The 72,089-nt window shown below is 40.3% G+C and overlaps 1 protein-coding gene across 5 annotated transcripts; it reads left to right on the forward strand.

Annotated features, from left to right (window-relative positions):
• Window positions 1–2,772: 2,772 nt before the first annotated feature.
• Window positions 2,773–41,740, forward strand: EMB3136 (Ribosomal protein L10 family protein). Of its 5 annotated transcripts, none has more exons than XM_087677282.1 (2): window positions 2,773–3,613; window positions 41,286–41,740. In XM_087677282.1, the coding sequence occupies exon 1, from the start codon at window positions 2,870–2,872 to the stop codon at window positions 3,599–3,601; it is 732 nt and encodes a 243-aa protein (XP_087533408.1). In that variant the 5' UTR covers window positions 2,773–2,869; the 3' UTR covers window positions 3,602–3,613; window positions 41,286–41,740. The 5 variants fall into 5 exon arrangements, with proteins under 5 accessions (XP_087533408.1, XP_087533428.1, XP_087533411.1 ...); XM_087677302.1 differs by lacking the exon at window positions 41,286–41,740 and adding an exon at window positions 37,886–37,900; XM_087677285.1 differs by lacking the exon at window positions 41,286–41,740 and adding an exon at window positions 36,340–36,354.
• The last annotated feature ends 30,349 nt before the right edge of the window (window positions 41,741–72,089 follow it).

Here is a 72,089-nt window from a genome sequence, read left to right on the forward strand (position 1 = left end):
ATAGCCCGAAACCAATAGGCATAACCAAACTGGAAGTAAAATAACCTATCAACCAAGGTAGCATAAATCCCAACCAACAACGAAGTGTTTGCATCCAAATCTAGGCTCGATAGCTCTCAAATAGCATATCCATGCATAAACCATGATGACCAAGCATTAATACATCCAACAAGACACCCGAATGTCAACAAAGAGTATTATGCATAAGCCGTCCTTGATAAAACCTTGCTGCCCAAACAATATACAATAGTAAATCCCTACATAAATCAAGCTATGGAAACTCAAACCAAGTCCCAAAGCATCTCAAAACATTGGGCAAACATCCCCAAAGTATTTGGGCATCAAATATCAAGCCTCGGAAACATCACATAAGCTAAGAGCATGACATTCTCTTGATGTAAATCAACTCAGATTTGTTGCAGAAAATGCAGTGATCAAAATTTTGCATATTTGACATCATCATCGCGTCCGGAGCATGCCAAAACCCCAAGTTAGACTCTTACCTTGCCTAAATCGGGTTCCGGATGCCCGAGATATGAGAAAAAATGGGATTCTTGAGCCAGATTATGAAAGAGGCGCAAAAAAAAAAGTGAGTTGATTGTGGGGCCTGCTAGTTACGCTAAGGATAAGGGGGCAAATGGGGGCATATAAGGTGCCCAATGAAGTCTGCAAAGAGCCTATGAGGGCCAGGGAGAGGCGGGAGATGAGATCTTACCTCAGGGGGAAGAAGCCATGGCTAGCATTGAAACTCCAAGCTCTAGGTCTTCAATCCGGGCTGAAGTAATGTCGGGCCAAGATCCATGATCAAGCTCTAATCCAAATCTTTGATACCCGTTGAAAGGTGAGAAGGATCGAAGCTTGCTTGGAAGTGAGCTATGGTAGAGAGTAAGAGCAAAAAGAGATAGAGACACAAATGGGAACTCCAACCATCGCAATGTGTGACCGGGCCTTCCTTTATTCAAACTATCAGTAAAAGAATAAAGAATAAAGTGATGGTGATGGGTGCCCGCCACCTGTAGTGTATAGTGGCGGGTACTGTCAGTGTAGTAATACACGGGCGGCTAGGCAGAGGCACCTTTACCCCCAACACCTCATTCTTTTTGTATATATTCATTTACATGTTAGGAGTGCACAATACAACATTTGCTATGGATACATTCTTGTTTATGGTAGAAGCCTCCATACTGCACAAAATACGTGCGTTAACCTTGAGGGATATACAAACTATTCTCAAAATTTAGAAATAGTGACAACTCCTAGATGGCATTGGATTTGCCTTCTAATGCATTAAATCTAATTTCGACAAAGTTCTAAAGTCTTAAGAGCATAGATTTTCAAGTGATTTTCTAAGCGAATCACCAAATTATATTCTTAGCTCATACAATGAAAAGTTTCACTTGGTATTAACATGACATGATATGTTTTTCTATTACTTGAAAACACAGTATGATTGAAGGTGAAAGAGTTCTATCATAAACATTGTAGACGGTCTTTTGAGAGAGAGAGAGAGAGAGAGAGAGAGAGAGAGAGAGAGAGAGAGAGAGAGAGAGAGAGAGAGAGAGAGAGAGAGAGAGAGAGAGAGAGAAGAGAGTGAAAAAAATTAAAGAGAGAAGAAGAAAGAAAGAGTGAGAGAGAGAGAGAGAGAGAGAGTTGAGAGGAAGGAAAAGAGAGGGAGATGCTAGTACCATAGCAACAACATTGGGACAGATGTACAACAAACTTCATATATAGCATGCAAGATGCATGGCAAATTATACATAGGACACACTACAAACATCAAAAGAAGAATAGAGCAACACAAAAGAGGTTTATTTGAAAGATGAAGAAAGACATTTGGAAATTCTAGCACTTTGAGAATAATTTTGAGATGAAGATAGAAGAAATTATAGAAAGTATACACAAGTGAGGACCCTTGAGCAACCTATAATCCTTTCAAAAACAACATTCACATGATACAAGGCAAAATGTAAAGAGTACTACTTTCCAAAGAGAAAAAACAAGATTCACTAGGATGAAAACATATGTAGATGGTCTATTCTACTCATGCTACTTTCATTTTCTTCAATCACTAATGAAATTTAAATTAGCATGCACATCAATAATAAGAAACATCATGAATATATCATGGGTCCTTGCTTTTCAACAATATAAGGCAACTCACCTTCCCCTTGAACAATTGCAGTAACTACACTCGATTACATGTCTTACTAGTTTCCCTCGAAAGAGAAACTTTAATGAACGCTGCAAAAGGCTATCCAAAAGGAGGCCAAAAATTCACCCTCCCAAAAGGAACATAGTGGCTTTAGGCAGCTACAGAAACATGTAAACCATGTAAGGGATGTGTCGCACCCAATGTGAGTAGGGAGAGTGGGGTTTTGTTAACCTCACTTGCATTAGGTCACACCACATATTGTTGGGGTTAGTGGGGCAATCGAAAACCGCACTCATCCTATTACACCCTTTGCTAAAACAAAGGTTGAACATGGTGTCAATAGCACTAGTGACTTGAGGGAACACTATTAAAATCCATTTGCTCCTCTCACGCTCGTGGCTTTGTGGCATGATCACAGGTGTAGGAGTGTGTGAAGAACCCCTCCAATCCCCAATGTGACATGGCTCTGAGCAACTTCTACTTTCCCTTTGACAACTCGCATGAAGGAAAATTGATTGCATGCGTCTTACTAGTCCCTAGGAGGAGAAACGTCAATTGAAAGTTGTGAAAGGCTATTAGGATGCCCAAAATGACCCTCCCGAGGGAACACATTGGGCCTAGGAGCCACAAAGACATGCAAACCATGTTAAGCAAAGGCTATCCATCTCGCTCTCCAAACTGCCAAGGTTCTGTTTGAACCTTATCTTCCTGAGAGCTATGCCTATGATGACCATGGCGGCTCCAACAGCCCACCCCTACCTCCTCTCTCAATCCGACTCACAGGCGCTCTTCCCGCGCTCGTCCTTCCTTGGCTCTTCTTCCTCCTCTTCTTCATTCCCGGCGCCCAGCTGCCCGCCTTCTTCCACCTCGTCTTCTTTCTCCTTGAGAGTAGACATGGCCATCAGTCGCAAGAAGAAAGAGGCCACGATCGAGAAAGTGAAAGAACAGCTGGAAGACTCCTACCTCGTCGCAGGCATCAAATACGCAGGCCTCACGGTCAAGCAAATGCAGGACTTGAGGAGGAGATTGCCGGAAACTGTAAAAATCAGCGTTGCCAAGAACACACTTGTGGCTAAGGCCATCGAAGGCACGAAATGGGAGGCTCTGAAGCCCTGTCTGAAAGGGATGAATGCCTGGATGTTCGTCAAGACCGAAGAGATCCCGGCCGCCTTGAAACCATACCGAGATATGCAGAAGGAGCTCAAACTCGATAAGAACGACTTCACGGGCGCTGTTTTCGAGGGGAAATTCTTCGCCCCTGAGGAGTTCAAGGTTCTGGAAACCATGCCTTCTAGGGAAGAGATCTATGCCAAGCTCCTTGGCAGCCTGCAGAGCCCTGCATCTAGTCTTATCGGCGTGCTGCAAGCGCCTTCCCGTGATCTTGTGCTCACACTGAAGGCATACGTCCAGAAATTGGAGGAACAAGCTGGCAGCGCCCCTCCTGCTTGAATCTCATCGTGGGTAAGTCCCCAAGAGATTTTTGTAATGCGTACGAGTCAGTAATTGTCAAGGCACAAAATATGAATTATTGCAGCTGTGCAACAACCTTTGATGGTTTGAGTGTGTCATATGTTAATTATAATTTGTTGCTGGTTCTTAAGGTTAGCCTCAGCCTTATGCCGATGAGAATATTGATTGTGAACTCTGACTTCTTACTTAATGCGATAGGATATCCTACCAGCTCTCGTTGTGTAAGCTGCATTGCTGCGTTTCTCTAGCCTTTAAAGTACTGGGCGAAGCTCTTCAATCTCCTTTCCTGAAAGTGCATCCACGTAAAGAAGTGGTTATTAACATTGCCATTATAGAAGCTCTCACAAGTTTATTGAAGAAACGGCTTAATGAAAGGAGTGCTTGAGATAACACACAAATAGACTTCTCATTCTTTGCCCACAACATGCTTAGTCAGTTAGGGGTTTACAAGGTTCTGAAAAACTATGGTGTAATGTCACATACCTCAAGGCAAGCCTGTCGGGACAGAAGGTTTTGACAAGACATGCTTGTGTTAATGAGATACATGTTTAATGTTCCAAGGTGGGTGATTATCAGTCTTAGATTGTCACATCTAATGGGCCATTTTTGCTAGATCGTGCTATTTTTGTGTAATGTCATGCGAACTGAGAAGTTGCCTGTCCTAAACCCAGTACCCAATTCCACCATGTGTATACAAGTGCTTATGGAAGTGACTCACTTTTCTTTCCTCACCTTTTTGAGCAAAACTAGGTGGTTGGGTGACATGTACCTCAAGCAAATCCTCTCTCAAAATGGCTGTTCCAACATTCAATTGAAGCACATGCTTTCCACAGTGTGCTGTCAGGGCAATGACTGTGTGCATGTTTGCCATATGTGAAGTGGATGCAAAGGTTTCTTCACATTCAATCTCTTGCTTTTCAGCGCACCCTTTTGCAACTAATTGAGCCTTGTATCGTTCAATGCTACCATCTACAATATGCTTTTTCTTGAAAGCCCACTTTGTGCTTATGGCATGCTCACCTTGTGGCAGATCACATAATTCCAACTAGCATCGTCATGAATTCTGTCTAGCTTTTACTTCATAGCAGCCAGCCAATTTTCATCATCCAATGTATCTTTAACACAATTGCTGTTCATTATATGTGGTGGTCTATAATGTAAAGTCTACAAAAGTCCCTATTGCATGAGTTGCTGGTCTTGTGCTTCAGGAAACTGGATTGAGGTTGTTTGCTGTCCTGCAATGTATCTAATAGCCATGTAGGTGTTGTCGCTTCCTGGATAGGAATCCACTCTTCGGTCTTTGCATCATAATGTCCAGGTTGATCAAATGCTGGCGACTAAGGCTGCAAATCAGCAATAATAGACTGCTGAATTGAATTATTTTCAGCATGAGAGTGAGCTGGAAGTTGCTCAACAATTTCACAGGCTGATTAGAACAATGGTGAAAATGTGTCAATCACATTTTCAAAGCCAACACTTGGCTGTTTATTGCACTCCAGCCATAGCACTTCAGCTTTTTCATTGAAGACGTCTCTATTGACAATAACCTCGCTTGTGACAGATTAATGTAAGTTATACCCTTTGCCGATTGAACTGTAGGCAATGAATATTCCTTTTATTGCCTTTTTTTGAAGCTTAAGCCATAGAAATAGGGAACGGCCGTTTCAGCCTATAGGAACGGTTTAACGTGTTCCAGATCCTTGGAGGAGGTGAAACGGCCAGGGAACGTTCCCTGCCGTTCCGTGGGCCGTTCCCTCCCGTTCCCTGGGCCGTTCCTTGCCGTTCCCTGTTTGGAATGGCCATTCCAGGCCTGTTGACCAAAAATTTACATTTTTCCACGTTTTTTCTTTTTGCTTATATCACACTCCTTCTACTACATGTTCACCTATCTCCATTGCCTAATGTGCACACACTAATCTCTCTCTCTCTCTCTCTCTCTCTCTCTCTCTCTCTTGAATATTCAAAGTGTCAAGACAACCCACAAGCCAATTGGGAGTCCATGCAAAGCTCAAATTTGATGCATTATGAACTCTTGCAAATCACAATCAAATTTCAGCCTATTCTCAATTCCAAGGTAATTATCCATTTATATTGTCTAATTTCAAGGGAAACTAGAATAATTGGGGCAATTCATGAGCAATTTGGAGCTGTGGGGGTAATCGGGTCAATTTTGGGACATTTGGGTCAATTTGGAGCATTGAGGGGTATTGGGGCAATTAGAGGGACATTCTTTGGGGCAACTTGATCATGCAGGGCATATTTGGGGCACTTAAGATATGTGCCGTTCCCCCCCGTTCCCGTTCCCCCACCTTGGACGTTCCCCCCGTCCCAGGGGGTCCCGCTCCCGTTCCCGTTCCCCGTTCCAGGTAACTATGGCTTAAGCTGTAGATATATGTGAACAAGTCATTGAAATATTCACATATGGAAAATTGTGAATTTGTAGCACGTGTTTCTATGCCTTTTCCCTTGTTCATTTCTTGCTAGTGAGCCTTAGTCTGAGTCAAATAAGGGGTTTTGAAGCTTCGACAATCTTTACCCATAGTTTTGTCTATGTAATATTTGTTCTTATTGTAGGCACATGTGGTGATAAGGGATTCTTAGCCTACATAGACCTGTCTTTAGTGTTTTTAGCCACTCTTAGGCAGCCCATATGTCATAGTAGTAGTTGTCTCTTCTAATTTCCAATAGATTTTACCAACCTACTTTCGGATGCAAAGGCTTACACGACCCTCGGTTTTGCAATGCGCACCATTGTGAGATAAAGGTTATCACCCATGCATGGCTTCCAAGGAGCTGCACTTTCCTTTCCCCTTGTGTTATTGCACGGCTATAGGTCCCATCGTGAGCATCAATGAGACTTTGTGATTATCCTCTCTCCCATTCTCCTTCTACTTAACATCAAAGGCCACCTTGGTACTCGCTCGAAAGACTTCATTTCCATTTGTAACATCATAGTTGCCAAGGGATTCTAAAATGGAAAGTATGCAATAGGCTTCTAGGTTTCATACAAGTTTTGTGAAACATTAGAAATGGGTTTTATTCAAGATGGGAAAAAAACTATGAAACTTTATATACACATACAATATGTTCCATACATCGTACTAAACTCGGATGGATCACGGCTCATGATTCTAACAATACAGGTGTATTTTCAACATAACATGAATATGCACATGCATTGTGGTCGATTATCCATGATCAATATCAAGTTTAATTGTAGAAGAAGCCATTAATATGTAAAGATATGCTAGGGTTTGCACTAAGGAAACACAACATGTATGACTAAGATTGAAACACAAGACTTATAAATGCAAAACACAAAAAACTTCAAACTCAAACACAGAGAGAAGAAACTTTGAAGTGAATGAATGATGTAAATGAATGTAAGAGTTTATAGAATGCCTAAGGACAAAGCAATGTAGTGTCGGAGAGTGACATCCATCGAAGACGGATCCCAAGTACAGTGACCACCAGTCGGAGTGTAGGAAACACCAACAATCATCACCAGAGTGTTAGGGAACTGAGGCAACAACAGGAGATGTGTTTGCTACTGTAGACGGCTTGTTGGATACCAAAAACGTAGATAGTGCAGCAGTCACTTGGTGGGAGAGAGAGCATTAGATGCTGAAAACGCAGATTGATCAGCTGCTATGATACTGCAGTAGATGGAGATCTCCAAATAGCAAAGTGATGGTTGAAAGCAGGCCGTCTAGGGCTAGATAGTGATAGGTTGCATTCAATGATGATTAGTGAGCAGATGGTAGGTGGTTGGGCTGAAATTTGCACGGTAGAGTAAGAAACCTGCACAAAAGGATAAGGTTGAATAGGGGGCAGCCTGTATATTTGTATATGTTGAAGGGTGTCCCGAAAAATTAGGGTTTTGGGGGACCATTAAAACTCTCTCAAACTGCACATTGAATTTGCATTTTTCATCAATTAAGTGTATTTTTTGGTTGTTTGAAAATGCTAATGAGGTGTAAAATGTGTTTTATCTCAACACCTTCTCTCAGGCCCAAAATTGAGCCTGAAAGGGAAGGGCGACAATGTTTATCCCAAGGTGTCCCACCCTAAAGCAGCCAGCAGGGCATTGGACAAAGGGTGCACGCCGGTTGCCCAATGGCCTACCAAGATTATAGAGGCAATGGTGGAGTCTAAGTAGTCACCCTAGAGAGGACAAGGCATCGAATAGAGGATGCTCATTGTTTGCCCAGTGGCCTACCAAGCCCTACAAAGGTGGATGGAAGCACGTTGAACCTTTTTTTTTGGGTGAAAAGTGTATTTTAGGGGTGGTGGTGTCTAATTAAGTAATATGGGTCTAGAAGAAGCAAGTAGGGATGGTATACCCAAGGCACATCACAAAACAATATAAGCTTACCCAACCACTCGAGAATGTTGATGATGAGGGAAAGGTGAAGTCTCATGTGAATAAGAATGGTAGTGTAATCCGCCGGTGAAAACAACTTAGGATCCGTCTAGTGGTGATTTGCACAATGGAATGCATAGTATGCTACATGTTGAAGAATGCTCATGTAGCAGGTGTCACTTGGCCAGTATCCCTCGTGGAGAATTTGTTCACTAATCCAAGTGTCCTAGTATAAAGATGATGAAATCATGCTATGCATAGGTGAAGGTACAACAAGGGGAGTGGAAGGCCGATGTCGAAGACAAGTGTCGAAACTTGTAGAATACCAAGAAGGGTAGGAACCTTCTCTCAACTTGGATGTCGATGCTGAAGAAGGAAGAGGAGCCCAAGGATGTTGATCTTCATGTGGTGTTGAGAACCATGTGGAGGAAGATGATGAAGGATCCCTACTGGAAGAGTACGGATAGAAGTCACCGCCATGATAGCATCAAGAGAGATGTTGCATGATCCACTGTAGGAGAGAAAGTCTACATGCTCATAGAAGAGCAAACTCCAAGTAGATGGAACCATGACAATAATGATATGTATCTCTTGTCTCTAGCTCAGGAAGGATTGGTGCAAGCCTACATGTTAGTCCTACATTGAAATACAAAACCTTGCAAAAGAGATCAAAATCTGCAAGCATAGATGTGAATAGTGAGATGCTTCAAAAAACAGAACTGAAAATGAAATAAAAGAAAGCAAAGCTAAGTGTAATGCAATGAGTATGCAAATATGCAGCGGAAGTCTAAAAAGAGGAAGGCTAAGTGTATGGCCACGATTGTGTACGGCGAGGTGGGAAAGTGGTCCTAGAAGGTCTAGTGGATGTCCTAGGAATGGATGCGTAAAGTGTAATAGGTGAGTCACTTGCAGACCAATTAGTCAATTCTTCAAGAGTAGTGAAGGAGATAAGTTGATGAGGTGGTTCGTGTGCCACATATCTAGTAGCCGCTAGGGCAGATGGAGTAGATGGTGTAGCAGTGGGAGGGGTAGCCCCACTTGATTGGGCCAGTCGGGGTGGAGGCAGTTGCAACAGTGTGTGGTTTTCTAGGAGGAAGACCTTGGGCCTTGGTACGACACTTGTCCACATCGTAGAACCTTTGGCAGTGTGTATAAAATCTATTTTTCTTAGGAATTTGCTGCCAAGGGGGTCATGTCCCTTTGTTTCCATCGAAGGAAGTGGTGTCATCCTTGTTTTGGCTTGCCTTCGCATCTTGCGAGTTCTTGCCATTGTTGGTTTTCCTCCCGAAGAAGAGGCAACCAACCCTGGCCCTTGTGAATGGATGTGTGTGGACTTCTTGTGGACTTAATGATGCAGCCTCTCGCAACTCAAGAATTGACACTCGAACTCGTAGAAGGTCGGCAATTGAGGTAGTGAGATAATGTGCTCGATACAAAATTGAGATTAATACGTCAAGTGCGATCTCGAGTCGTATAGCGGCCAATGAGATAATGCTCAGATGTGGGGAAAATGTTGTAATCGAGAGCAGAACTTAGGAAGCAACTCAACATTGGTTGTGGCATTGCGGCTCTCCATTGATGGATGTGATCAAGTGAGCTAATCGAGGGTCTGCATCGGTACCAACGACGAGGTGCCAAAGTCCTTGCGATTTGAGCACTTGTTGTATGAAGTTCGACCAAGTGGTGAAATTTGACCTGTTAAAATGTGTCTTGCCCGTGAATGCATTTTTGGCCTTTGCAATAGGAGTGGTAGTGCTAGGAGATGGAGAAGATGTGTAATGGGGGTAGGGTGGATAGGGAGGATAAGGAGATGGAGTGGAGTATACTTGGGAAGTAATCCCAGAGTGCCCACCATGCATATGAGAAGTGTGCATAGTGGATCCACATGTGGGTAAGGGTGGGTTGGATATGGTTATGGTAACTGCTTGTGGAGCCCATGGTGGAGGGATAGGGACACGAGGAGTAGTGGATGGAAATCCTTGTGTAGGAGTGACCCAAGGGATGTGTGGCGATAGTCCATAAGTAAAGGATGGATATCCTTGTGTCTGAAAGGTCGTGTGGGGGGTTTGTGAGTGTCCGAGGGTAGTGAGTGGATGCCCATCACAATTGTCCTAGAGTGGAAGGATGTGGTAAAATGGGGGTATGTGGAAGGTACAATATTAAAGGTGGCATTCCTCCTAACAATGTACCAAGATGTGAAGTGAATGGAGGGTAGGTAGATGTGTTAGCAGATTAGTCAGTTCATGGTTGAGTCTGTACATGTGGTACAGCAGGCTGGGCACAGAGATATTTTAGGCATTTTATTTGCTAGCATTTATTGTGTTTTGGCATTATTTGCAGCTAGTCGGCCAGCATTTAACGCTGGCGGACCAATCATATTTTTGGCATTTATTTGGCCTATATATTCTCAGGCTCCCTCCTCCACATTCATTCATCACCTGACAGTTCTTGGGGAGAGGGAGCATGTGCCAGTGCCTCCACAGTTGGTGACCTTGGAGTCTCATTGCTTCTGTACTGTCTCATGTCTTGGTATATGGATTCCATTTCCGGAGCATACATCTGAGTTCTCATCTGTATTGTGTTCTTTCTTTCCCTTTCTCTTTTGTCTTGTGTTTTAGCAGTTTATTACAGCTTATGTTTACGCTTCCATTGCTGCACCACTTTTGACATGGTATTAGATTTTAGGATTTGTGTTTCTGCTGTGTTTTCTTGCTGATTTCAGGACTATTTTCACCCTTGTTGATTAGGCGGCTGCTCCTATGTTTTTAGTTGACATCAACATTTGTACAGCTTGCGTGTTTGTTTCAGCTTGCATTTTGGTGCCTTTGCATCTCCTCTTGGCTGGGTGCTTGCTTTCTCATGCCGTTTTTGCTGTTTTTGGCAGTTTTTGACTGATTTCTTGACTTTTTACAGCAGCGTTTGTCTTATTTTGATCAAATTTTGGGTTACCCTGTATGTGAACTCTTGCTTTTTGCAGTGTGTGCTCGTGTTTTGGCTGTGTTCCCTCTCCAAATCCCTTCTTTTCTCTACTTCTTTTCTAAATCCTCTACAGATGGCTCCTCCATGCACTCCACTGATGACAAGCTCCATGGCCGTGATTATTACATGTGGAGTGCAGTGATGAAGGCCTGGTTTATCCAGAAGCGGTTATGGTACGTGGTTGGTGGAGCTATGGCACGTCCTCAACAGCCTTCTCTTGTTCTATTTGATTTTGATGAAGACAACCATGAGGAGGCAGTGCTTCCATGGGATTCAGATGATGCCTGTGCTTATTCGGCCTTACTTCAGTGTATTTCCAAAGAAGTCCTACCGACAGTCACCTCTTGCAAGACAGCTTCAGACATATGGTCGAAGTTGTAGTTGATGTACGATGCTCCTTTCACCATGAGGGCCGTTACTCTCTATGGCCAACTCCATCAACTGAAGTTTGAATCCAAAGATACGATCCAATCATTCCTACTTTGAGTTACCCAACTCTAGGACCAGCTTCGCACTATGCAGTCTGCCCTATCAAAGGCACATCTTGTTGGTACGGTACTCTACAAGCTTCCTCAGGAGTTTGATGGAGTGGCGAATGCTTTACGGGCGGAGACATCTACGACTCTTGTTAGTTTTCTTCATATATCCTCGATGCTACTTGAGCATGAGGTGACTTTGCGACTACAGGGGATGTCACAAGACTGTGACAACTATTATCTTTTTGTTGATTTCTTTATTACATATTTTATTTGGTCCTTTTTGGAAGGAACCCTCTTGAAATCTAAACGCCTGAGTTGCATGGCCAGTATGTGAAACGGACAGGAATGTCTAGTGAGTCAAGACTGGACAATTAAGGTCCAATACAAGTTTGGAAGAGACTCATGGCACTGTAGATTGACAAGCCTGGAAGAGACTTGTGAAAGTGTATATGGACAAGTGTGTTGAAGAACTAGCCTGGAAGAGACTAGTTCAAGGTGAAGATGGACAAATCTTCAAGAGATTAGTCCATGTGGGGTCATCAGTGGAAATTCACTTTCAGTTGAGCTACATTACAAATTTGGATATAGCCCTAGTCTGCAAAGATGGTCAGAAGACTAGTGGGATGCAATGGAAGCAACTCCTAAAATTTAGGGAGTTACTATTTTTGGATCCCAGAATCTGTTCGCGTCATTATCTTTGTTTTTGCATGAGGATCAATCCTCTGGTCTGTGCCGAGGTCAAATTCTGCACCGAGCATGGAGAATTTTAGACCAGAAGGTTGGAACGGAAAATATCTTTCAGTGCTGCCACTTGGCACAAATGTGTGCACTTACCTCTTTTAAAGAGGGCTGGCGTGCAATTTTTGGGCAAAGAGGGGCTCATTTGTGATGAACAGCTGCAGATGGAGAGCTCTTGAGAGCTGGCCTACCGTGTCTATGATGCACAGAGGGCTGAGCTTGCTTCCTACTCTCTCTCTCTCTCTCTCTCTCTCTCCCTGACAGTATGGTTATGCTGCAAAATCAAGGGCCTTTCCTCTGATTCAGGTACAGCTGTGTGGGAATATGCTGTTTTTGCATGAGGCAAGAGCCTCCTTTTTCCAGGAACAGGAGCAGTTGTTTGCTGTCCCAGCAGGGACAGGTGAGGGTGGTAACCTCACCAAGCAAGTGTCTGAAACAGCACTAAATCAGTACAGATTTTGGACTGTCAGAGGTTAATTCAGAGCCCAATTGATGCCAGAATCAAGGGGCATTTGGCACAGATGTTGGAGAACAATACAGGGATCAATATGAGCTGAAACAGGTTTCAGAACAGGTCTGAACCAGTAATTACAGTGGGCTGAACAGTACAGGGAACAATATGAGTTGTAAACAGGTCTCAGAACAGGTCTGAACCAGTAATTACAGCAGACTGAAATGGTCAATTCTGCACTCCAACCAGAAGTTTCAGACTTGGGCAGAGTTTCCCCTCCTGGTCAACTTGATTTGGGTCAGTAATTGTATTGTTATGCTGTCAAATTTCACCCAGAATAGGTGAGAGACAGCCCATTGTACTTTCTCCTTTTTAAAAATAAAGAAATACCGCAAGGGGCGCCTAACTTAGGGGCCAACAGGGTGTCTGTGTGGCAACAGGAGCATTCTAGCTTCCTGTATTTCTTCTTGATTCTGTGTCTTTAAGCTCAGGTAAAGTGGGCGACTGTTAATTGGGTGAAAGCATATACATATGTTGGTTGTACACTACCGCCCTTCCCAGTGAACAGGCCAGTTTCAGGGGAGGCTTGTGTCATATTATGGAGGGTCAAGTGAGGCTCTTGCAGCTTCAGAGAGGGGCTTGAAGATGGACATTGAAGGCCTAGTGTTACCTTTGTGGCAAGAAGGGTCATTTACGGAAGGATTGCAAAGAGTTAGCGGTTTCCAAGAAGAAAAAGGAGTAGAAGACGAAGTGGGATGCGGACTCCTCCGACGAGTCATCATCTACCTCAGATTCCGACTTAGCTCCCCCGGCCAAGGTGAAGTCCAAGGCGCGGAACGGATCCTCTTCTTCGGATCGTGGGAAGGGCTTGGTGGTCCTTTCCTTAGCTGCTTTCTAGTGGTGGTGATGAGGTCATCCCTCATGATTCTCAAGTGCGAGAGAGGGAGTGTGAGGGTGGTGAGATAGGGCAGCTGTGCCTCATCTATATTTCTATATAGATGCACAGGATCCAACGAGGGACGTCCTTGACGCATTGACCGAAGTCTGGCAGGTTCAAATCTTGGAGTTGGGACTGACATCCAAGTTCATGATGGCCTGGTTACGTGACAGAGAGCGGGTGGGTTTCGTCTAGAGCTCACATGAGGGGACACTTTGGCGGTTTGGCCAAAGAAGGGGAATCCATGGTCATTTATGCGCTGCGGCATTGGTGATAGGATGGTCACGTGTGCTATATCAGAGGCATTGTTGACAAACATTGAGAGCTGCTATGATCTTCTTTATCTTTAGGAGCTGGTACGATCGACATCAACATCAGGTTCTCTCCGAGGCATCTTGGTGGTGGCTTGCGTATCCACTACTTAGGTATCCATGGTTCTACTGTGATGGACATTGTTGTATGTACTATGATGTGACATTATCATTGTATTTTGTATTGTATCAGATCACCCATGATCGGAGAGAGGGTGTTAGCAGATTAGTCAGTTCATGGTTGAGTCTGTACATGTGGTACAGCAGGTTGGGCACAAATATATTTTAGGCATTTTATTTGCCAGCATTTATTGTGTTTTGGCATTATTTGCAATGAGTCGGCCAGCATTTAATGCAGGCCGACCAGTCATATTTTTGGCATTTATTTGGCCCATATATTCTCAGGCTCCCTTCTCCACATTCATTCATCACTTGACAGTTCTTGGGGAGAGGGAGTATGTGCCAGTGCCTCCACAGCCAGTGACTCACATTGCTTTTGTACTGTCTCATGTCTTGGTATATGGATTCCATTTCCGGAGCATACATCTAAGTTCTCATTTGTATTGTGTTCTTTCTTTTTCTTTCTCTTTTGTCTTGTGTTTCAGCAGTTTATTACAGCTTATGTTTACGCTTCCATTGCTGCACCACTTCTGACAAGATGGTGGGATGGAGAAAGAGAAAGTGTTAGTAGCAGAGATGGAAGATCCAACCCCTAGTGTGCTTTGAGCGGAAGTGGAATGTAATCCAAGATTTTGGAATGAAGATGTGAATAGATCGGAATGTGGAGAAGGTAGTGGTGGAATGGGAGGAAGTTGAGAAGTGTGGTCTACTTACTCAATTGAAATAGATGATAGAGATATACTTGATGAAGGGTGTCTGCTTCGAGAGTCTTCTCTATTAAAGTTAACATATTGAAAATCATTTGATCCTGCACAACAAAAGAAGAAACAAGAGAGGGTTTTGGCTCATATGACTCAAAAGGGTTATACAAATTTGATACAAGGCTTGGCGGAGATAAAGGAGATGGATCGTTAGACATGCCGAATGTCATAATCGCTGAAAACATAGGCTGATCGGGTGCTATGATGATGCGGCAGATGGCGACCTCCAAACAGCAAGGTTATGGCTGAAAACAGGCCGTCTAGGGTTGGATAGTGATGTGCTGCAATCGGTGATGGTTGGGCAATAGATGGTAGGTGGCTGATGGTAGCTAAAATTTGCACAGTAGAGTGAGATACTTGCACAAAAGTATAAGGTTGAATGGTGGGCAGCTTGTCTATTTATAGATGTTGAAGGGTGTCCCAAAAAATTAGGGTTTTGGGGGACCATTGAAACTCTCTCAAGCCACGCACCAAATTTGCATTTTTCATTAATTAAGTGTGTTTTGGGGTTGTTTAAAAATGCTAATTAGGTGTAAAGTGTGTTTTAGCTTAACACAATATATACATACATATGGATTACAACTCAAATAAAAGTTCACACAATCAATGCTAGTATCCTTTTAGCTTGTCAAATGGATGCATGGTAAATATTGATTTCGAAATGTCTAATATATTTTTTAGGATAGGTTTTTTTTTGAAGTCTAATTTAGACATTTCAGAAACGCTCAGGTATAAACATTTAAAATAGATCTCTAGGAAACATGAATTGCCCAAGAGGATCATTTGTGATCATGATTCTAAGTTCTTTGTTTGATTTTTGAAGGCAATGTTCTATGGTGTTACCTTAGCACTAAATAGATGTTTTCCACTTAAAATTTGGGTAGATACACGAATTAGGAATTCCGGCAAGATTCACCATTATACTATATGCTTTATTGTTATTGTTAGGATGATTAGAGCTAGTAGAGATCTGTCTACTCTCAAGGACGAGATTTGCGTTTTTCTTTTGGCATCAACAACTTTTAGGCTTGGAAATAAGACAAGTGCAAGTTCTCTTAGTTGCATTTGCCTAAGTCCCATTTGCAGCTTCATGGTTCAGAATGGGAGATTATGGACTCGCCTTTAGGAGATGATGGGTTTAGACATAGACTTTTGATAGTTCGGTTCTTTTAGTAGGACTAGCCCTTTCAAGAGTGCATTTGTGCAAGGATATTTGGAGGCCTACATTTTTACATTATTAAGATACAGTCTTTTAATTGTTCTTTCCCTTCAACGATTAGGAGTTAATTGTTAGAAGTAGTTTTCTTTTAACCCCAAGGTGTCCCACCCTAAAGTAGCCAAGGTATTAAATAAGTGTTGAGAAACCCTTCACTCTTCGCTCGCGTTTTTGCGTTTTTGCGTTTAGGGTTTGCACTGTGCAGCTCCAAAAAGGGGTGCCATCCTAGATTAACTGTGCCTATTTATAGGCCACTCTCTCATTCATTTCTCACGGCTGATTCATTCAGTCCGTCACCTCTGCTCTCCAGCCTCTTCACTGCTCTCACACCCCTTTAGGAGGACATTGCGGTTCATGGTTCGTGGCTGTCTTCATCATCTTCCTTGTGCTACGGCACCCTTGTTCCCTTGTATCACATTTACTCCACGATTCAGATCTTCATCATTCCATTCATTAGAGTTTCTTCTCTCTTTCCTTCTCTTCTCCATGTTTGCCGAGTTCACTCCTATTCCTCCTCGCAAACCCTACTGTCTCGCATTGATACCATGTCCTCCCGCAAACCCTACTGTCTCACTGGTATGTCATCTTTTGACATGGTATTAGAGTTGGATTTGCTCAAACAACGGTAAAGATCCTCCACTCTAGTGAAGGCAAAGACTAGTGGTTGGTTCGGCATCCACTTCTCTTATTCTTCCGCTGCATCAAAATCTCGTTTTTGCAAGTTTCAGGTGTTTTCAGCTTGCTGTCCACACCCCTTTCGTGGAGGACATCGTAGTCTCAGCTGTTCCTTGCTGTCATCTACAGTGTGGCACCTGTTCCCAGCCTTCCACCCGCAGTTTGCAATTGTTTACAGCAGAACGACTGCTGATCACTCTCCATTTAGAAAACAATCTCGTTTTTGCAGATTTCGGGTATTTTAACTTGCTGCCCACACCCCGAACGTGGAGGACATCACGGTCCAAGCTGGCCATTACTGTCTGCAACAGTCTGGCGCCTGTTTCTAGCCTATCACACACTAATCGGAGCTGATTTCAGTATATTGATTGTTGCTGCTGTTTTTTCTTGCGTTTTTAGTTTTACTCTCTCTTGTAGGCTGTCTTGCCTGTGTTTTTAGTATTTCTCTCTCCTGCAAGTTGTCTTGCCTACGTTTTTAGTCTTTCTCTCTCCTCACTCGCGTTTTTGTATTGGCTGCAATCTCTTACTGCTAGTCGCATCCTTCTCCCACTGGCAGCTCACTTCTAGCCCTTCCACTTCCCTCCCACCCCTCGAGGCGGACATTGCGGTTTGTGCTTCACATTGCTCTCACATCCCTTGAGGCGGACATTGCGGTTCGTGGTTCATGGTGGTTGACCTCTTCCTTCTTCAGCAAGGCACATTGGTACCCATGGCTTCTTTGCCAACAGATGACCAGACTACTAGGTGCTTCTACTGTGGCATCATCGGACACACCACTGATGCTTGCCAACTTCGATCTTTGCTTCCCACCCCCCACCTCGAGTATATGCGTCTTCCACTTGTCATTTCTTGTGCCACCTCTCCTTTCTGGGCCACAAAGATCGTTCTGCATTGGCTATCAGAGTACTATGCTCAAGGCAATAAGACGCTTCCGATGCGTACTAAGTCCTTTGGAGCACATGGAGAATCAATTGGCGCTACGACCTCCTGGAGAGCGTCGCAATACAGTGGCAGCTTTCTCCTAGTTATTTTTAGGTATAGTGGCTTCTACGACCTACGAATTTACAGTCCGCTCCATCGAGAGACAGTGATTGTTTGATACCGTCTCCTCGTCAGTCCGCTTCTTCGAGAGACAGTGGCTGCTCGACTCCTTCCTCTTCTTCGGCTACCCAGTCCACTCCATTGAGAGACAACAATTGTTGCCCACCTCTTATTCATTTTGAGCCCCACCCTTTCCCACCCTAGACTACTCAAGTTTGAGAGGCTACCTCTTGGAGCTCTTTGGCACCCCAAATACCTTCTTCGACACGACCGACGACACTTCCTTCGCCATTAGACATTTCGGAGTTTGTGATCCATGAGTTTTTGGATTCCCTATCTACTTCAGAGGGAGATGTTTTCTTTGCCCTCAGAGGGGGCATCTACTTCTTCTTCGATTTCAACGAGGGCCCCTCCACCTCCCACCTCAGGAGGGGAATCTACTCTACATGAAGTTCTTTCACCCATCCTCTACTTTCTTGGGGTGGCTATCTTCGACCAGTCATCTCTTCTATTGATATCCAGGATCTTTAGGCACCACCTAGATCGGGATCTCAGAGGTTCAGTCGCGACTTGGTGATGAGGCCATTGTATTCCTTCCAGCCTGTATGCACGAAGCTAGTGGCTTCTCTCTCGAGGTTGAGTTTCGGGTTCTCTAGTTCACTCTATCTATTGTTTTTTACTACAAGTTTCCTTTCCGGTGGAAATCTTGGATCTTAGGGATCCTCTACATCTTTCTCCTCCTCTTCTCTTTTTGCCTTGGTCACTTGGTCAGCATGGATCCACCTCTCGAGATCGAGTACGGGCATATCCTTATGGTTCTCGGCACCACACAAAGTCCGACATTCCTCCTATGCATTGCATGTTTTCATCATCTTTGTACTAGGGCGCTTGGGCAAGTGAATAATTTCTCCACGAGGGACATTGTCCAAGTGGCACTTGTTGTATGAGCATTCTTCAGAATGTAGCATTGCATCTCCACCTCACTCTTCTCTTGTTCCCCTTTTTGGGCCTGAGAGGGGGTGTTGAGAAACCCTTCACCCTTCACCCGTAGCTTGCGTTTTTGCGTTTAGGGCCTGGAGTTGCAAAAAAGGGCGCCATCCTAGACTGATTGTGCCTATTTATAGCCCACTCTCTCATTCATTTAGTCCGTCACCTCTTCTCTCCAGCCTCTCCACTGCCCTCACACCCCTTCAGGAGGACATTGCGGTTCATGGTTCGTGGTTGTCTTCATTATCTTTCTTGTGCTACGGCACCCTTGTTCCCTTGTATCACATTTACTCTACGATTCAGATCTTCATCATTCCATTCATTAGAGTTTCTTCTCTCTTGCATTTTCTTCTCCATGTTTGCGGAGTTCACTCCTATTTTTCCTCGCAAACCCTACTGTCTCGCTGGTACGTCATCTTTTGATAATAAGGGGTTCACGTTGGCTGCCCAATGGCCTACCAAGACTATAGAAGTGATGATTATCTTAACAATGGAGTCTAAGTGTTCACCCCCAAGAGATCAAGGCATTGGACAAAGGGTGCCTAGTGGCCTACTAGGATCTACAAAGATGGATGGAACAACATTGAAACCGCCTCCCCCTTTGCGAGCCCTTTTTTTTGAGAGAAGATACGGATTGTAGCCTGCCAAGTGACTATGCCTTGCGGAAAGAGTGAAAACTTAAAAGGGATGGGTAGATCCAACATGTCACAAAACAAACAAGCTAACCTAGCCACTTGAGGGTGTCTATGACAAGGGAAAGGGTGATGAAGTATGGTGAAGTGGTAGTAAGGTGGTGAAAAACCGTAGTGGAGACAACTCAGGATCCACCTAGGTGTGCTCTGCATAATGAAATGCATATGCTACATGATGAAAATGCTCATGCAGCAGGTGCCACTTGGACAATATTCCTTGTGGGAAATTTTTTCACTTGCCCAAGTGTGTGAGTACAAAGATGATGATTATTATGCAATGCAAAGGGAAGGCACAATAAGGAAGGAATGTCGATGTCGAAGACAAATGCCGAATCGTGTAGAAGACCAAGAAAGAGTGGGAATCCCCTCTCAACCCTAAATGTCAAGGCCGAAGGAGGAAGATGAGCTTGAGGTTGGTCTTTGTGTGGTGCCGAGAACCATGACGATAGATGAAGACAAGGATAGAGCAACCCCATTGAAAGAGCAAGGTAGAAGTCACTGCCGTGATAGCATGAAGAGAGATGTTGCACGATCTCTGTCGAGAGGGAAAGCCTCAATGTTGGTAGAAGATCAAATCTCCTAGGAAAGACGAAACCATGAAAGGAACAATGTGGATCCCATGTCTCCAACCTAGGAAGAACTGGTGCAAACTTGCATACTAGCCCTATACTCTAAAATACAAAACCTTGTAAGAGAGATTAGAATTGGCAAAGTAGAGGTTGGTAGTAAGATGCTCCAAAGCAAAACAAAACAACAAAGTAAAGCTAAATGCAAAATGTGCAATGAGTATGTATATAGAAGTCAATGTTATGGAATACAGAAGAAAAAGACTAAGGATGTGACCACCATTGGGTATGTCCATTAGTAGGTTCTGCCAATGAAATGCCTAACAAGGTGGAGTAGTGGCCCTTGGAGGTGCAGAGGATGACCTAGGAATGGATGCAAAGAGTGCCAATGAAATGCTTGACGAGGTAGAGAAGTGGTCCTAGATGGAGGTGCAGAGGATGACCTAGGGATGGATGCAAAGAGTGCAATGGGTGAGGAACTAGTAGACCAATTAGCTAATTCTAAGAAGTATTGAAAGATATAGGCTGTTGAGGTTGTCTGTGTACCACATGTCTAGTGGCCATTGGGATAGAAGGAGTAGATGGGACAGTAGCAGGAGGTGTAGCCCCATTGGATTGTCCAATAGGAGTGGAGGTAGTCGGAATGGCCTGTTTTGAGGTTTCTTAGGAGGAAGACCGTGGGCCTTGGTACAACACTCGTCCACATGGCCTGATCTCTTCCAGTGTGTGCAAAATCTATTTTTCTTAGAGAGTCCTTGCAAGATGGGTTTTGTTTCTTTGCTTTTGGTTGAGGAAGGAATGTCATCCTTGTTTTGAGGTGCCTTTGCATCTTGAGAGTTCTTGCCACCTCCAGTTTTCCTTTGTGAAAAAGAGGCAACTATACCCCTCTTTGAATAAGAGTATGTGGAGAACTTATTGTGGATTTGATTGTGCAGCCTTGTGCAGCGTACGAACTAACATTTCAACTTGTAGAAGGTCAACAATCAGAGCAACGACACAATGTGCTGAATAAAATGGAAGTATTTTTTAGGTAGCTATCAACTTTCAAGAAATCAGGCACGCTATGATACCTTGTCAAGAAATGAGGTGTGCTCTGATACCATGTCAAGAAATGAGTGCTATGAAAACAAACTAGAGAGACAATAGTGTTTGTGGGGAGAAACAGGGTGTGTGTACGGTAAACACTGAAAGAGAAAAGAAACTAAGAAAAACACAGGAGAAGAAGATGATGAAGCATTGAATCATGCCAAGTAAACAAAGTTGATATAGTGGAGCCGAAGCTGTGAAGGTAACTGTGCTGTCCTATTTGATCAAGAGGCAAGACTTGTAGGGAATTTGCATAATGAAGGGCTGAAACACAGTCCTTTGGTAGTAGGATGTCAAAGATGTATGCTGAAGGTGAAGGATAGCACACAGTCCTCAAATCTGTCGGAGTCGAGGAAGAAGATTACCAACTATGAATGCGTACTTTGAAAGATGAGGATCAACAAGACGGTGTGCCAGATGAGGAAATCGAACCCTTGATGCATGCCAAATGGAGATGATGGTTGCAAAGTGGAGGAAGATAATTTGCAGCCAAATAACACATGTATACAACTTTTGCCTTTGACACCAATTGATATCTTGGGGTCTTGGGTTCCACATTGTGAAATAATCAACTTGCACCTCATGTGCAAGTCACATTAGCACATTTAATTACTTTTCATCAAATGCTAAGCAAAGCAATACAATTTCATGTCTTCGTAACATTGGCTTTGAAACCATGTCAAGAAATTAGGTATGTTGTGATACCATGTCAAGAAATGAGGTATGCTTTGATACCATGTCAAGAAATGATTGCTATGAAAGCAAACCAAAGAGACAGTAGGGTTTGCAGAGGGAGAAACTCACAGTGTGTATGACAAACATTGAAAGAGAAAAGAAACTAAAAAAAACACAGAAGAAGAAGGTGACGAAGCACTAAATCACGCTAAGTGAATAAAGCTGATACTGCAGAGCCAAAACTTTGAAGATAACTGCATTGTCATGTCTGACTAGACAGCAATACCTATAGGGAATTAGCAAAGTAAAGGGAGCGAAACATAATCTTGCGGTAGTAGGATATCGAAGACATGTGTTGAAGGTGAAGGACAATTGTCGAGGGAGCGGAACGTAGTCCTTAGGTTTTGTCGGAGTTAAGGTAGAAGATCACCAGTTACGAACACATATTTTGAAATATTAGGATCAATAGGATGGCCTATTAGATAAAGAAATCCAACCCTTGATGGAGCAAGAATTGAAAAACATAGGTGTTTGAGGTAGCAAGTGCATGTTGGAGCCACCATCGAGGCTAGGGAGATGTCAAACTATGAAACACAATTGGAGAGGCTGATGCCAGGTGGAGAGATTGTCACTAGGTAGAGAGAGGTGATCTGATAGCAAAAACTTAGGTGCTTGTTGGCACCAAATGGAGATAATGGTTGCCAAGTGGAGGAAGAAAATTTGCAACCAAATACACAGGTACAATCCGATGCTTGATGGTGGAGATGGTATAGGTGCCCAGTGTAGGAAGAGATGTAGACAAGGAACTGCAACATTCTTTGGGTGGGGTGTGAGCTGCAATGGAGAGGAAGAAAGTAATAGGACGTCCGAAGAAATGAATGTGGGATAGGTGAATGGGTGGAGTCAATGCCGTATATATAGGCATAGATTGTCTAGAGTGTCGCCCATTGAAGTCTCTCGGGTGGCGCCTTGAATCTTTGGGAAGGTGCCCAAAAAGACTCTTTCGGGCTGTAAATGGAAACAAAAAATAGAAATGGAGGAGGAAAATGGTGTTGAATGATATGGTTTCTCAACAACACCTTGTTAAAAAAAAACACAACTTGATTGTTGTTTGACTTTGGAGAGCCATTAGTGGTGAACTTGGCAAGTAATCGCTTATATTTGGCCAACTTGACTTTCAGATGATCCCCTTCCTTAATGGAAAACTCTTGAAGCTCAAAGTCGAGATTGATATGTGGAGTGCGATTTTGTGCTACATACCGGTCAATGAGATGACTCCAAGGACCCTCACTTAGATGTGAGGGAGAAATGTCGTAACTAAGAGTGGAGCTTAGGAAGCAACTTGTACAGAGGCTTAACATTGGCCGTGGCATTGTGAGCTCTCCATAGACCCATGTGCTTAGGGTGAGCTAGGCATAGGCTCAAGATGAACTACTAAGCCCTAAAGTCCTTGAAATTCAAGCACTTGTTGCATGAAGTTTGACCAAGTAATGCAATTCGACCCATTACAATGAGTTTTATCCGTTAAGGCATTCTTGGCCGTAGCAATAGGAGTGATAGCGGTAGTGTTATAGGATTGAAAAGGTGAGTAATGGGGGTAGGATGGGGGAGTGGAGAACACCTTGGAATTAATACTAGAGTGTCCACCATGCATGCATTAAGTGTGAACAATGAATCCAAAAGTGTGAATCTATTGACTAGGCATATGGGCATAGTGTGCTTGAGTATCCCGTGGAGGAGAGATAGGGACATATGGAGCAAAAGATGGAAATCCCTGCGTAGGAGTGACTCATTGAGTGTGTGATGGTGCACAAAAGGCAAAGGATGAAAATCCTTGCATTTGGAAGGTTGATGAATGGGGAGGTGAGTGACCGAGGATAGTGAGGGGGATGCCCATCACAATTGTCCCAGGGTGAAAAGAAGTGCTCATGTGTGGGTATGTGGAAGGCATAGTGTTAAAGGGTGGCATTTCCCTTAATGATGTACCATGGTGTAAATCAAATGAAACAGAAGATATAGATATACTTGATGAAGGATGTCTGTTTTGAGAGCCACCTCTACTGAAGTTTACATATTGAAAATCTTGCACACCAAAAGAAGAAAAATGAGAGGGCTTTGATTCATATGACTCAAAGGGGTTGTACGAACTTGACACTAGGCTTGGCTAAGATGAAGAAGATGGGTTGCTAGTTGTCCCAAATGTTGTATGTCGTCCATGATTAGAGAGGTGGCTAGCCTCACCAACCGGTTCAAATATAGTAGCAACATTGGTAGGAGTGTAAACTTGACTATATGTGATGTGCAAGTACTCTTCAAACTCCTTTATTCTTGTGACTAAAATCTAGAATAGGATAAGAAAAAGAAGGTGAAGGTGAAGGGTCATCTTTCTCATCAAGTTATATGCCATTTATGTATTTCGCATAAAACCAAGGCTCCACAATACCATAGAATACTCTTTAAAAGAGCATCGGCTTCAATATCATGTGAAGATGTTGGGAATAAAGGGCCATTGTGCCTTTTATATGTGCACGGGTGTGAACACACCCTTAGCACATTGTACTTTCATACATATATCTATCTAAAACCTAAAGTGGTACACTCGTCATTGTACTGAAAAACGTGTTCACTCTATACTCTGCTCTCTCGCACTCTCCCTGACTCTCTCATTGCGTATAATGACTATCTGCCTTGATCTCCGTGCCTAATCATTTCCTTCAAACTGGTATCAGAGCGTAAGGTGCTGTAGACGTTAGGCTGAGGCAGAAGACCAGCGTGGTGACGAGAGCTCAAAGGCGAGCAGGAGAGTCACAGGTGTAAGTTGCAGGCAATGACTCTGCGACAGGCGTGGACCAAGCGTGCGACAGGCTATAGAACTGATGAATGAGGAGGTTGTTGCTGCGTGACCAGTCGAGCTGTGCGACAGGCGACAGGGAACAGCGACTAGACGGAGGGCATGCGGGCGAGAGGCCACGGCAGCAACGAGGCGTCACGGGACGGAGGGCACGCGGGTGAGAGGCCACGCCAGCGACGAGGCATCACGGGACGGAGGTCACGGGACGACGAATAGGCGCCGTGTCCAGCGGGTGTCACATCGCATGGTTGACGGGTCCGTTGACTTGTCAGATTTTTTTTTCTTTCCCAAAATTCAACTTTTTTTTCTCTGAAAATTGCTTCACCCACTGACGAGGCTTTGCGCGCGTAAGCACAAGACTTCAGATCCGTGCAAAATTGGCTCAGAAATTTGGGGCTTTTCTCGAATTTGGGGATCTCGACACAGAAGTGGACAATCTGTCTTAGAAATTGCAAAGTCGGTGCACATTTGCCCGGAAATTTTGGGGCTTTTCACTTTTTTTTAGTGAAATTCTTTCAATTTCACTGAAATTAGTGCACGTAGGACTTGGAAAATTTGGGGATTTGTCCAGATTTTATGCGCGCAAGATGCAACAGTGATATTTGTCTCAGAAATTGCAGGAATTTGTGACATTTTGTCCCCAACATTTGGGGCTTTTCATGTACATGCACAAATTGGGCTGAAATTGACCCAATTTCTCGACATTGAGGCACATTGGACCCTGTGCAATTTGGGGCTTTTGCGATTTGGGCAAAATTTGTGCAGCATTTGGTCATCTTATGTATATGTAGGTTGAATTCTGCGCAATTTGGACATCAATACTTGGTGAAATTTGGGGGTTTTGCTGAAATTGCTTCCTTTTGGCAAAATTGGACAGCCCTATGCATGACAAAGGAAATGCAGATGTGTGTTTGACGCTTTTAAGCACAAAATTTTGGGGCTTTTAACCGTTCGTGTCAAATTTTATGGCCGTGGTTACACGTACAACAGAAATTGCAGCTGAAAATTTGGGATTTCTCATGTAAAGTGATGCACATGCCTTTTGGAACAGCTGTAATCAGTTGGATAATGCTGTAGCACTTGGTTTGGTGCTTCTGAAAACTGAATTACAGATCTAAAATCTGTACTTCTGCGTGGTCATTTATTGCTGATTGGTACTTGTTTGTACCTTGGTCACTTGGGTGACAATTTGGGCCTGCATTTACTGGTTTTTTGGTCACTTTTGAGCTGAAAACCATGGCTGGCAGCAATGACAGCAGTAATTTGATGCATATAAAGAAGCTTGAAGGCGCACATAATTTTGCAGTGTAGCAAAAACAGTGCTACAATATCTTGTTACAATATCACAAAATTGATAGCTCTATGGTTGAGCATGCAAGCTCATTCAACTCATCCCAATCCATGTCCACAGGCTTTGCCCCTTTAGTTTTGATCCACTCCATGTATCTAGTGTGCGTGACCATGTTGTTGCTGTAACCGAGCAGCCAAGTGTTTCTTTGTGGCATGGCCGGTTGGGACATATGAGTCAAACATGAATGAAAGTGCTTTCTCGTTTGGGTTACTTGCCTTGTCTTCGTTATGCTGATTTTGAGCACTGTGATCATTGTATTTATGGCAAACATGCACAGACTTCTCACAAAAAGTCTCTTTCTTTGAAATCTTCTCCTCTAGAGTTAGTACATTTATATGTATGTCAAATGCCAGGATTATCTTTAGCGGGAAAGAAATATTTTGTCACCTTTGTCGATGATGCTACACGGAAAGTATGGGTTTACCCTATTCGTAGCAAGGATGAAGTGCTTGACAAGTTTAAAAAATTCTTGGCATTGGCTGAAAATCAAACAGATAAGACACTCAAGTGTCTTCGCTCTGACAATGGTGGGGAATATGTGTCCAAAGCCTTTCAGGCATTTTGTGACAGCAAAGGGATAAAGAGGGAGCTCATTGTCCCTCATAATCCACCCCAAAATGGAGTTGGAGAGCGTATGAATTGGACCATACAGGATAAGGTCCGTACGATGCTGTCTCATGCTGCATCACCCCATGGTTTTTGGGCAGAGGCTGTTATGACAACCGTTCACTTGATTAATCGGTCACCAAACAGGTCTTTGAGGGGGGGGGAGTTCCCCAAGAAGCGTGGTTGGGCAAGCCACCTGCATATGCTCATTTGGAAGTGTTTGGCTGCGAGGCTTTTGTGCACATTCGTAAAGGAAAATGCAACAAACTTGAGCCAAAGTCCTGTATATGCATTTTCCTAGGATATGGTGACGAGGGTGAAATGGGGTATAAATTGTGGGATCCCGAGAAAAGGAAAATAGTGCGCAGCAATGACGTTATCTTCTAGGAAGATTACATGCACAAACAACCCAAAAAGACTGAGGAGGTCAGTAGGGTTGTATTCCGAAAAGAAATTCCTTTTGGACAGTAAAATGTGCCCGCTGTACAGCAGCAAATACCTGCTGTAAATGAGCTTGTAAATGCAGGAGATGATGCTGGAAATGATCAGCCAGCTATTGCCCATGAAATTGAGCCATTACATGTGCAGGAACAGTCGGGACAGCAAGTTGTTATTGCTGAGTTGCAGGCTGAAATGCCAGGACAGCATGCTGAAAATGGAAATTTGCAGGAACAGCCAGCAAACAATGACCATTGGGTTAGGAGATCGTCTAGGGCTACTAGACAACCTGACAGATTTGTTCCTGGTGCAATTAATGTGGCTGAGTATGTCATGTTGACAGACTGTGGTGAACCGTCTTGCTTCAAGGAAGCAATGGACAGACAGGACATCAAGAAATGGTATAAAATCATGTTGTCAGAGATGGAATCTCTTGAAAAAAATGGCACTTGGGACTTGGTGCAGTCGCCTAAAGGGCAAAAAACCCTTCCATGCAAATGGGCTTACAAAATGAAGGTCACTTCTGGTTCCTCACCAAGATTGGTTGCAAAGAGGTACAAGCAAGAGCATGGAATTGACTTTGATGAGATTTTCTCTCCTGTAGTCAAGATGACTGCATTGAGAACCATTTTGGGCTTGGTTGCAGTTGAGGATATGGAGCTCATATAGATGGATGTAAAGACCGCATTTTTACATGGTGATCTGGATGAAGACATATATATGCAGCAGCCTGAAGGGTTTGTTGAACAAGGGAAAGAACAAATGGTATGTAAACTCAAAAGGAGTTTGTATGGGGGGCTGAAACAAGCACCAAGAGAATGGTATCATAAGTTTGATACATTCATGCAGTCCCTAGGCTTTCATAGAAGTCGAGTGGATCACTGCTTGTATACAAAGAAGGCAGCAGATGACAGCCTGATTATCTTGGTTTTGTATGTTGATGACATGCTGATTATTGGCAGGGATACTCATGCCTTGGGTTCATTGAAGCAAAGTCTTCATGGTAGCTTTGACATGAAGGATCTGGGTGATGCAAATCACATTCTTGGCAATACTCAGAGATAGATCTAAAGGTTTACTCTATCTATCTCAGCAGGAGTATATCTCCAAAGTTTTGTAGCGTTTCAATATGGAAGGGGGGAAAACAATTGGGGTTCCATTGCCTCCATATGTGAAACTCAGTGCAGAGGACAGCCCTACATCTGATGATGAGAAGGCTGAAATGGCCAAGATACCATATGCTTCAACTATTGGCGGTTTGATGTATGCTATGGTTGCTACACGTACTGACATTGCTTTTGTTGTGGGAGTGGTTAGCAGATACATGGCAACCCTTGGCAAGAAGCATTGGGATGTAGTGAAAGGTATTATGAGATACCTCAAAGGCACAAAGGAGTTGTGCATCTGCTTTGGAAAGCAGAAAGCATCTATTGTTGGCTTTACGGGTGCAGACTATGTTGGTCATGCGGACTGCAGGAAGTCCACTTCTGGGTATGTGTTTACTTTCACAGGAGGAGCGGTCTCTTGGATCTCCAGGCTACAGAAGTGTGTTGCATTGTCTACTATAGAGACAGAGTATGTAGCTGCCACTGAGGCATGCAAGGAGGCTTTATGGCTTTTACGTCTGGTGGGAGAGCTTGGTATCACGGAGTTATCTGTTCTCCATTGTGATAGTTAGAGTGCTATGATGCTAGCACGGAATCTTGTCTTTCATGCAAAGACAAAGCACATACATGTGAAGTATCACTTCATTAGAGATGTACTTGACATCAAGAGCATTGAGCTTGTCAAAGTGCATATAGATGATAATCCTGCAGACCTTCTCACGAAGGGTCTTCCAGCAGAGTGGTTTGCTCATTGCCGACAGATGATGGGAGTTGGATAGATATATCTATTTCAGCTTTGTATATACTTAGACTTAGCTGATTCTTTTCTCCTCTTAAGGCACATTACCTTTAGGTGGGAGGTTGTTGGGAATAAAGGGCCATCATGTCTTTTATATGTGCACGGGTGTGAACACACCCTTAGCACATTGTACTTTCATACATATATCTATCTAAAACCTAAAGTGGTACACTCGTCATTGTACCGAAAAATGTGTTCACTCTATACTTTGCTCTCTCGCACTCTCCCTGTCTCTCTCACTGCACGTAATAACCGTCTGTCTCGATCTCTGTGCCTAATCGATTCTTCAGAAGATATGCTAGGCTTTCATAAAAAGAACACAGAATGTATGAAGATAGGCGGAACACATTAATGCAAACAATAATGCGATAGATGCAAACCCTAAACGCAAAATGCAAAACTCCAAAGACAATAAACATGTATAGAGAAAAAAGATAACTCTAAAGTGAATGAGAGAATGTATAGAATGCCTGAGCACAGAGTTGTCCAACAACTGGTGGGTCTCGTGGGAGCAGGTTGAGGGATGTGTCGATGTGTATCATCCAGTAGAGATGGATCTTGAGTGCACCACTAGTTGGAGCAGAGGTTGATGAAGAAAAGTGTTGAAAACACAAAAACGAAATGAGGCCGATGTTGGAAATGGAAGGATAGCAGGCTGGGAACCAACATTGCCTTTGCTAGAGGGTCTGAATTGGAGTCATAGTCGGAGTTGTATGAGGATGACGTCTCAATAGAGGAGTCTGTAGTACGTATCCTACTTCTTTTTCTCCTTGTGAAGATGGCCCCTCTTACCATAATGATAACACTAGGCCTTCATCTTCTTCTTCCTATCACACCTCTCTGAAGTTGCAAAAGCCTTCTCATGGCCACTATGCGGAGATGGAAGTTGGTCTTTGTAACTGCAAAGACACTTCATGCTCAAGCAACATGGAGGGCATATGCATAAAGTTGATGGTGTTCAACAATGTTTGGGCTTGTAAGCATTTAATCTGCACTTGTGTAACACGAAGTAGAAAAGATTGAATAGCGTTCTTTACATGGTTGGTGGAGCCTCGTACAACATTTGTAACTTCTCACACTTTTGAAACTGTCCTGTAGGAGATAACCACCATAAGGACTGCTTCAAAGATGCACCGAAGAAGTGTAGAATAAGCGTGGGCAAGAGATGAATGAAAGATTTTTGCCATGAAATCTTGAGGGAATGAAACCCTCTTAGAGACCCTGATAGAGTTCTAATTAAGTAAGTGGTTACCAAATGATCCATTTGGATCCTAGATTGAATCATCTAGATCTTGTGATCTCAAAACAAGAACCCTAATCTAAAAGTCGAAAATTAGGGAAATTACCATCCAGGAATTAGTGGATGTTACTAATTGAATATAAATTCAACTATGAGGATTCTCACTTCAGAGAAAGGGGATATATCGAGGGTATTTTCTACCCCAAAGCCCGGGTCTTTCAGATGATATCAAGGCAAGTAATAAGAGGATTGTGCGAAAGATTTCCATCATGGAATCCTAGAGGGAAAAACTCTTAACGGAAGTTGGAGCGGAATTGAAATTCGTAATAGATTCTCGAGAGAGTGGAGCCACCCTCAAATGGTCCTTGAGGATCTTAGATTGGATTATCCAAGACCTTGTGGGAAAACCCAACCCATGAGCTATACAACTTTGGAAAAAAGTTACCATCCGAAAACTAATGGGTGATGCTAATTGGATGTAAGACCAATTACATAAATTCTCGTTCTTATCGCATAAGAATGAGGGATGAAACAAGGGTATTCGATACCCCCACATTGGGCCATTGCAGTCGACACCAAAGTAAGAAAAATCCGAAGGTTTAATGCTAAGTGTTCAGAAGGGAACTCCTCCTTAGCAGGTGGTTTGAGCACCAGCCCACATTATTGTTTGTGCTTGTAAATTTCAGGAGCCTTGTTTGTGAAAGGATTGTTAGACCAAAGCTCTCATAAGAAATCTTGTATAATGAATCAGGTTAAATTCCTGGAAGGCGCCCCAAGCCACCCCCAGCTGACCGCCAACCCTATCCAAGGGGGTTCTTAATAACTGTGTTGGGAATGTGGACCGAACCTGTCACGAGACGTCTCTCCGTGGATTAGTTTGATCGTAGGAGAATGCTTGGATGCCAGGGGGACTCTGGTTGTAAATTCCTTGCCTCCGAGTCCTACTTAAACGGTCTAGGTGACTCGAGATGGATTCTCGAGGCCTTGTTACTAGTGCAAGGGCGCAAACTTGGAGGATAATAATATGCATCCTTATGGATTGTGGGAACCGTCCTATGGACGAAATTTGTATCTCAATTGAAATTTTAACATAGAGTTTACCTTTCGAGAATTTGTCTGAACTATTTTTGTGTCAGTGTATAAATTACGTAAAGGAACATGTGACTAACGGATTAATTAAGGAAGCTGCTTGAATGTGTTGCCACTAATGTGTCCTTAGGTAAGTAGATAACTAAAGCTATCAAGGGAAGCGGGTGGATAGAACCCCGACAGTCTCGTCCTAGAGAATTGGGAGGCTTCTCAACATTCGAATTGCGATGACTATTGACCTTAGATAATGTAGGGTAGAACCCTAGCTTATATCGTTTTAGGGGACCGGAATGGGACTTTACCCTATGGGTAGAGAGGTCGAGCGATGCATCTCTCTTGTTTCCCATCCTCTTTGAACCAAGTGCGATATGAGTCCGCCTCGGTTTAGATGCTTTGCGCAAAGTAGATTGCTAGAAGGCTATAACATGGCTTGACCATTAGAAACGCAGAAATATTCAGGTCGATCCTAACAAGGTTGGCCGATACGCTTCATTGTGGAGTAGATTCGGGATTCACTATTCGACAAACCATGTGACATTATGTGGGAGTGCTAGGCAACGTCTTTTAGATCAGGCTCCCGATGGACAACTAAAACGTGTCGTGACCCAGGCATGTTACAATTTAAGTATGTTCTAACTAATCATAATCTATGTAAGAACTTATCCTATGGGCTTTTCTAACATTACTAACCTATCCCTCATTTTATCATAAGATGCAAAAAAGCAATTAACATAAAATAGAAAAATTAGGAAGTTGTAGAGTGAATAGCTTAAAAGTAATCATTTTCTTATGTATTGAACCTGATTATCTCCATTCAGCCATCCATTGTGAATACGATTTATGGTCTCGGTTTGTTGTGGAATAACTGGTCCTTCGAGTTGAACGGATTCGGGGGTAACTTTTGCTTGCACTTCAGCTTCGTGTTGAGTTCCCTCAGCAGCGACTACTTTCTCGTGTTGGGAAGCTCTTCGAGCATAAACTCCTCAGCATCTCGATGTCTCTTGGGAGCCATGGAAGAAGCTTGATGGAGGAGCGCTTCCGCGTAGGTGTGGAGAGAGAGAGAGGGGCTCGGCTGATGGCAACAGAGCTTCGTTGTGTCAACAACAGAGAGACTTCTGCATGGGTTGTTGTTTTGACATGACACTCTATCCTTGTTTATGTAGTAATTGGAGGGGAGGGGTAAAGAGAGAACACCTTTTAGCGTTTTTGATGATATCATTGATGATGTCAGAGAGGGGCTCCGTTTTTGAAACTTAGCATGGAGATAAAGATATGGTGAGCACCGCGCATTGCATCATCGGGCGGGCGTCACTCCAAGGTGGTGACCAAGGCATAGACCTTGGCATCTTGGCCTTGGCATACTTGGCAATAGACTACGAAGGCTTTGTTGGTACCGTTGACTGCACATGAGAAGCTCTCACTAGCTTGTAGGAAAAGCTTCCTAGGAGGTCACCCATCTTGGCAGTGTCGTTACCCAAGTGCACTTAACTGCCAAGTGACTATTCACTAGGCTAGTTCTTTTTGTTGTTCTATAATACAAACATAGTTTTAATAGGCTTGTCTTGGGAGGGTTTCCCAAGCCATCCTTCCATGAATTGGCATATAATACCTCATCAATTATCTTCATAGTTAGAGCTAGTTTAAAAAATGTACAATCTTTACCATTTTGTTTTCAACATAAATCAATTTTTGGAATGTATATGCACATTGTTTATTAAAATAAACTAAATAATGGGGACATTACAACTTTAGTTTCTACAAAACCTTGCTATTTTACTTGCATCATCTTCGACTATGTTTCACCAAACGATAAGAAGTGAGCCAAAGCCTAAATCCCATGAAGTGTGTCTTTGCAATAAAAAATGGTGTTCTATTGGGTCACATAATCTCTGGTGATGACATTGCCCTGGGCCCCAATAAGCTAGTTGCCATCATGTAAACCTCCATCCTTGATTCCTTGACTATAGTGCTATGATTTTTAGGGCAAGTCCGATGGCACAAAAGGCACTTGCACCTTTTGACCCACATAGTTATTCCCCCATTAGCTAGCACACACTCCCAAGGTAGCTTTCAATTGGAACAAGGCTGCCGACCTTGCATTCTGACATCTCTAAATTCTGCTATCTAAATCCCCAATCTTGATTCCGCCTTATTAGACAAAGTCTTTCATGTCTTTATTGATGCCTTAGATATGGCAATAGGTAGTGTGCTTATGAAACAGGATGGAAATGGCTAGCTCCACCTAATTTTCTATGCCAGCAGATGGCTATTTGCTAGAACCATTGCTGAGAAAAATTACTTATGGTAGAAAGGGAATGTCTTAATATGATTTATTCTATAAATGAATTCTACCACTACTTAGCCATTCTTTCGTCTTCCATGTGGATCACTTTGCTTTGGTCTATCTAGCTAAATAGTAGAATGTCATAGGAAGATTGGCCCAATGGATTCTATTAGTCAAAGAATTTGTATCCCAAGTAAGAATGGCCTCCTCATCATTTGTATCCCAATTAAGAATGGCCTCCTCATCGTTGTTGTGGTCGCAATCATCTAGGATAGGATCTCGAATTTGGGAACGCACAATAGCTTGCTTTTATGATGACACTCCAAGTGAGATAATAAGAATCTCGAAGCTTATCTTCAGTTGAACAACAGGGAGGTGCCATTGGAGAGGATAAGAAGTGAATATGAAGAACAGAAGAGATGTATTGAGAGAGTACAGGCAAAATATGGCACAGACTGCTCTTCCAGAGCTCACATGTAGTGGAGAGGACAGCCAATCCAAAAACAATTGCACAAAATAGATTAGAAAGATGAATGGAAACCAAACACAATCAGATAAGGATAAAATGTAGCAATTACAGCCTGAAAATACTGTTGCCCAGCCTGCAAGAGATGAAAAACCTGAAAATGCAAATGCTGATACTCAAAACGCAGACAGGACAGGCATTAAATGCAGTCTTCCAGGCTGAAAAATTGTCGCTTCCAGCAAAATGCAGCTAAAAAGATCAACAGCTAGGGGTTGCCCAGTGAAACCAGCCTTCCTTCTCGGATAGGGTGGTTTAACCTGATTAAGCACTTAATTACAGCAATCAGCAAATGAACATAAACTGAAATGCTCACTTTAACACTCTAGAGTCCACATGGATTATGAGTGAAATATTATTATTTTTTCATGAATTTTAATTTTTGAAATGCCGTTCCCATTCCCACGTCCCCATTCCTAGGTTTGGCGTCCCCGTGATTGTCCCCGTCCCCGGTCCTGTTCCCCGTTTCATGTTTCTATGCTATAAGAGGGTTGATCTGCATGGACCTGTAGGAGAAGTAGGAAAGTGAGAAACACTTGAATCTTGCATGAGTTGTTGGTACCAATGAGGAATTTGAATAGGCCATCCTGGTGCGAGAGAGATTAAGTAACCTTTGATACCTGCAATGCACGTGTCTGTGGAAGGGACTCCCCCTCACCTAGCGAAGGTAAATCCTCCTCATTGGAAGAGGGCTCCCTCTCTGACGGGTGAGTATTCCTAGAAGACTCTGGAGGGGAGGTTGAAGGGGTGGAAGTACTTGGCAAAGTAGTAGTCATATTTATCAAAAGTGGCGATTGAAGTCGTCTACAATCAACATTAAATACTTGGCCTTTCCAAGGGAGGTTGTGCCTATAGGTTTGCAAAGGTAGGTTTGAACCACCTCACACAGGGTAGAAGCCCTCCTAGTGGCAACTTGTGGATGTGGCTACCTAGCATGCTTGCCCCTCAAACAACTAGGGCATAAAGTGTAAATAGGAGGGAAATTAGAAAGTCCCTCTACTATCTTCTTCCAAGAAGCTTGTCGGATAGTGCCAAAGTTTAGATGACCAGAACAAGCCTGTAAAAGTAGCCCAAGCTCATGGGAAGACCTTCTAGCTAAGGTTGTGAGTGTGTAAAGCTCACCCTCTTGGGGTTTTGTCGAAAGAACGGCTTTGGTAGAAGCATCCTCCATTGTCGCTCCATCTTGTGTAAAGACCACATGGGTACCAAGCCACGTAAGACCATGAACAGACAATAGGTTAAAACCTAAATCCGGTACATAGAAAACTTTGGCCGAAGAAGACTGCCTATTTGGCAATAAAGGAATAGTCCCCACTCCTCGAACGGAAATGGTAGAGTTGTCGCCAATGGTGACAGTGCCCCCTCTGGCACTCTTGTCTTGAAGCCAATCGTGTTTGTAGATCATGTGAGAAGAGGCCCCATTGTCCACAAGCAAGGGTTGTATCCTTCGCCGCAAATATATGCATAAAGACAAACTTTGTCTTAGCAAGGGTGGCCTTCATATCCTTTTCCTTTGGCTTCAAATGGGGGTACTTGTGCCAACATTGACCGACATTCAATGTGGTCACTCTAGAAAATGCTAGAAAAAAAGGGGAGACCCCGGACAAATCCTTCATGACAATGACAATGTCTGTCAACTGTAGGTAGATTGGAAAGCAGAAACTGGCCTAGGAATGCACACATGAAGCGGACAACTTAAGAAAATGCATCTAAACTACTAAAGCTCCTATGTCTCCGTCAGACTCCGAGAGGAGCTCACAACCAAGAGATGATAGAGTAACATGACTAACATAGGCAGGCTAACAACTGCTAGCATCCCAGAGGGTGGGGTTGGGGTGAATCATGATAAAACTATTGGGCTGTTGTGAGAGAGAGAGAGAGAGAGAGAGAGAGAGAGAGAGAGAGAGAGCGCGACCAAATGGATGTAGCTGAGTTAAGTTGAGCACATGATGACCAAATGGTCTTGAGTTCAATTCCTACATTTGCATGGTCATTTCATATAGGAATATAAAATTTGAACCTGGGTCAACAAGCTAATAAAACAAGTGGCTTACCACTAGGGTAGCCATTGGATAACGAGAGAGAGAGAGAGAGAGAGAGAGAGCATGGTGGTTCTGCTCGATGGAGCTTTGGGTGATTAGGTTCAAAACATGAGGTCGTCTGACCTGCAGGAATGCACCTGGGCTGGAGAGCTCAGTGCTTTTTTCAAATGCAGTCTTTTGGAATTGGGAACTTGAAAATGCAGTTGCTGTCTGCTGGTTTTTGGATGCCTGAGGGTGGGAGGGGGAAATGCGAGGGGCAGCACTGTAATATTGAAGGATGGCTGTGATTCACATAACTAGTGCTTGGATAGGTCCGCTGCAAAACACAATCTCAGGTTTGCGCACAGTTAATAGGGCATGAACTCGAGAAACTGAAGGCTGACACCTGCGACATCCCAATACTCTGAATTGAAGACCAGAGAAACTGGAAACTGGATTTTAAGACTTGACAACTTGAGACTGGAGCATTAAACCCTTGGGTCTGTAAGTACTGTGCATCTGAAGCTAGGTCAGCTAGGATAAATGATAAAAGTCTAAAACCAAAAATGTTAATAAAATACTGGAAAATTTAAAAATGCTGCCCCTTTAGAGGTACAGTATATGAGCTGAAGGCCCAAAAATGGAGACTGGAGAACTGAGCCATTGAGGTCACCAGAAACTTGGGTCTAAAATCAGCTCAGCCGGGATACATGGTCCTGAAATCAGCTTGGAACCTGTAAAACAATAAAAACTTAAAAAGCAAATACAGTAACTATGTGTAAAATCTTGGATAAAAGAAACATCTTTATTATTTGAGCTAATTGAATAGAGGTTTTTATTTTGTTCAACGGTAGTTAGGAGATGCAAGGAATGAAGATACATTACTTCCTCCTCAAAAGACTGCAAAACCATGATACAGGCTGTGAATATGGGTCCATATTCCACCAAAGCCATAGTTTCTTGTGACAATTGATTTATTTCAGTTGTTTTGCCTTGGAAACTTTTGGTCTTATGTTTTTGAAATCCTTCCCAATGATGGGAATATTGAAAAGCATATCTTGGGTCGGTATCACCAAATGATTTACAACAGGATGAAGTTTCCAACAAGCTGAGCAAATGTTTTGAGAGCGTAGATCAGGTTTCAGGATAGAAGAGTTGAATAAATTAGTGAGAAAGAAGTTGCAGTGGACGTGAAATTTAAATCAATATAGGTATTCTATGGAACTCATGGTTACAAAAGATTTTTGTGCTCCACCCTAGTGAATTTCTTATTCCATTGGGAGGTTTTCCAAAAAATAGATTTGTAGCTACATAGGCAGCAGGAATGATTCTAGACACAACCTATTCCCTTAGGCTATACAATTGTGTAATTTTTGGGGGTGTAAGATCTAAACATCTACATAAATGTTCCGATTCGAGTAGGAGAATAATTTATGTTGAGGAGATTGCTATTCCTTTAGAGGTCCATCTTGGAGAATAGGAATTGTTGTTCCTTTAGAGGCGATGCAAGTATCTCAATTTTGCCAGTCTAGCTATGTGTTTATGCAATTCCGTTTCATATGTCGAGGCTTCAAATTATGTCTATGTAATGCATAATTGGGTGTTCATGAAAAACATGTTTTGGAGACAATACAAAGCCTTAGACCTTGACAGTTTGTAAGTTTTTACTTTTATATTGTAGATGTTTTGATCATGTACTATAGTGGCCCTGATTTACATTATCCCTTTTAAAATGTTCAAGGTTCTTTTCCAAATTTAACAATTCACTTTGCATTAAACCTTGGTTTTTTGTGAAGACACTTTTTAAATTTGTATGTTTGGCCCTTGCTTTTAACCAAAGTCATTTTCATAGGAAGGTGTAATTGATTTGTCTTGTAGGCATTTAAAAACCACAACAAAAGAGAGAAAAGTAAAACAAAGTTTAAAGGCAAGTGAAAGAAACACAAAGCTGAATTCAATCTTACCAATGTTTGGGTTTAGAGATTTTTCTTGTTTCCAAGGTTCATTGGTTCCAAATGTTGGCATTGAATAGAGGTCTAAGTAGCTTCGATTCTCCAAGAACTCAAGTCATTCTTTGTTTGTAAGTTTGTACCTTTAATTCTTTTATTGTTATCCAAGAATACCTCGAGTTGCAGGTGAGGTAAGTGGCCTCTATTGGGACCCCACACGATGTTAAAGAGTACTCCTAAAGTTGGATTCATTTTGATATTGTCCTATTTTTAAAGCTTATGCTTGAAAGCAAAGTAATTAGGTTTATTAAGGAGATTTCATTAGGGAGATATTGATTGTTGAGCTTTGGACTTTAACGTCACAAGAAAGGACTATGGAATCTTTGAACGAAGAGAAAAATCCAAATACAAACTATCAAATGTGTTAAGTAACGTTCCTTGAAAATTGGTGGCTTGTGCATATGCATTAAGGTATGAATAAAGGTGAGAATATGCATTTAGTCGCCAAAATGATTAGAAATGCAACTCCCTCAAGTAGAGATGGAACAATTGATGGACATGGTTCAAAATGACCATGAAATTAAACGTTGGGTGGAAAAAAAGAGGTTCTTCAAGTATTGTCCAAAATAATTTGGCCATGTCAACAAACACCAAATGATCAAAGATGATTGGAGCCTAATTGTGTTGTGACCAACTTGAATTAGGGTGGATGCTACCTCCAGCTACCATGTAGTTAGTCAATCACCTGCAATAATTTGTAGTTAGGTATGTTACACTTGAATTTGAGTCGGGTTCCTAAAGTCTAGAGTGCCTAGGTAATTTAAAACTTGCATCGAGTGTCTGTTGTTACAAAAGTGGAGACTCAACTATATAATTGAATCTACATGGTTAGTTCTTTGTTTTGGCCAAATGTAAGTTGAGTGTGAGCTTGCGTGGATATACAAGATTGTGTGCATGTAAGTTGATGTGCAAATGCCTAATTAACAATCATTGTGTGGTGTTGTTTAGGAGTCAACCTTGTCCCCCTCTAAAGTTAATTGTTAGAAGAAGGGCTCAATCCCATGTTGGGATTGTTGGATTTGGCTTAACCTCTACAAGATTCGTGGGCTTTGATGTCCCCTAGCAAAGCATTGATGTTTTCTCGTCTTAAGTAATTGGAAATTAGTTTTGTGAGCTATGGCTATACACGTTCATTTTCAAGCTTGCTTTCAATTGCAAGTACTCCTTTAAAAGAAGGGGCTTCAATCAATAGTTAGGCTCCATGTAGTATTTGAGTACTCTTTCATCTCAACTCTCATTTGATTAGATTGGCCAAAATAGTAAATTATACTTGACCATATGAATATTAAGAGTCAATGCAATTAGTCTATCAATGGACAATCCCTAGTCTTAGATACTAGTTGTTTGTGTGATTGTCAATATCTATCATGAGTATAGGTAGACAACACATTATATTTAGAGTTCCAAGGATCTCATGAGTGTTGATAGGCTACACATTGTTAGATAAGTTGTGTGTTGGGGCTAGGATAGATATTTGCTTGAACTAGCAAGCATGTATTCAATCCCTTGTACCCACTTGAAATTTTGGGTAGATGAAGAGTTAGATCATATTGCACTCGGGATGTAAAAGGCAACAATTTTTAAAAGTCATCTAGAACTTTAGTTTTAGTCTACTTGAAGACAATATTAATATCGAGAGGTAGTGAGATGAGCCTATCAATGGACACTCCCTAGTCCCAAAATATTAGTTATTTGTGTGATTGTCTTATGTGATTATATTCATGCGTTAATAAACCATAAGCTTCCATAAGTCTCAAAGTACATGCTACCTATATGCTTTGCAAGTTTCATGTGCCATCATCATTTTTTGATGCTTAGGTTTGCATCAACCTTATATTGTTTGCTTGTTGATGGTCATCTTGTAAGTTTGGAGAGGTGCATGCCAATGGGTATTGAGACCTACTTTGATTTGGTTTCACTTTTGTTCTTCTAAAGTGTGTGTGGGAGTAAAGTACCTAGGTTCTTTGGTGGGAGATTTGGATGGCTTATCAAGCTCCATGTTATTAGACTTGGTCCATACCATACTGTTTATAGTGAGCTCTTTTGGGTGAGATGTTATTTACTTTGAGTTTTGGATGGAATACCTTCATCAATTTCATTGCAAGATGAGCATCTTTGAGCATTGCTTGACATTCTTGTTACTCTTTTAGAGTGTCTCTAAGCAAGAATACAAGAAGCATCTAAAGCGCATAGTTTAGTTCTTGGCTCCAACAAACCTAACACAAACCACAACCCATCAAGTTGAGGGCACCATAATGGAGATGCTTTCTCCACAAAAATAAATAGAGCTTTACTTTTTCTTAACATCAGCAATTTTTTACAATACTCGTTTGTGTGTGCACTCAGGTTTAAAGCACTAGCATGGGTGATTGCACACACATGTGCATGCGCGCGCGCACGCACGCACGCACACACACACACACACACACACAAAATACACTAATGTTTATTAATAATGGTCCATTATTAATAAACATTTGTTGTGAGGGATTCTTCTATGTTTGGATGAATTTACTCAAAGGTTGCCTAGAAATATGGACAACTTGCACCCCATCAAATTGAATGCACCATACTAGAGTGGCTTACTTGACAATAATAAATGGAGTTTTACTCATTATTGGTGTTGATTTTTTTATAATACCCTTATGGATCATTATTAATCAAATGATTTTGTAAGGCATTTTTCTCTTTTTGGATGAATTTAAAAGAATGTTGCCTAGATATATGGACAATCTACACTTTAGATTGCATCAAGTCATTCTTTGACAAGATGGCTATCCATTGGCTTACAAAAGTAAGAAGAATACTTTGGCTCAATAGGAATTGGTATCTAATGATGTTTATGTTCATGCACATTCTGATGGAAGGCCTCACCATGCATATCGCCACCTACTAAGATTTGACAATTAGTTATCATGATGGTGAAATCTTGACAACTTGCATGGTTAAACCCATCTATAGAGGGGTGAAATGAGCTCAATCTAGATGCTTTTGCTCATGGATTTTCAACATATTGAATGACTTTACTTTCAACATCCTTTGTTGCGAAAGGAATAGTCGTTTTGGCCATATGATTGCATATGGTTGCTAAATGTAGGTTTCTATTGTTTCTTTGATGTTCATTTGCCCTTAGTGGCTAAAAGCATTATCTTTTTGGGTGTAGGTGATAGCTTTTAGGTCCATGAATCATCATCTAGGTGTAGGTAGTAGTTGGTTGACTCTTGTTTTCATGTTGTTTGATCATCACATAACTTTTTGGGTGATTGTAGGTTCTTGAAGATGTCTTAACACTTGTTGATCAGCTTTATTGGCTCAAAGGATAAGGTTTATTGTAATTTTTCTAAGTAATAATAAGATTATTGGAGGTTTGAGCCTTGTGTGAAGACTCGTCTTGGAACACCTCTCTCCTCCTCCCTCCCTTCATGTTTCTCATAAGGTGAGGTCTACTGACGTGAAGATTCAAATTTAACAAGTGAGACAACTTACCTCAAACCTTCTCATTCCATCAACAAGCCATGTGCTGCAACCTTCTAGTTATTATTCACTTCTTTGTATTTACATATGTATATCAACAAGCTTCAAAGCATACACCAAGCTCCAATGCGGATGATCACTAATAGAGAAGATGAGAAGAGAAGAGGATAGTTCACTTGTCACATCCTCATAGCGCCTCACTTAATATCCACAAGTGTACATAAGCAAGAAGGAAGCTTATTCTCTATATGCAAGAATATTTTTACAAATTTTGAATCTTGTGAAAGGGGTAATTTGTGCAAATGGGAAAGCTTAATGAGCAATTTGTTGGAGGTCAATCAAATGCATGTGTATCAATTAGCACTTATGTTGTGAATGGTAAATGTTCCAAGGCTCCCAAACGAGGAGAAGCCGTGGGGGACATGATACATTAATATTGTTCCTAGTTTAGGCATTGGAAGTGGTCAAACCTTGGAGATTAGATGGTTATGAAGTGGGAAAGATCTTGTTAATGATGGGAATGGTGTATACACTCCAAATATGTTACATAAGGTGTTGAGCCATTTAGCGTAGTTATGAGTAGACTTAACCATTGCATTAAGTGGGAAAGAGTAATGTGGGAATGATGTATACACCCAAGGTATGTTAAGTGGGAAAGAGTAATGATGGGAATGGCATATACATTTGAGATATGTTACATAATGTATGCAATTGAAGGGGATTCACATACCCATTTAATCTTGTATTTAAGTTAATTGAAGGCTTGAGGTGGGGCTTATCTAATCTATTTACTTCCTAAATGAAGTGCATAGTTAGATGTATGGGAATTTACAAAGCTTGTAGGAAACATGTTATAAAATGGATGTTGCAAAAATTTGGATAGGTTATGTACTTCTTTGTTCTCTTGCATTGGATTCTTTAGTGGATTGGTTTTGGCTATTATTACTTTGTTGATTATGTTTAATTAATCCTTTGCTTCAATGTTGTGAATATCACTTAAAGGTATCCTTTTATGTTGGAATCTCAAGATTCCAAAAGCATCTCTCACATACTCGAAAAGTTTACACTAAAGACCTCTTCAAATGTTATTTGAAGGTTATTTTTCCACCATTTAAAGGTAACATTTTATCTATATAACCAAGCACTCCTTCAAAAATCATTGCACTCACATACTTTCAAAGGAGATTCTTCCTTTTAGGGGGGCTAGTTCTTTGGCTCTTGATACTTGCAATAAAGAGATGTGCGTGTGCCTAGGGATACATATTGAGTCAAAGAAGAAAGATTGTGATGGTATGGAAGCCTTGAAGAAATTTGTAGAAAAATTGTAGCTATTGATGTTGGTCATAGCCAATGATATGATGACGGAGTGGCATTTGCGATAGAGAGGGATACATTGTTGATAAGGGCTAGTTGATTGGGGCAATTATGGTGGCAAGAGAGTCATGCAATCTAAGATTTGGGTAGTGTGTGTGTGGGTAGGGAGATGTGGCCATTTATCTTCATGTGTAATTTTGAGATAGCGGTTGCTACTATACAAGCTATGGTTGTGAACTGTTAGTCTTGTGCATATATTTATGCAATATCTTATACAAGCTCCATTAGTGTTCAAGAAGTTCTTTGTGGAAAGCATTGAGTTCTACTTGGAGTTTGTTTCAATATTGGTAGGTTCTCAAGTTGTCCATTATGTCTTCATTAGCTTGGGGCACTAGTTGGATGAGTTGCTCTACTCACTTTTAAACTATATGCAGTTCAAGTAAGACTCATGTTAGCTCATAAACTTTATTATGTTTACTTTACTTTTTTGATCATATTTCTCTTACATGGCTCTCTCTTTTTCCTCTCCTTGTCTTTTTTTTCCTTCTTCAATCCTAACCACTTTTCAACTTCTGCCTGAAAATACCACAAAGTGGGCCATTTTATTAACTTTCAATAAAGATGAGATGAACAATGGCATATGTGGTCAAATGTGACATTTAATTCTTAACTAAATTTACTTCTAGGAAAAAATGGCAAAGTATCTAAACTTATTTTTTGTAGGTATTTCCAACCAAAAGCATTGTACTTGATGTGATAATGTTTTGCCTTCCCTTTTTCTAGCTTTTAACATCCTTCACATGACTATTGAACGAGGTATAATTTCTTCTATATGATAATCTAACTCTATACATATCTACACATGTTATGACACAAAAGAAGATTATATATTGTGTCCAAGAACGCACAAGCTCCATGGCAAGATGACAATGCTTCCTCTTGTAGAGGTTTTAACAAGATCAATAAATGGACGAGGAAAATGTTAACTATCATGAAACAGAGTGATTTGTGTCTTCAAACTACATGGTATGCTAAATAAACATTCTAGACAAGATCTTCACTTGGCACCTTTTGCATGGTGGCCATGACCATCTCATTGTAAAGCTATGATTGCATCATTTCTTTACATTGTTATTTCAATGCAAGTTAAACTTACTATGATAATTTAGATCTTCACTTGGTATCTTTTGTGTAGTGGCCATGACCACCTCATTGTAAAGCTTGGTTTGCATCTTTTATTTATATTGTGCAATTTAGAATGATTGTGAGAACTTTGTGGAGATATGTTTCCTCTAACAAGCATGGAATGGCAATTGTTGGGGTCACAAGAACATTCAACATCATGCATATAGAATTTGGCAATCTCATTTGCTTGATTTTTATCATATTACTTTGCATATACATCGATGAAGAAATTCTTTCTTTTTGCCATTTTCACATTTCTTATCAGTTTTCCCCTTCTAGCAAGGTATCATTTCCTTTGTTATACATGGATATCTTTACCCCTTGAAGCCTTGTAATAGGGGGTTTCTTATAGGGTTAGCGACTAGAGCATAAGTACTTTAGCAAAGGAAATGTTCACTTCTTAAGTCTTGAAAGCTAAAACATAGCAAAAAAATTCTCAGTGCAACATATTTTTCAATAACAACGACTGTTTCTATTTGGCGGTATGTAAGAAAAGACAAAATTTAAATAAAGTTTAAACAACATTGTATTAGGGGGATGAATTTTTGGAGTGTCAAGATCAATCCTTGACAAGTAATGGAAAACTATGGCAGCCATCCCAATCTTAGCCCTCGCCTCGTTAGATTGAGCTTTTAAACTATTGTCATCATAAACTGATACTTGTAAGATAAGTGAAAATTCAAATTAGTATTAGTCATAGGTTATTTAATAATTCATAAAATTGATACTTCTCAATCCAATAGTAAAGCTTGCATTTTTTGGATATGTTTTCCAACCTTTAGTTCTCCCAAACATGGATGGATCCTCCCTCTAATTTCTTCATAGTGACACTTTTATCCACCTCCTTTTGCATTTGTTGAATTTCAAGACTTCTTTGGACATCCATAAACTCGTATTGAGCATGAAGTTGCTTTGAGTACACGAGCTTTCTTTAAGCAAAATTCCAATGCACTAAGGGCATTAAAAAAGTCTACAATATTTATGTTTAGGAAAGAACATTCTTCATTGGCGTTATCCATTAACTCCTACTTTTCATAGGACTCTACAATAATGCCATGTAGGAGTTCCCTTTGAGCCCCATGAGTTTCTCAGCATCATTAAGTAGAAGGAATTCGTTCTTAGAAATTGAAAAACCTCACTTATTGACCCAACCATAATATTAAGTGATTGGTGCATAGGCCTTTTAGATAGAAAGTATTGGAAACATGCTAGCTTATTTGAAACAATACATTTGTTTCATAAAAGCTATTAGCAACCTTTAAGCAAGCAAGCAAATAGTATTTCTATTAAATCACATGCGAGACCAATAATCACTTTCCTGGTTGAAACCACTAGCTTGAACACATATTTTTACTCGAGCATTAACATTAATATGATTAATTCTTGTGTCGAGGATAGAAGTATGTCAAAACCATATGAGACTTTGCGGTGATAGATTGTATCCATTGTGCAAAAATGGGCCTCTTTGGTAAGGAAACACATGGAACGAAAAAAGCTTAACCCTTAAAAACATAAATCAAGAGGCAAATTCAGTGTTACCTAAAGTTAACAAATATGCGGTTATCTATTGGAATTGGCATCTTGTAAAACTGAGCCATATATTAGTTGAACAAGAAAAAAGAATCACTCCCTTATTGATTGCTAAATGGGTCAAATAGTGGATAAAGGTTTGCATTAGGCTTTTTTTCAACTCATTTTTGGGCCCTTTAAGAAGTGTAGTGTGAACAACTCCTTGGGAAAAGGGAGACCATATTGAGCGCAATCAATCTTACATCAAAACCTTATCATATGATATACTGTTGGATCTCACACAATAAATGCAATTTAAGTTTTCAAGGTTCACTAGTTGATATGTTTACGATAGAGATTTTAGTCTTAGCTTAAACGCTTGCCATTATGGAACTTTTTGAGTCACTTTTTTTGCACATATTACTCCTCACATCCAAATCTTATCATCTATAAATGAAAAGATATCGACAAATAGATTATAAACATCTAAGTTCGACAAGTTTGCAACTACTGTGAAATTTTACTCTAGTGCCAATTTCACAAAGGATGATGCAACACCCTCCTTTGTTTATAAACATCTTTTGTGAAAATCTATTGACACTAGAGTAAAATTTCACACTCATAAGATGATTGACAAATATAATAATAAAATATTATTATGAAAATCTTGTGAAAATTTTACTCTTGTGCCAATTTTCACAAACGATCTTGTTGGAGTCACACTTTAAGGTAAAACTTATGAATGTGAGCCAATGTATGTAGCACTTGCTTCCCTTAGAGTGTTGGATACAATACCAAATCTTTGTTTGAAAGGAAAAATCATACATCACCCCTTGGTTGATAATGTAAGGATTGAGTAGAAATTGCACATTGCTAGTTGATTAGGCCAAGACGGCATGATAAATCTCACTCGTAGTTGGTGCTCCACATGTATTGGACATGCATGCTTTGTCTTGCATAACCCATATTTTTATGATTGGCTTATTAGAGAGAAAAGTGAGCTTGTGCTATGATCACCCGTTCCAATTGTAAATAAATGAACTCCTAATTCAAAACACTAGCAAAACAAGACATCTAGGCATTAACACCATGCTACCTTTCACTGTTAGAAAGCATTGCACATTTGTTGGCCAAGGAGGGATACTAACTGAGGTAATCTCGCTAGTACTAAAATTTGGACTTATTTTTTTTTTCTTAAGAAAAGTTACTAGATATTCTTTATGAGTGCATAAAATGCCTCAAGCTTGAAAATTATTGTTTTGTAGAAGGGCAACATATGAGAAGATAATGAAATAATGAAGAATAGGTGAGATATGGGCTAATCTTGAAATAATGAAATAAAAAAGAGTTTGAAAACCTAGACCAAGTGGTGGATAGAAACCTAGCCATCAAATAGCTCATAGAGAAGTGGCTTATGCCATTATGTGTAGCTTTTGGGAAGAAACATTAACCATAGAATGCATATAGCTTTTTGGATATCCTATAGAATATTGACCAAGATAGGGATTGTCAATATGGAGACATTGCAAGGCATGGTGAAGCACCCTATCACACTTAGGGCTATATAGTAGATGAAGCAAGGGGTAGTAAGAGAAAGGCCAAACCTTACGATAATAGATACAATGTGGTGGAAACCATCTTGAGGTGGGGACACCCTCTTACACTAAACTAGCATCATGGATTGCAGCTGATCATGATAGAGGAAGAGGAATTGGAGCTCAAAGGCCCAATTTTTTGAAAGGATGTTCTTTGAAAGGCACTAGAATAGTCAAACTACAAGGATTCCAAAAATCTTGATGGAAGATATCCTAACAAAAAATTATCTTAGAGTAGAAATTTAACAGTTACGAGGTAAAAGGAATCCATGAAGCAACTACAAATCTAGGAGAATACTTAGCGGGCATAGTGCTTTAGGGACATGGATAGTGCTTCACAAAGAAGAAGAGGGGTAGATGCTAGAGTGACCATGATAAACTTTGGTAGCACATTAACAAAATCATCAGAGAGGATCTTAATGATCCTCACACCTTGTCTCCACTACATTGGAGTCATTTCTTTGAAGTAAAACAAAGAACCACTTCTTTAGGATATTAAAAAAAGAAATAAGCTATTAAGGAACTAGGAAACCTAGAAAAATAAGGCCATTGAGACCGAAATGAAAGAGGAACCAAGAGTAGCATTAGAGCAATCCAAGAAAGAGCAAGAGGTTGCCAAGCCTAAAGACATGGAGTAGGACTATGAGCAACTTATTAGAATTTCATTTTAGGAACAAATGATACACGGTGAGCTTCCATACATTAGGACTTCATGGAGAGGCTGTGAAGGGCCTACGAGCAAGTGATGATGACAATCACAAGGTAGGGAGAAAGTACTTGAGGGAATGCCATCCACTAGATACAACGTGCTTTAGGAGATTTGAGACTTCCTATAGGGATAAGCATTAGGTAGAAAGCAATGATATTGTAAAGATGAAGTTGCCAGGACAAGGATCTTGTTATGGGAGCACTAGATTGTGCTCGAGAGACTAGACTAGATGCAAGATTTGTTACAAGAATTCTGATTTCAAGATAGTCCCACGTAGAGGCACAAGGTACAACGATAATTTAACAAGATATGAAAAACCCCACAATCTAGGATCATAGGTATAGACAACATGACTTGATAGGATATGAAGGATCCCACAACTCGGGAGCATAGGTATGGATATAAGATATTAGTATTACAAGATTTCCCTCAACGAGGATGAACAAGATACAAGACAATACTAGACAAGATCTTGTACTACAATATTATCTTTGGAGTTTTACCATATCACTTCTACAATTTTGTGAATTGTTTCACAATAAGGACCTCATGGTAAGGAGAAAATTTTGTCTCATAGTTTCAAATATCACATCATGTCCTCACCATTGTATTCACAGTATAAAGAGCCTACAAAACATGCATGAGGATGAAATCATGAATGATTTAGATGACTTAGATGTAGTTCAACTAATTGAAATGAGATAATTTAGTTCTCTAGTAACTCATATGATGGCACTATAGAAAAGTTGTGTTGCTCTCAATGAAAATGTTACAAAGATCTCAAATCTTTTTTAAAATAGTTGACATGAAACTAGCTTCGGGAATCTCGAGTATGCCTCTTGAAGATGGGGTTGCTCTTGGAGTTACTCCACCAACAAGTCTACCTCAAGGTGCCAAGGCCCTAGGCTCTCTCGATCTTTTCGAAGCTTAGAGTTTGCTTACAAGAACACTAAGTTGGTGACTACATGGTTTAGTCTCTTCATGCTCATGTATGAATTTCAACCTTGATCACCAGATACAATGGGATTGGCCGACAAGAAAATTCAATATTTAAAGGACTTTCTTCAAGATCATTTTGTTATGCTAAAAGTAGTAGGCTTAAATGTTAAGCAAGCTCAAGATCGCTATAAGAAATAAATAGATAAACATAGACGTATGGTCACTTTTGAACAACACAATAAGGTCTTCCATAACATTCAAAAAGTTTTGGTTTCCAAGTTATCTCCAGGATATTATGGCCCATTCACAATCCTTGAACACGTTAGTACAATCCTTAGACATGTTGATGAAGTTGCATACAAAGTAGATCTACCATCCTCAAGTAGACTCCATCCAGTCTTTCATGTTAGTTAATCATAAAGGAAACTTGGTAATGATGATATTTTGGTGGACCAAGGAGTGTGCCAAATCAGATCTTGGATTTCCATGAGCATTGCACATGTTATTATATTTGGAAACAAGTTCTAGTCAAGTGGAAGATAGACCTAAAGAAGGTTCTACTTGGGAAAATATTAGTGTACTCAAGAAGAGATTTTCCACTTTTGTTTTTGAGGACAAAAACTCTTCCAAAAGTGGAGAGTAATGTTTGGATACGGATCCTTAGCGGACACGGTCCATAGGATAACTCGATTGTAATGCTAATAGTAGGTAATATGACAATATGCTAAGGCATTGTCAGGGCTAAGGGATTAAGGGATAGCCTACATTAGGGCACAAGGGTATATGGACCAAAAGGTTAAAGGATATGTGATCTGTGTGAATGGACTTACTAAAAGTCAATCTAAAAATAGAATCCATGGATTTTCCTAAAGATACTAGTGTGGTGCTAAAAGAGGATACCAACTTGAGTGTCTAGAGCTTTTCCAACTTTGTGCGTTTTGAAGGCGAGGCACCCATGGGTGCATTACAAAAGTGCCTAAAAGAAATGATACTGCAGTAGCCTCCACACATGCAAAAGACCAATTACCATAGAGACAAAAATGAGTTGTTCTACCAAGCTTCTAAGACTAGAAACTTCTATTGCTTTTCTTGATAGACAAGTATAAGAGAAGAGGAAAGTAGGAACCCTCCAGAAGTTAGTATCAAAGTTGAATCAGGCGAGTCTAGAAGAGACATTTTGATGCAGCAAGAGATAGTCACAAGCTACTTCATATAAGAAAATATAAAGACAAAAGCAATAAAAGAGAGAAAAAGGTCCACAAGTAGATAATTTGTTAAAACTACATCTCGGGGTGCTCAAGTTAGAGGTTTTTTATGGCCTTGTTTGGATGGCTTCATCTCTAGCCCCTTATCCTTCCTCCCCCACAACATAATTTAGGGCATATAAATGAAAAAATACCCTACACTCAATACCTATCACCCTAAACTTTGTTGCATATCCACCCCTTCATTGATTAGGTTTGAAAGTGTGTCCCCCTCGAACATTATTTAGGACATATAAAGGATAGAACACCCTACACTCGGTACCTACCACCCTAAACTTTGTTGCATATCCACCCCTTCATTGATCGGGTCCTAAAGTGTGTGGAAGATACCTAAGAGGTTTTGATTTACCTAATATTAGACCCATCTCCAATTGCACTGCATGAGTACACACCATTAGTATAGTTAGGCTAGGTGCTACTATCAAGGAGAGCACGAGATTTCATTTCACGTACACATTGGAGACACCAACATCCATCTCCCTTCCTTTCACTCCTCCCTACCCAACCATTATCTCTTCATCATTTGCATCCCTAATGTTGAAGATTTTGATGCTTCCTAGTATGCTACCTTAGATTGACGAGTCATGTCACTTGCACTCATCTAGGGAGGGGAGTAATGCTAACTTGAAATGGACTAGGCTGTAGAAGGATATGAAAACTTCCAAAATTTAAGTTAACAATGCAAAGTCAAAGGGTTGATCAAAGTAGTCAAAACTACAGTCAAAGGAGTAACAAAGGCAAATGAACAGACCTAGGCATGGAACTAACACTAGCTAAAGAATGAAGGAGTGTTGGGAATAAAGATCTTACTCTTTTTACAATGCAGCTTATTATATATCAATTCGTTTCACATGCGTACTAATAAGAAATGATGCAATGGAAGCATGAAAACTCACATACATACTAAACAACTCTCATGTGCATTACATAAACAACCAGTAATAGTCTACAAGAAAATTAAGCATATTCAAAAAGACAAGTCATACTAATCAAAAGGAAAATTGTAGATCTCACCCTCTTGGTAGCTCTTCATATTAACTTTCTCACTATCACTATGAGTTGGAAGAGGTCTCTCCACCAAGGGGTGCACAATGTGGTCAATCTGCATATTAGGATCACAATTAAATGAGTAACATGGATGCCCATAAGCCATGCATGGGCATATTACTGGGGATAACACAACCTGTCCTCGGGGAAGTTACTATATGTATATCCTCTACACCACTTGCGTTCAAGGCCTATTTATAAATATCCTTATCTGTGAATTTTTTCTGAATAAAACATAACCCTTTTCTATTCAATTTGTAAATAACCCCTTTATATTACGCCCTTTTGTATGTAAAAAAATATAAAAATGCTATTTTAAAAATACCATATTTTGAACCCACGTGATACACACATATATTCATGAATAACTTACCTAAGAACCTGTCTCAAGAGTTGATCCCCAAAAAGGAGGACACAATGCATCCAAAAAAATCTATACAAAGTTGACACCATGTTGTAACTCGACATCGACTCTAAGATGGGACTCCTCACTAACCACCATCATTCTATTGACATTTGGCAAGTAGTGTCAAAGTACATGCCACCCAAGTCCTACACACTATCTCTTGTGAACTTAGAGGACTCCAGAAGCCATCGTATTGAAGCCAACCCTCCACAACAGTGAAGCATGTAGAGAAGAAATGCATTAATCTACCATGGAATGCCAACAAAAAAATTATACACACAAACATAGCCCTACGATAATAAATTGTAAAATATTAAACATGCAACAAAAAATCCCCTTAATGGAGGGAGGATTAACCAACATCTCCCTTGTTGGAACAATGCCCTCCACAATAAACCTATACACAATCTCTAGATCCGATGAGGTGCATACCTCTCCATCCATGAAGAAAAGTTCCTAGGGTGCACTACATAGAAGACCAAAGGTGATTAAAAGAATTAAAAATCAATGAACTCCTTAAACCGCATGAAAACCCAATTGAGATAGATGCAAGACACATGACCTATTTAGAGTCTTTGCTAAGAATGTCGATGCAACCCCAAGCCCATGGTGAATATGGTCCTTTATCACTTTGTTCCATAGTGGGATGCCATCTCTATTGGATGTTGTATCTAGAGGGAGAATCCCAGAGAAGGAAGCTGATTTCTCAAGGCATGACAACCCTTATCTTCTTATAGTCAATTACAAACTTTCTATGCTTGAAAAGAAGGCATGGCTCTTGCCAAGATCCTCATTTCTAATGGAAGATGTGAAATGCCTACCCATGGCTACATAATTATTGACCTCAAAAAAGTAAACATCAAGATCACGATCATGATTCACATGTGGTAGAGAGCTTGATAGGGGCACATAGTGGGACATATAAGGATATAAAAATTGATGCTCTATGAAAGTAAAATAGAATAGACTAATCCAAAAGATCAAAGAGGTCCACGCACCTGAGCAATCAAAAGGAAACTTGAGGAGCATGCACCTATCAATACTCTTGCATAAGGAAACTCCATCAAGGATCAATGAAATCATCATGCACCCCAACTGTGAATTCAAAATGTAACTGGGAAGAGATAACCTTGAATTTTCATTTAGGGTTGACCCCTTGCATTGCACATTGGTTGTATGCTATTTTGTTGCTCAAATAGCTCAGCTACCATTTTCTTATTCTTTGGTTGGTTCTTTGCTTATTTATTGTATTTGCTTGGTTTTGAGGCATGTTTGGATGTTTGTGTCATGTTTTGATTAGAGCAATACATGAGTGTTATTGTAAGAGTTCACTTATCTCTTTCTCACTTCCACATTAGTCACATGAAGTAGCTCCTCTAATTTTAGTATAACACATGAAAATATGGTTTTCCTATGCTGGCACATAGATATGCAAAGCTTTTGCAAACACCATTTGTGGCTACTTACCTCATCACAACACGCCTTTATACATCTATAGCTTTGCCATTGCACACTATCCTATTTCTAGTCTCTATACATCTACATCTTTGCCATTGCACTCTTTCTTCTTTCATACATGGATATGGTCCCTCTCGGTCTTTATCCTAATGACATTTTGAGATGAAGTTCAAAGATGTAGTCAAGAGCAACAATGGATTGCATTAAAGCTGTCAACACAATATTGACCCCCACCTGGGTCAAAAGGATAAAAAGAGTCCTACCCATGATTTGCATAATCAGCCCCATATACTTCAAAGTCATCAATATCACCATCATTCTTGTCGAACATGTGTGTACCGTGATAGTAGAGACCATCATCATCAATAGGCTGATAAGCATCATGATGCACATGAGGCACCACAAGATCTACAAGACTGTCACTGTCATATCCTTCTTAAAAGACAAAAGGATCTAGATTGTCTTCAATGTCATCTTCTTCTCCTTGATCCCCTTCTTGATCATAATTTTGTTCCTCATCTACTGCATTATTCTCTTCTTTGTCTTCTTCTTCATTATCTTCTTCATTTTGTAAGCCGTCATGTACTTCATATTCTTCATTTTCTTCAATGCTGCCCACTCCTTCAGCTTTCAACTCTTCTCTATATGCATGATCAACATCAATTAGTATGGAACACATCCCTGCATTAAATGATGTATGGTGCTGTCCATTCTCTACTGCATATGGCTGAGAGAGAGTAGCATGATTCCTATTAGAATGTTGTCCATTAGAGCAATCATTACCATTGCATACATATGTATAATGCTGATCAAAGCTATAGGCATTTCCGTAAGCACTATCATAAGTATGCTGTCCAGAGTATGGTCTTGAAGAAGAAACATAGTCATTAGGCAAATATGGTTGACCAAAAGAACCTTGTTGTTATTCAAAACCATGAGAGTATTGTCCAACTTCATGGCAGGAAGAAGAATACATATGTGATTGTTTAACACAACCATCATAGATATGGCCATCATGATCATTCTCAAAAGAAGATGGTACACAAGAAAATTTGTCATAAGAGTGTCAGTTTTCCAAGTATGTTGGACTGCATATATATCCCCCTTGATCATAATCATTATGTTATTGGCCAACATCATGTGAATATTGCCTTTCTGGAAATGATTTACTATGTCTGTTCACAGTAGACACTACCCTGTCCCAAGTACCTAGTTGCATTGTTTTGGCCATAACTTGAGAAATACTGATTGGAATGAGGTGTTTGATGGCTCCACTCGAAACCCACAATGTCTACCTTCAATTAAGAGTCTTGGTTTGCATTATTTTGTACCTACACCCCATTCTGGAAATGATTCTCTAGGTCATGTCTACAATAGACAGCACCATGTTTTGCCTTGCTTTAGTGTTTTTGGTACTTCTCATCCAAATTTGAGCCTATACCCAATACCAAAGCACTCAAGAGAATAGGGAAGAGTTGTCGGTTACTATGGTAAGTGAAAATAACCTCAAATCCAAAACTGAAGCAAATCTTGCTTGTAGGTGACCATAAGAATGCCAATGAGCATGTATGTCCTGTCAATACCACTGCATTACACTGGAAGCATTCATAGGCTATTTTGTCTCCACTGTTTCTTCTAGCCTGCTGACGAAACTGTTGCTGAGCCTGCATGATCAACACAAAATGCATTGAGTGGAGCTAATGATCATGTGCATTGTTGCTGAATCCTGCTGACAAAATTGTTGCTGAGCTTCTCAACCGCCACAAAGGATGTTACATCACCAAGAACCTGATGAACAGACAATATACATGGCCAAATAGTTGCAACACGGTGTTCAAAGTGCTGGTTCAAGTGGTATCCCTCAGCTAGACACACAACAATACTTCGACGTAATGTAACAAGTAATGCAGAATCCTCAGTTTATGACCATTGGCTGAGAAACTTGAAGCCTATTCTGGAGAAATTAAACCAAGGAAACTTGTAACCATGATGAGATATTGGAATGATTAAGAAGTGTTCAGCAATTTGTATGATGCTATGGGCTTAGTAGTCCTAGGAGGAATGACATTTACTGATGGTCAAGGAAGAATTTGAGATGATGTATCAATAGAATCATCATTTAGTAAGACATCCATGACATCAGACTTTGCCATATCCTATAAGGAACAACCTCGTGAGAGCAATCTTTTGGTTGCTTACTTGGTACATGGTAGCTTTGCGGAGCATCCTCCCAAGAAGGGGTAGGCAATGGCACCCTCATTCCTCCTCCCCCAAGCCCCAAGTGCAAGCACACCACTCTGGACTTGCCTTGGAGACAGTTAATGCTGCCTTGCCAGTCCTGAAGTAACAGCTAACGCTGCCTTGCCAGTCCTGGAATATCAAAGCACAAGTGCAGGCACACCTTGTACTCAAGTCCATTTACAACATGAACATTGCTCATAGCCTTTCACAGGCTGTTCTCAACCTCTAGAGGGCTCTGGCATTGCCTGCAATGTCTTTTTCTGTATTTCCTCTTGAATTCTTGAACAGAATGATTTACCATGTGGTTATGAAGTCTTCTCCCATGTGCATATCACCAGGAAAAGATGCCTTATTCAGTAGTTAGGAGAGACACATCAACTGCCACCTTCCTGTGCTTCAACTGCTACCCTTTCAGCCACCCTCTCTCGAGTCTCTGCATTGGCCCTCTCCTCAGCGGCCCGCTCAGCCCTAGCTCTGGCCTCACTTGCAGCTCTACCTGCACAATGATGTGCCCAGAGAGTGAAGGAGCCCATGTCTATGAAAAGATTGCCAAGAAATTTCTTGCAAAGCTATAAAATGGGACTTTTGCAGAAGGATTGCGATCTTTCCCTGCCTCTAATAGAAAGAACCCTGCAGAAACATATTCCTTACGCAGTGTCCAGGTTGTCTGACGAATGCAGGCATGACACCACCTGCTGTCAACTGCAGCTTATTACCACACATAAATTTCACGAAGAAACCTGTTGCGCCATAGCTGCGAGGTTGAAAAGGATACGAAAATCACAAACAGTCCAAGCTCCTAATCCTTGAATTGCTCGAATTTAGTGTCACATGAAGAGAAGGAGGACGATGGAGATAAATGGATAGACAAATGTTGATCTACAGAAAACTGAAAGAAGATGGAAACCCGAACGATCAAAACGAAATAGGAATGAGAAATTAGAAGGCATTTGAAGGTGCCATTGGAGATATAGGAATGATGAAGATTGCAATCCTAATCAACGCAAATTGCATTGAATGGAAGCAGGTTTGATGCTCTTGCCATTTGAGATTCGATCGTCCACAGCAGGCATGGAGTCTTTAGGCATACATGAGGACTATGAGCATCCAAGGACTAGGCTGCCAGATTTCTCCTCCTGCTGTGCTTTTGTTAATGCAATCTGAGGTTTCCATTCCTTTTTTTTCCCCCTTTCTCTTTCAACACATATGTTTCCTGCTTGCCTTCTCTTTCAGCTATAACTTGCTCCCTAGGGCGTGCAGCCCCGAATAGATTTGGCCTACAGGCTCTCAAAGTCTTTCACCAATACTGGCAAATGAGACACAGAGAACAAGATCGACTTGCTCAAATGAAGGCGAAGGAGGACGGATCCTCTCTGTTTTTTTACTAAGCTCGCTAACAACTCAACCAAGCCTTTGCTGTGGCCTGAAAACGAAACAATTCTTGTGGTGATGAAGCTTTGAAAGTGTCGGATACTGATATAAAGGATGAAGCTTCATCCGCAAAACCTGATGCTGAGAAGGGAGAAAATTCAGACCAAATTGGCAGCACATTGAGTTTAGGGTCTTCGTATTTGCTTCTCGATCTGATCGATTGTACAGAAGTCGTTGATTGCTTGTTGCCTTTGATCACTGGACATTCTTCTGAGCATGATGAGCTACATCGTACTATTTTGAAATGTAGCCCGCTGTTGTATGTCCACTCTTGGTAGAAGCATGCTTCGCTTGTTGAAGTGGTTGATTCAGCTACAACGCATATGCTACATTCTTTTGGATAAACTGGCTCCTCGCCAACCACCATTGACAACTACACCTTACAGCTTTATGCACTTCGTTTGCCCTCCATGAGATGAATAAAAGGAAGATGAAGAGACTAATGAACCCGTACAAGGTCTGAGTTTGCATTTTCAACACAGGCTTGCAAATCTATGAAAGAAGGAAGGCCTGCAGCATGAACATGTTGAACATTGACCATATTGGTAGTCGTTAGGCTTCTTGATCCTTGTAGAATCAAGTTAGAGTGAACTTTATAGCACTGGGAGTTTAGAGAGAGAGATTAGAATTAAAATCCACCATTGAAGCTCACAAAAAAGCTTGAGAGAGATGATGAAGAAGAAGATAAGCCCTACTTTCAAAAAGTAGAGATAACTTTAGTCCCCTCTAGTCTCCCATAGCTCTTCTTTTAACAAATGTCTTTCAAAATAACACAAAATATGATGAGGACCTACTAAAATAGCTGGAGCCCGCTACATCCATTAGTTCATGCCAAGAACCTCCATCTTGGTCACAGTTTGTGATAGATCTCCATGTCTGGTCGCGATTATGGAAAAACTAACTCCTGGACTAAATTTGATCTACGGTTTTCACTCCCTAGTCACTACAACTAAATCTAATGCATGAAAATGACTTCTAACAGGATCTAAACTAATGTTTTGATACCAATGTAATGAAGCTAAGCTAGCTTAGCCTAAACTGGCCTAAATCCACGAACAACCATGGATGATCAACAAGAAACCAATAAGACAAATTGAAAGAGAATGAATTAATATGCATTAATCATGGCTGGCAACCATAGCTAAACTAGGAAAGAAGTACACGAAAGTTACCAAAACATGAATTCTCCAAATGATCCAAAGATGATGCTACATTTGGCTGGCCTCACCTTTTATAGCTAACCCTAACCAAACCTAGCAAATGCTAATCCTCTAATTATAGGGTATATTTATATATGTCAGCCCATTTTATGGTTGTAATGGTATTCTGAATACATGGAAATTTTTCCTACACTACAATCTTCTCGACAGCTATGTAGCCCTAAACACATACAAGAAACCTTCTACTTACTACACCCCAACATTAGCCCAAATCCATGACTAAGTTATGCATCTATCCATGAGAACCACTTATAGAAAAAGTTGTAATCTTATATAAACTTCCTCTTTGGTGTTGTATGAGATGCCATTATAAAAATTTGTATAGGCAATGGTGCAAGATTATGTGAATATACAACTCTTTTTTTTGAACAATTTCTACCATGATTGCAGTATGGTATTAATGGTTGATACATATCATGTAGCTATGTATAGAAGCAAATACCTTTGCTTTTTACAGATCTCATTTGTCATGTTACAATCTTATGATTAATTCAGTTTTTTTTCAAATGTGTTACTATTGATGGATGGAATTGCAATTAATACTATGGAAAAATGTATCAATATTCTTTCAGGTTCCTTTGATCAAAACTCCCGCAGCAGTTGTTCTAGCTATCATTGACTTGTTAGATGAGAAAGAGAGGAAGTTCCTACTCAAATAAGTCAGCCACAACCAGTTCAAAACATCAAGCAATGATCACATAGCTAAGGCTTACAAAAGAAGCATGGCTTTGGTGACCATCTCTAAGTGTATTGTGACATGGAGCTTATGTCCTACCTATTAGACTCTCAAAATGAACAAGTGCTTCAGTCTCAAGTAGTAAGGGTCGACTCTTGAAGAATATTACCCCATTTTGTTACACTAAAAAAGTACGTGCCCCACATCTCCCCATGAACCAGTACAAGTGGTGCATTTTTGTCAAGGGGCTTGAACCCACCTCTCCATGGTAGTTGGAAAAAATGAGATCCACTGACTTGAAAGATGCCTTGATGAGGGCATAACTTGTGGCTACTCTTCCCAGGCAATACAATAGGTTCACTAGGTTTCCTTATGCTAAAGGAGCTCGAGTGAATTACCAACATGGAAACTTTAATTAGGGCAATGTAAATCTTAGCAATATTCCCTAGAACCATGGCAACAATAACAACAACAATAACATGAATTGGAATAATGAGACACATTACTTCAAATGCAACTAGCTAGGCCACTTCTATGTTGTTGAATGTCCCAATAGGGGAGTGAATGCCTACACTAACACTCCTCCTAATCCTCCTAAGGACGGAAACTTTAATAATTGATAACATGGGTGCAGAGGGCACAGCATGGAGCTAGACCAAGGGTTGGAGGGGAAGTAGGGCAAGGAGCAACATGTGGAGCTGGAGCCTTTGTTTGTGCTATCACAAGTGATGAACTAGATCCATCTCTTTAAAAAAATTCAAAAGGGGGTCTATTTATGCTTCAATATGACAACTAGGGCGTTGGGTGGTAGTTCTTTATCATCCAAATTCCAGCTGAATATTAAGGTATTTCTTTCCAAATCTCAATCGATTGTGGAGCTACTCATTCATTTATTTCCCCCTAAGTGTGCAAAAAGGTTGAAGTTAAATCCCACACCCATTATTAGGAGACTCATCATAGAACTAGAAAATGAGAAGGAAGCAATGTCAACCCAATCCATTAGCAATGTCCAATTTCAATTAGGGGAAGAGACCAAGACATCAAAATTTTGAGTCATGTCTTTAGGAATTTATGTTTACCTCTAAGAATGGACTGGTTAGTACACCTAATCAAGCAAATAAACATTCTGGGTAAGGTTAAAATCTATTTGGAAAAATGCTCCGATCACAAGGGAAATCAAGCAAACCAAATATTCAATTGGCCAAGGCTAGTCAAATCCTAAAGGGATTAAGGAAAGATCCTATTAGTCAAACTCAACAAAGTTGAGGATACTAAGGATAAGGACGAGCCATCAGGGCTAAGTGAGTTTCATGATTTCTTTCCCAAGGAGCTAATCCTTAAAGGGATGTGGATCATGAGATCAAGCTAGTCCTTGGAGCTAAACCAATCACAAGAACGCCCTACAAAATGCCCATCCCCAAGCAAATGAAATTGAATGAGCAATTAAAGTAACTGCTAGGTCAAGGATTTATTAGTCCCATCAACTCTCCCTAGGGTGCTCCTAGTCTATTTTAAAAAAATAACGACTTGACCCTCAGACTGTGTATCAATTACAAGGGATTAAATCCAGACACTATCAAGAATAAATATCCCATTCCCTAGATCGATGAGCTATTGGATCAATTGCAAGGGGTAGAATCTTTTCTAAGATCAATCTAAGGTTTGGATATGATCAAATCCAGGTAAAGGATGAAAAAATACCAAAGATGGCTTCAATACTAGGTATGGCCATTACAAATTCACCGTAATGCCTTTTGGACATGCCAACATTCTTGCACTTTTAATAGGCTAGTGCAATATATTTTCTAGCTATATCTAGATGAATTTTCCCTCACATTTTTTGAACATTCTTACCTATTCTAAGAAAGACAAAGATAATCTAGGCCGTCTACAAATTGTTTGGAAATTCTTCATAACAAGCTTTTGTAAGAAGGAATAATGTGCATTCTTCAAGAAGATGAATCAATACCTAGGATTCATCATCTCAATGAAAGGCATATAAGTGGACCATGCTAAGGTCAAGGATGTTCAAGATTGGCTGCCACCGTAGAGCGTTAGAGAAATCCAAGGACTTCTAGGTCTCACAAGGTGGTACAAGATTTTCATCAAAGATTACTCCTTGATAGCAACACCCCTCTTTGAATTGCTTAAATTTTTTTAAAAAAAATCACATGGACCTCTTGAGAGTAGGAGAGCTTTGATAAACTAAAGCAATGTCTCACTACTACTACTATCCTGAAGCTACTAGATTTCAATGCATAAGTAGGATGATTTAGGAGTAAGTTTGTAGTATGCTTAGTCAGGCAGGCTTACTGTAACACTTTTGGACTGAGGCAATTACTACTATCATACATTTGATTAATTGATCCCCATGCATCGCTCTTAACTATCAAGTTGTAGAGGACGCATGATCCAAAAAGTCTCTACCATATGCTTATTTGCATGCCTTTGGTTGTGTGGCTTTTTGCCATGTTCCCAAGGACAAGCATAATAAGCTAGATCCTAAGTTCATGAAATGCATCTTCCTTGGTTATGGGGATGCACATGAAGTGGGCTATTGCCTAGGGACCCACATGCTCAGAAGGTCATCTATAGTAAGTAGCTTGATGAGTAGGTAGTTGAGGTATGCATAGTGATATTTCAAAAGGAGCCTTGTGTTACTATATAGCTAGCTAGACAATCTACAACAGCTATCTAGTGGCCTAGGATCATGATGTTAGACAAGAGGTACAATACCCACAATTTATTTTGTGGCAGTCTACCTAGAGATAAATTTGCGCCCTCTATAGATTATGTTCTAATGATAGATAGTGATGACCCTATTACCTATAATGAGGCCATGCATAGAGGTGATAGTCACTCTTGGGAGAGGGCCATGTAGTCAAAGTATAACTCACTATTGGAAAATCATATATGGGATTTGGGCACTCAACCATACGATTCTGGGGTGGGGTGGTGATCAACTAATGCTTGATAGCTCTCTTATCTCAAAACTTCTCAAATTCTTTAGACACGTACTTGCCCCCATTATCAAATTGTATGCATTTCAGCCTATACCAAAATTGGTTCTCAACAAAAGCAAGACAACACTGAAAGGTAGCCAAGACTTTTGATTTTTGCTTGATGGCATATGCCTAGACCTTATGCGAGTAATCATCAATGAAAGTAACAAAATACTTTGCACCACTTAATAACTTATAAGGCATAGGTCTACAAACATTAGAATGAACAAGAGCCAGAGGCTCACACCCATGTACATAATGCAAGACTTCTTATATGAGTTACGAGTCTACCTACCATAAAGACAATGATCACAAGAATCAAAACACTTATAGTCAAGAGGTGGAAGATATTGCAAATGGGTAACAGTTTTCATTCCCTTTAAGGATATGTGCCTAAGGCGACGATGCCATAATAATACATGTGGTATTGTAGTCATCACTGCCAAAACATAGTTGATATACTAGATACAAGTAAGGGATAAAGAGTCTGAGGCTTGGCACCTTGTGCTAGGATAAGATTCCCATGGGTAAGCTTCCTTGAGAAATCACCAAAATATACAAAATAATCTATATCATCCAACTATTTAGCCAAAAGTAGGCTTTTGGTCAAAGTTGGAACATGCCATACATCATGCAAAGTAAGCATACGTCTAAAGAAAATTGCAATTGGACATCTCCAATACCAACAATATTCAATGTAGGTCATTACCCAATTTGATAGATCTTGTCATGTTGCAAGAGGAGTGGAACCACTCTCTATGAGAGGTGACAGGAAATGAAGTCCTTGAATCAAGCAACCAACATTGAGCATAAGTAGACATGGCATCAGTCAACTGCAAAGCATCAAGAGAAGAAGCTACAAGTTTGTAGTCATCATCATAATCAGTTTGCATAATATTAATCTCTTTAATCTTGACATTAGACTTGCTAGGGACAATGCTGCAATCATCATTCTTTTCCTACACTCTATCCTTTTTCTTTTCTTTGCATGTGTCATCGTGTATTTTATGAGACTATGGCCAAATATGACCCTACTTTCTACAATAGTTATAAGTCAATGTTGACTTATGGCCATGGTACTTACTGCAAGATTGTCCACATGATTGAGAATGAGACTTTTTAGAGTCTCTCCTATGGAGATCATTACCGCTCCTATCATTATTCCCTCTAGTTGTCAAAGCATGAGAAGTGTAGAAAGCATCGATATTCTTTCTATTAACCTCTTCATTCAAGAGTGCACCCTTTATAGCTTGCAATTTCAGTCCATCAAGAGGCATATTTACACACATAGCAACAAAAAATGTGTCCTATGACTTAGTCAATATAACCAATAAGAACAAGGGAGATTATCCTTAAATTCAATTCCTTGCAAAGACAAGTGATTGAAAATAAAATGAAATTCATTTAATTAGGAAAACATAGAGGCCCCCTCCTTCATTTGAAGGTCCAAGAGTTGCTTTAACCAATACATTTGAGAGGTAGGGCTCTACTTATCATAGACATCGTGAATCTTGTCCTAGAAGTCCCATGCATTCTATCCCTTAGAGACAACATTATAGTAGACTTTCTTAGAGAGTGAAAAAATGATTTTAGATTTATATAACTTATCCACTTTAGCCCAATCCTCTACATCAAAGCATTCAGGCTTTACACCCTCATGTCTCAATGGCTTGATTTGTAATTTTTGCACTAGAACTTGCTAGATTTGTGCCTCCTAGTAGCTGTAATTTGTGCCATCCAACTTTCAATGTTAAAGATAGCACTATCATTCAATCCACTAGCCATAATGCAAAATATGAAAGCACAATCCAAGACAAACATGCTACTGTAAACGACAACAAAATAGCCCCAAAATCATCGCCAAATCAAGGGCTATAAGCAAGAAAAACTGCCAAAATGGTGAGCTATTCACAAATTGTAATCAAGTAACTGTCGAATCCAACCCTTAGATAGAATGCATAAAACTAAAATGAAAAGATACTATAATAAATTGCAATAGTATGTTAACAACCAACTATAAGCAATCAAGAAAGAAGACCATAAAGAATCATTACTGAAAGCTATCACAATTGTAGTATATTAGTAACTATATATGCAGTATAAACAGACATCATGGACATAGTAGATCTCAAGGTAAAGAGAAGAGAGCTACCAAATGCATAACCCACTAAGTAAATCTCAATATATAACCTAGAAGCATATACATATCACTAACAACACATTAATAGACATAAGTTCCAAGTTTAAAGTAAGTGATCAAATCAATCCATTGTAAGGTAACTATATCTAATACATATCAAGAGAGTATGTACATGAAGTAAGTATCCGTCAGTCTCAAAGAACCAAGCTCTACTAAGTAAGTACAAGTGTCTCCCATTGGAAGTGAATCCAAAATGTAAAGTGAGCAAGCAAAGCTCAAGACATATACATCAAACCATCTGGAAGGCCAAGCAAATCACAAATACATCTAGAGTATAATTGTCAAATGAAGCTTCAATATCTATAAGTGAGTAAGCATAAAAGCTCAAAGCATATGAACAGAGTCCAAATACATTAAATGTAACTCAATCCAAGATCCAAATCATATCATAACCATATCTGGGCTCATACATCAATGCTAGACATCACCATAGATATGTAGTATACCCAAAATACCATCTAGGTACAATAAGCATGTAAATCATGAAGCTCATTGTTGTATGCTTGCTATACAAACTATTATGATAGTAATAAAGGTATGTGTAGAACTAAGCTAATCAATCTCTAAAAAATACAAGTAGCATCCCAAAAACATAACCATACTATTTGGGCACCAAAGTAGCATCCATGAAGCATCAAACATGCATCATAAAATTTACTAGACATACCATAGACAAAGTGAAAGTGTGTCAATATGGATTTTGTAGTAGGTCTTTGAAAAATGTAAGGTCGATACGACTTAATTTCAATAGTAATTGGTATGTTGATGAAGGTCGCTCATATCATTCCTATGAAGACTACCTTCAAAGAACCCAACATTGCTAGGTTGTTTGTTAAGGAAAGTTTCAGGTTGCATAGATTGCCAAAAAGGATTGTTAGTGATAGGGACTCCTTGTTCAGTTCTAAATTTTGGACTTGTCCCTTTCAAGCCATTGGTATGAGACTCTGTTTCAATACCGTCTATCATCCTTAAACAGATGGGCAGTTTGAAAGAGTTAATCAAGTGTTGGAAGTTATTCTAAGAGCATAGTGTAGTAGGGAGCCCAAGATGGATTGAATACTTACCTTTAGTGAACTTTGCCTACAACACTTCATGCTAACAAAGTATTGGTATGACTCCTTTCTAGGCATTGTATGGGCTCTCAAATTTCTTGATCCAACCGTGAGAGTCAAAGCATCCAAATATATGCTAGAAGAGATGGAGTAGACCAAGGAAATTTGATAGGACCTCAAAGTAGGGCAAGATTGATAGAAGGCCTATGTTGACCCCAAGAGAACTCTCTAGACTTTTAAGGATAGAGACAAGGTGTTCCTAAGAGTTTGACCAAAGAAGAGTTTCTTGTTCCTTGAGAAATTCAAAGAGCTTAGCCCTAGATATTGTGGACCATAAAATATTGTCAAATGTCTTGGTGAAGATACCTACAGACTAGAACTTTCATCTCATCTTAAGGTTCATAATGTATTTCATGTAAGCCTTCTCAAACCCTATGTTCTCAACCTTGATCATATCCTAGATGATGGACAAATTGTAAAGCCAACTCAGGGAATTTCAGAAGTTCAATTTGATAGAATCCTTGATATAAGGGAAAACCCTCTTAGGAATCATACTCTTTATGAGTACCTTATCCAGTGGAAAGACTTCCCCAAGGAGAATACTACATGGATCGAGGAGTGCATCCTCAAGAGCGACTATTCTGAGTTTCTCTCGAGATGAGGGCATTTCGATTTCTATATGGGAAAGAGGATGTAACAACCCTATCTTGCAAAATTAAATAATTATTTTTCCTCTCCTACATTCCCTTGAATAATTATTTCCCCCTAGTCTATGCTCATCGAGATTTCTTTCCAAAACACGTGCATTTCTCTCAATTTATTAAAGCGTGCTTTGGCTTTGCACGTGTAGTTTCCTCTCCCATCGTGCATGATCAAAGTCGATGGAACATTGGTAAAAACCGTGTAGGAATAAGAGCTAAGTAAGAGGGTTTTAAATCTTAGTCAAGAGGAAAGGAAGGAAATGAGGTAATAGGAAGGGTTGGATCAATGGCACCCCCATTCCCACACACTTAATGCTTTTTTTAAATTATTACCATTAATAAACTAGTTTATTACTCTCCCCTCCCCTCACCCTTGATAGTTGCTACCACTATATCCCGCCCCCTACATCATGTTGACGATAGACTCTCCCTCAAATTACACACACACACATCCTACTACGATAGTACTCCCCCTCCCAAAAAGAAGTTTCATAAACAAAAACATGCATATATCTAAACAATATGAATTTATCCAAAAAACAATCCTCCTCCTCCTCCTCCTCCTCCTCCTCCCCTCTCTCTCTCTCTCTCTCTCTCTCTCCAAAAACATGCATATATCTAAACAATATGAATTTATCCAAAAAACAATCCTCCTCCTCCTCCTCCTCCTCCTCCTCCTCCTCCTCTCTCTCTCTCTCTCTCTCTCTCTCTCTCTCTCTCTCTCTCTCTCTCTCTCTCTCTCTCTCTCTCTCTCTCTCTCTCTCTCTCTCTCTCTCTCTCTCTCTCTCTCTCTCTCTCTCTCTCTCCCCTATATAAATAAATGTTAGTTTGTGAAGAGATTGAATGGGAGGTCGACCATTGTAAACCCATGGTAGCACAAGAGGCGTGAATAAAAAATAAAGAGTGTGAGAACATGAAGTGAGAGGGTGAAGACTTAAATCCTAGCACATCCCAAGGCAACAATTATGACATGCATCCCAAGGTGAATGTCAGCAACTTTTTTTAAATCCATCTTCTTTTCTTATCCACCCTTTTCCTTTTCCTAACCACGCTGCCTCCATGTAAGAAGCTTCACATGGTGGGACCATGCAATGAAGCAGGACCCTTGAATATGGCAAGCCCATCATACAAAGTGGAACATTTCCTTGTGACCAACGAGCCCATCTTCAATGACCCTTAATACAAATATGGCCAATGATATCAATGCATCCATACAAACACGCATTTTCTGTCATTGATTTGCCAACATATTCTCGTTTAGAAAGAAAGAAATGAATATACCAAAAGTCTTCAAGTTAATGCACAAACAGATTAGCTCCACTCTCTTTTTAAAAAAATATTTTATAAATACATTATTATTAAAATATTACATTAGGAGAAAGTTATGGGATAAGCATGCAATATTAATTGCATTTATTAAAATAAGTTTTAGATTTTTCTTTTAAAAATTTAAAGGCTATAGGATGTGCACACACTTAAGATCCTTATTTAATTCTCCATTATTAGCATATCAATTTCAATAAATGATGATTAGGAAATGTATTAGCTCTTACTTTTTATAAAATGATTCACTCGTGGGTTACAAACAAAATAAAAAATCATCCATAACGTGTACATAATTAAATTTATTAATTGCCACATGTCGTCTTCCTCGTACTTTCTTTCCAATGATTGTACATTCGTAGGACCAAAGGATAATTCTATGGTGATAGTTGCAACTTTAGAAATTCCATAATCTTGCATTACATGAGAATGACCATACTATATGGAATGGTAAACGAAGAGAGAAATTCACATAAAATTCTACAATTAAGATTCATATCCAACAAGTGGACTCTTGATTTTGACAATCCACTAGTTAAATAAGACAAGGCCTAAATATCTTGTAATTATTATCCAACCCATATAATAGTTGGAGCCCACACTACTTGCACATGCCAAAGTGCACAAAATAGTAAAGGCATGTCATTCTAGCTAGTGGTGCATTGTAAATATTATCAAAGGATATGAATAGTGGAAGTTCTACCTTACATAATGAGATCACTAAGATTTAGAAAATCACAAAAATATAAAAAGTATAAATATTATTTTTATTAAAATAATAAAATATTATTTGAGAAGGGATATTGGTTATTACCTTGAGCTTGTAATTTATTTGCAAAGTACATCCAAAAATTTGTAAAAACCATTGCTTATGCCTAGATGATGGGAAAGATTGAGCAATTTGCACACCCCCAAAGGGCAACTGAAAGGCTAAATTTGAGTCGGTTTTGTTCTATCTACGAGCAACTAACCAATGTCTTGGTAGGAAGGTCCCATACAAAAGTTGCTCTCTTATGGAAACTTATAAATAGTGGGGACTCTAGTCAAAAAGGGTAACTGCGTAGTTAGTCCTACATTAGAGAAGAGCTCCATACAAGTATGATGTGGCAAGTGTTGAGTGCTCAAAAATTATGGACTGGTTATCACTCTAAAGAAGAGAGTGGACTTTTGTATCCAGCTATATGAGCAAGAATACAATGTATAAATTATTAATTAATAATACAAATGTTTTGAAAAGACTATCTTAGTTATTTTTGTATTGAGAAGATGTTAAACGAACCCAATGATAATAAATAATTAAGGAAGCCTTTTTTAAATGCCAAACAATGTGGTAGCATACTATGTTTAGAAAACTAAAGAAAAACCATGTTGAATTAGGAAGCGAGAAATTGTCTTTCTCAATGGAAAATGATTGATGGCTAGGTGGACTTGATACGTCAGGTGCTTTTCTAATAAGAAAATATTAGGACAAGATTTGGACATTGACTTTTCCTAGGGTTTGGTCTTAGATCCTGATCATAAGCTATTTTAGGAGAAACAAAGATGAGATTTTGCCTTATTGGTAGAGGGGTAGAGTTGAACTCCCCCTTGTCTCAGTCACTATGAACCAAGTGTGGTGATTGACTTGCTCTTAGTCTCAGGTCTACACGCGTAAGAAGGCAACCACATAGGTTTGACCCCTCCTTGCATTATGTGATGCTTACAGATGAGGGTGAGCCTCTTACATACAAAGAGGCCAAGTCATGTGAGTTCAGTTTTAAGTGAGAGCTAGCTATGCAGGAAGATATTAAATCTCTATATGCAAATGATACTTGGGAGCTTGTGTCATTGCCAAAGGGAAGGAAGCCACTTCCAAACAAATGGGTGTACAAAGTCAAGATAGTTGATGCCCAAGTACAAGGCAAGGCTAGTTGCCAAAGGTTATGCACAAAAGGAAGGGATTGACTTCCAAGAGGTCATCTCACCTATTGTGAAGATGACCACTTTACGTGTGCTTTTTGCTCATACTACTGTTTTGGATTTAGAGTTGTATCAAATTGATGTAAAAACAGCTTTCTTGCATGGCGACATTGATGAGGAAATCTACATGAAATAGCCCGAGGGCTTTGTAGTTCTTGGAAAAGAGCAGATGGTGTGTAAGCTAAAACGTAGCCTGTATGGGCTGAAGCAAGCACCACGTCAGTGGTACAAAAAATTTGATACTTTTATGCTATCTCATGAGTTTACATGCAACCATGCAGGTCATTGCTTGCACATGAAAAAGGATACAGATGGCAGCCCCATCATACTTGTTTTGTATGTGGATGATATGTTACTAGATGGGAAAAGAAAGACTAGCTTGGATGCTCTCAAAAATCAGCTGAAATCAGCTTTCTCCATGGAAGATTTGGGGAATGCAGAGCATATTTTGGGCATGAGGATTTGTAGAGATAGAATGCAGACATTGTTGTTTACCCAATATCAACATTTTCAGGAATTGGGTCTACATCTGGAGGTATATTATTTTCAGCATTCATTTGCTGTTGTAAACCATTTTCAGCATGTTGTTCATGCTGTACAGCACCTTCATTTTCATTTCCAGCACCTGCATTTTCATAATCAGCAAGCCTATCTTACTGTCCATGACCTCCTTATGCTTCTATTTGCTATTCATAATCATCTGGCTCAAAAATAACTGGCTGATTATCAGTTTCAGCCTATGGTACAGTACCTTGAGGCTTATTTTCTGAAGTAATGGGTGGCTGCAAACTCTGAAATTTCACATTTTTTAAATCTTCATTAGAGGCTAAAGAGCCTTTCAGCAAATTTTCCTCATTAAACACAACATTACGGCTGCAAATAATTTTCTTGGACTGAGGTAACCACACTCTATAGCCAAATTCACCCTCATTACCATAGCCCATGAAAATGCCTTTGGTGGATTCTGGGTCAAGTTTGTTCCTCAACTCATCCCTAACATGCACAAAATCATCACAACCAAATATACGTAAATGGTCATATGAGCCCGATTTGCCAGACCAAACCTCCTCAGGAATGCCATTATTTAAGGACATGTTTGGAGAGCGGTTGCAAATGTGAACCGCAGTTTTGAGTGCCTCTCCCCAAAATGCATGAGGGAGATTAGTAGTGGACAACATGCACCGCACTCTTTCACATAAAGTCCTCTTTTATCTTTCAGCCACCCCATTTGAAGAAGGGATGTAAGGGGTTGTAAACTCCCTCTTAATACCATGTAAGTCACAAAATGGCTTGAATTTAGTCGATGTGAACTCACCCCCATTATCAGTTCTCAAGCATTTCAGCTTTCTATCTGTCTAAGTGGTCACAAATACATGAAAAGTTTAAAAACTAGCAAACACTTCACTTTTCTTTTTCAGCCAAATACACCCATATCTTCATGGAACAGTCATCAATAAAGGAGATAAAATATGCAGCACCACCCAACGATTTCATGGGCATACTACATACATCAGAATGCACTAAGTCTAAGACATTGGACTTACGTGAGACACCAGAGTAAAAAGAATTTTTTATTTGCTTTCCAAACTAACATTCATTACAGAAATCCAGTTTAGAGCCTTTTCCATCAACCCTCTTCAGAGAGGTAAGGACATCAAGTCCTTTTTGGCTCATATGGCCTAATCTCTTATGCCATAACTCCAAGTGGCTGCAAATTTCAGCAACTGCAAGAAACTTGCCATTAAGGCTTTACAGTGCAAACAATACAATGTGCACTTCTTGGTTCCTTTTGCAATCAGCATGGAACCCTTTTTTACTTTCCACAAACCACCACCAAAGAGTGTGGTGTAGCCATGCAAGTCAAGCTGACCCCATTGCTATGCAAAGAAGGATGATATTCGCTGTGGTAAATTGCAGCAAGGAAACTATGCATCATCTTCATGACAAAATGAAGACAAAAATGAGCGTCTGTTTGTTATGCAGCATAGGATGAATGCAGTTACAGGAAAGGGGACACATGATGATGTATGCTATGTCGATTCAGATGCATCTAATCATATGACCAGTCATGTTGAATGGTTGGAGAGATGCAGGACTTACAAAACCCAGGTTATGTGTAGACGGGTGATAATTCATGCCACCCAATTTCACACATTGAAAAGGTCCCCTTGTCCTTGTATGATGGCCAGACAAAGAGTCTAACAGATGTATTATATGTGCCATCAATTACAAAGAATCTAGTGTCTGTTGGCCAAATGGTAGAGTAGGGGTTGCAGGTCCGATTCAATGCAAAAGGTTGTTTTATAGAAGACTTTAATGATAAGTGCAGGTTGGTCACAAAAGGAAGTAGAGTTGGCCGAATGTTCACTTTAGATGCTGGAATTCCTACAATGGATGCTGCTATGTATGCTAAAGGAAAATGAGTAGTTGCAAATATTAAAATATGGCATAAATGTATTGGACATGCAAATGTGTAAAGGCTGAAATTAATGTAGTCCAGAGGATTGGTTACAGGGTTGCCTTCTTTTAGAGTTGCAAAATTGCATAAAGTCTGTGAAGCATGCCGGTTTGGTAAGTAGGCAAGACAACCTTTCTCGCATGATAGAGAAGTGAGAAGAAATATACTTGATGTAGTACATATAGATGTTTGGGGGCCTACACAGAATGTATCTCTTGGTGGTAGCAAATACTTTGTCACATTTATTGATGACTGTTCAAGGAAGCTATGGGTTTACTTCATGAAGGAAAAGAGTGATGTGTTTGAGCACTTCAAATCTTTGAAGGCAGTTGTTAAAACAGAAACAGGCTTAAAAGTGAAGTGCTTGAGATCAAATGGAGGGGGAGAGTACCTCTCTAATGAGTTTAGTGGCTTCTTGAGGACTCATGGGATAAAGAGGCAATTTACTTGCAAGTATATCCCACAGCAAAATGGTGTTGCTAAAAGAAAAAACAAGCATATTGCAGAAGTTGCATGGGCATTAATGGCTGAAAAGAATATACCCAAGCATTTTTTGTCTGAGGTTGTCCATATTGTTGTCTACATTATGAACAGAGCTCCCACAGCTGCAGTTCATGGGATGACTCTTGAAGAATGCTTTACTGGCAAGAAGCCTGATGTATCGCACTTGAAGGTATTTGGCTGTGTTGCATACGTTCATGTGCCAGATGAGCTACGAAAGAAGCTTGATCCAAAGGCAGAAAAATGTGTTTTTATTGGATACTCTTTAGAGCAAAAAGGGTATCATTGTTATAACCCTTTCACATGTGAGTTCAGAGTGAGTAGGGATGTTATCTTTGATGAGATGGGAAGTTGGTATACACCTGCTGGTGATGTTTTGGATGATGATAATGATCACGACAGCTATGT

Source organism: Lygodium microphyllum, chromosome 1 (assembly GCF_053477565.2).
Source record: "Lygodium microphyllum isolate KBCC chromosome 1, Lygodium_microphyllum_v1.1.10, whole genome shotgun sequence".
In the NCBI taxonomy this organism is placed as follows: Eukaryota; Viridiplantae; Streptophyta; class Polypodiopsida; order Schizaeales; family Lygodiaceae; genus Lygodium; species Lygodium microphyllum.

Excerpts from the sequence above, each read along its gene's own strand:
- EMB3136 (XM_087677282.1), top strand. The coding sequence starts at position 2,870 with ATGCCTATGATGACCATGGCGGCTCCAACAGCCCACCCCTACCTCCTC.